The following is a 55,163-nucleotide window of genomic DNA, read 5'->3' as shown; positions in this document are numbered from 1 at the left end:
CCCCTGGTGATAGTTTCTTTTTTTCTTTTTGTTTGTTTGTTTGTTTATTTGTTTGTTTAGTTTCTGCGGCAAACCCCCCACTTGTTTTAAGTCTCAGGTGAAGTCTCAGTCAAGCCATCAAGGCAGGCATAAGGTAGGATGTGGTTAAAATGTTTGCAGTGAAATTGAGTTGTGTGCAAACCTTAAGTGTGTTAATTCACCAAGTGTGTAAAACCTTTTGCAGTGTTAAGAGTGGTTTGTAAAACGTAACCCTGGCCTTGTTATTGATGACGTAAACTGAAGAGATACAAGTGGGCCTATAACCTGTCAAGCAGAACCCTGTAATAAAACTGTTTAACTTTATTCCCTGGACTGTTATCATTTGCTAATTACTTAGGCTACCTGTAGTGGGAGTTACACGTGTAAGGTGGTGCGTGTCAGTCGCCCTGGAGAGGAAATTAATTGTGACCCATGTGGCTCTCCATATCGGGCCAGTAGCTGACTGGACGTGATGACGTAGCCTAGTAAACCACTGATCCCACAGCAGGATCCTTCAAGGAAATACCTAGGCGGAGCGGACCGGGCTCGCTGGAGCAGAAACCATCTACGGTCAGGAACAGCAGCAACAGCAGCAGCAGCAGCAGCAGCAGCAGCAACAGACTCCTCGTTGTTTTCAACCGTCTTCACCGAAACACGATGAAGAAGTTGTTTTTGTTGCTTCTCTTCTCTCACGTTTCAGCAGCAGGTTGGTTCGCGTTTGAAATATCAGACTTTTCTTTTCTCCTCCTGCTTCACTTTCACTTCAAGTTGATGAATATGTTTGAACTGACTCATACTGAATAGAAAGAGTCTATTCACTATAGGTTAGGGATATTTACTTTCAACAGTAGGCTACATGGACATGTGGAGGCTTCAGATGATGGGATGTTGTTGTCAGAGGGAAGTGTCCACTGAGCTCAGAGTTTCATCAGCAGCTTGGACACAGAGAGACTTGAAGAGTCACAGACAGAGAAGTGGACGTCCTCTGGTGATGATGACACATGGACATGTTTAGTTGTGGTATACCCACCACACACAACTTTTGTTTCAATACATTGTTGGAGATGAAGAAATGACCATTGATCCACACTACTTAAACGCTCTACTTTCATGATATAATATCACTGTAGCATCAACATCTTACACACACACACACTCACACACATGTACAGTACGTGTGTGTATATACAGCGTCAACATTTTTCTCAGAAAATATATTTCTAATCGTGCTATTGACTTGAAACCCAAGTAATAGACACATACAAAGGAATCCAAACATTTATTTCCATAAATTAAGTAATGTATAATAAAGTGAAACGACACAGGGAATAAGTATTGAACACATGAAGAAAAGGAGAAGGTGCAAAAAGGTAAAGAAGGAAATCCAAGAAAGCAGCTGGAGTCTGTCAGTATTTAGAAAGTAATCCTGTCCCCTGTCAGTGCAAAGTACAGTAAGATCAGCTGGTTTAGTCCAAATTGACGCCTATGAACGGGCTTCTCATCACCAAGGTGTCACACAAGAGGCGTCTCATGATGGGGAAAAGCAGAGAGCTTCTCAAGACCTCCAGAAACTGATGTTGCAGAACATCCTGATGGCATCGGTTACAGACGTTTCTGAATGCACCGTTTTGTCCGTTAGTGCCGTTAATCTGGAACTAAAAAGAACATTTTACTATTAACTGGCCACGACCAGCTCCTCGCAAGATTTTTGACAGATTCAAAAAGCTTTAGAGAGACTTGCAACTAGCAAGTACAGTTATAAAAAAACAAAACAATCAGTAATGCATTTAACCACCATGCCCTCTATGCTGCTCACCATGCAAGTGACACGATCAATACTTATTTTGCCTGTTCTATATATAGTCTAGGCCAGCTTTATTATGATGAAATATGTAATGAAAACCTGTTTGTCCTGTTTGTCCCACAGTGAAACACTCCCTCAAGTATGTCCTCACTGCGTCCAGTGGGCTCCCGAACGCACCACCGGTTGTGTCTGCTGCCCTGGTTGACAACAGTCAGGTCGGTTACTGTGACAGCGACAAACGGTTGGTGGAAATACGGGACTGGATGCAAAGCTACTTGGACACCGACCCCTGGCAGATGGCCTGGTACAACGCAGAGTGTCTCGAGACTCTGCCAAACCTCTACAAAGACAGGATTTCCAATTTGAAGGAGCGCATGAACCAAAGTGAAGGTACAGCAGCCTCTGGTTTACTGCTTCACTGGTAAAAGAGAGAGAGAGAGAGAAAACATGTATTCATTTCTGAAATAGGGATATTCACATATCTTAGCAGCTGAAACATACAGTTAGCAAAAAAGATCAAGGACAAAATAAGACCACAAAAATCTACAGGGAAAATAAGAAAAAAAATAGACTATATCAATTGAGTAGACAACTTAAAAATGGGACTTTAATATAAAAAGTACTTGTATGTATCAAAAAGAAATAAAAATAGAGAGTAATACAATCAATATACATCTATTTTAATATCTTGGTTGCCATATATTTATAGATATCTATATTTATATATTTTTTATCAGTCCACCACAGTGTGCACGGCATGTGTGAATGTGTTTTGTTTGTATGTACTGCTGCTGTAACTTTGCGAATTTCCCCGTCGTGGGATGAATAAAGGCATACTTTACTTAAAGCAGAAGTAAGTGGTCCGGTCGTTTTCGCTAATGCTGCGTTCCAGGCAGGCTTTTAAAATCGTAAATTACAGCTTCAAGTCACAACTTACGACTTTGTAGCGTTCCAGGCAACCCACTCGTGTTTCTCCGACCTGTTTTACCGGTGAAAGTCACTATAACGGCCACTCGTAACTTCTGACCGGTGAACTCGTACCAGATCGAACTGGTACGACTTCACGGTCGGAAAAATACGAGTTTCCTTGAACGCACCATAACAGTCCTCGTCCCTACGTCGCCACATTCACGGCGTTCCTTGGCTGCACACACAGCCCTGCATGCTGTTCTCTCTCCTCATTGGATAAAAACTGTAGGATACGATAAATGTTTTCTCCTGGGCTCAGAGCAGAGCAGAGTGACTGACAGACCCGTGTTTCAGTCCAAACACTCTATGTAAATGATTGCTGTCGGAAGATATAACTATTTAAGACTTATATTAACACAAATATATCACTTACTTCTGCTTTAACTTTACAAATTTCTAGCATAACACAATATACATATTTAAGCTCTTTCCAGTGGAGATTCCATCTGTACGTCTATGATTTGTTTTGTCTGTCTCTGTCTCAGGTGTCCACATTTTACAGAAGATAAGTGGATGTGAATGGGACGACGAGACAGGAGAGGTTACTGGTTTTCATCAGTTTGGTTATGATGGAGAAGACTTCCTGTCACTGGACATGAGGACACTGACGTGGACGGCTCCGAAAACACAGGCTGTCGTCACCAAACTGAGTTGGGATGCTGACAAGGGGAGAATAAAATATGATAAGAACTTCTTAACTCAGATTTGTCCTCAGTGGCTGAAGACGTATGTTAACTATGGGAAGGACTTTCTGCTGAGAACAGGTAGAGTCACATGACCTGATGTAGGAAAGAGTTGACTTCAGTAAACACATCGATGATGATGTCCATCAGTCCTACACTCTGGTTCAGAGTTAAACATCTCAACAACAGCCACATTGATTGACATGAGGTTTTCCACTGTTACTGAGCAAGCACATTCTTTTTTTGTTTGTTTCTCTTCCTGGTTCGCTGTCTGTCTCTCATCTTTTCACCCCCCCCCCCCGCCCCCTTCTCTCCCTCTCCAGTCCCCCCCTCAGTGTCTCTCCTCCAGAAGACTCCCTCCTCTCCAGTCAGCTGCCACGCTACAGGTTTCTACCCTCACAGAGCCCTGATGTTCTGGACCAAAGATGGAGAGGAGCTTCATGAGGACGTGGACCAAGGAGAGATCCTCCCCAACCATGATGGATCCTTCCAGATGAGTGTTGACCTGGACGTCTCATCAGTCAAAGCTGAAGACTGGAGGAGGTACGACTGTGTGTTTCATCTCTCTGGAGTGAAGGACGACATCATCACCAAACTGGACAAAGCTCACATCAGGACCAACATGGGTAAGAGAGACATCAGCAGCTCCTGAATGTGACGTCATGTCTCTGGTTTGTTGGGTATTTTAGCTTTTTCCAGTTTAGTAAGTAAATCATCTACATCATTGTAGCAGCTATGCCTAAACTTAAAACCACAAAGGGGCTGCATAGACGGGATAAACTAATTGACGTGCTTGCTACTGCAGATCTGCAGCGTGTAGCTAGTGAAAACAAATGACTTCCAGTTTCACTTCTTCATTGAATGTTCTTTTATTTCTCATTGATCAATAATCTTCACCCAATGTGCAAAAATCCTTTACCGGTGTGAACACCTGATAGAAAGTTCCTATGTAGAGCTTTACACCTGGTACAATGAGAACATGAGGACACCTAGCCCAATTCATACACACAAACATGACAAAATGGCTCCATAAACTGACAGATTGTAACTATATTTTCACCTTGGCTGGTTGGTGCAGACGTCCAACTACAAGGTAGTGATATGTTATTGTTTATATTCACCAGAGAAGCCCAGTAACACCACCGTCACCATCATCATCATCTCTGCACTGGTTGTTCTCACTCTCGTCCTCATCGCTGTCACTGGATTCCTGATTTATAAAAAGAAGAAAGGTGAGAGAGAGAAAAGATTACCTGATTTAATGACTTTTACAATACTTCACAATCATGTTCGAAGATTTACAAAAAAAAGGCATAAATGAGGGAAACAGGTGAGTCCTGTTGCATCCTGTCATAAACAACTGACTGAAGCATTTTATCTTTTCTTCTCATTTTAGCCAAACAGCCTCCACCCAGTAAGTGAAACTTATCTTACTCTACTTAAAATGATCTTTTCAACCTTTTCAGATTGTTTTCAACATGTAATGCTGAAAAGTTTCACATAAACTGTGTTTCTGATCTTACAGCTCCTGACAGCAGCTCTAAACTCTCTGAGAGTTTGAATCCAAAAACCTGACAGACAAACAATCTCAGATGGGAGGGAAAAGTCCAAATAAATAAATTTTAGATAGATGAATTTGAAGGAGTTAACGAGTGAGTTGTGTATATATAGTGTGTGTCATTTTTTTTTTTTTTTTTAAATCAGCATCTAGGCTAGTCAATTCAATGGCCTTGGTAGTTTTGAGATTTGACTGGCATTTCAACAGAGGTCTGTTTTTTGTTAAATACTTTTACTGGATATAAAAAACAAGGTCTTTAAACAGTGACAATTCAAATATGAAACCATTTGAATTATAAAGGTACTTTGAGCTGATCTCACATTTCTTTGTGTGATTCTATCTTAAGAAGGAAACAAAAGAGTAGAAAAGCTTAAAGTAAAAGAAACTGTATGATTACAATGTGTGTTAAATAATATTAATATTTGATATGTTGTGGTTTTTGAAATACGTTAAAGAATTATGTGTCAGTTAGCATGATTTCTTTGGTAAGATAGTCAAGTGACAATATTTAAGTTTATGATAACAGGTTTTGGTGGAACCAGATAAACAGTGATGGCACCTTATGAGTGTGCCATGTGCACATTGTGTAATAGCCTATATTATTTGTGTTTATATGAAAATTAACTTGTAAGCAGATGGATCACCCACGTGATTTAGGCAGGAGCTTCATACTATGTGGCAACACCGACTGACACCTATAGGCTACTGAAGGGTCTAATGACTGGTCACCTTTGTCGAATGGGGTTTTCTGTCTTTGTTGTTGTTATTGTTCACATTTTAATAAAGTCTCCACGTTTCCAAACTTAATTCTTCTCTGTTCATATGTGACTCCAGTTACAGTGATATTTTTCTTGCAATTACCCGTCCATTCAGCCAAACGTTTGGCAGCATGTTTTAAATCCGTCTTCATCTTGTGCTGCCATGGTGACTGAAGACTTCCTCCCTCTGGTCCCTCTGGATGATCGGTTAGTTACCATCTTGTGTGAGAGAAATGTTGAGGTTTAATTAAGATTTCTCACTGCTTCTGTTGTCTGAAAGAAACAGTCTCATCTGCTTTGTACAAGTCGTCATACTTCACCTGACCAGGAGCAGGTCTGGTAGAAATGGCTCTATGCTGTTAACGTTGGAAACAGTGACACCTCCTGGCCAAACCACAGTATTGCAGGAGTATACTGTATGTGTAAGTAGGAAAATGTATCACATTATTAAAACTGCAAAACACAGACGATTTTATTGAAAAATAAATCAATGACACGAATAATAAAACATGTCTGGCTTGTTCTCCTAATTGTTAGAGGTTTAAGGTTTGTCATTCAGCTCTGGTGCAAGAAAAAAATAAAATGTGTGTTTTTGATAATACATGTGAAGCCAGGGTCACAACAATAAATTCAGCCAACTATGCTATTCAAACGCTGTCTTACTTATATGTTGTTTTTTTTCCCTGAATATTTTATTTGATTGTATTCTTATTTTTAATACTGTTTTAATACTGTCTGTGTGCTTCAAAAACTTCCTGTTTGTCCAGTTTCTATTTTTTATTTTCAGGCCCATAGTGACAAATATTGGGATTTTGTCACTTCTCCTTTTTTGTTATTCATGGACAGGATGTTAAAGTGTCTGTATCATCGATCCGTTGATCGTCTTTGGCAAAACAAAGTGAAAACGTGGATTTTGTTTCTTCTTCTCTGTCACAGTTCATCAGCAGGTAGGATCACATCTAAATATTTATTCAACTCTTCACTTTACTTTCTGCTCAGCTCTGGGTTTTACTCTTACTGCGTCACACTGCTGCATGACCTGGTTTCACTTTCACCTCAACTAGAGTTTCAACTGACTCTGGCTGAATATATCACAATTATGAGGAGTGGTAGAAGGTTTACATTTAAAATTAAAATCCTGTCTGTCCCTCAGTGATACACGCTGTAAAGTTTCTCTCCACTCTGTCTTCTGGAGTCACAAACCTCCCTGAGTTTGTGGGCGTGGCGCTGCTTGATGACGTTGAGACTGTTCAGTGTGACAGCAACACAACCACAGTAGAAATAAAACAGACCTGGATGAAAAGAGGACTGGATGAGCACCCTGAACATCTACAGTGGTACGCTGGTCAGTGTCTTGAGTTTCTGCCTGTCCACAGAGCCACCATTCAACATGTCGACCAGCAATTTAACCACAGTGAAGGTAGGTACGGTCTGTTTTATATTATATTTAATGTTTTGGCTGTTAAACAATGGTCCATCTACTGAGCATCAACATAATAACCAGTCAACATTAGTAGTAGGGTCTAAAAGAGGAGACATCATCTGTCCTTTAACTGTCTCTGTCTCAGGTGTCCACATCTTACAGTCGTTCAGTGGATGTGAATGGGACGATGAGACTGGAGAAGTTGATGGGTTTTTTCAGTTTGGTTATGATGGAGAAGACTTCATATCACTGGACATGAAGACACTGACATGGATCGCTGCAAAACCACAAGCTGTCGTCACCAAACAGATTTGGGATGCTGAGAAAGGTGGAAGCCACTATACTGCAGTCTTCTTAACTCAGATTTGTCCCGAGTGGCTGAAGATGTATGTGAACTATGGGAAGAACTTTCTGCTGAGAACAGGTAGAGTCACATGACCTGATGTAGTTTGATGATCACGATCCATCAGCTTGATTCACCACTGTATCATCACTCCTTGTCTCCTCTCTCCAGTCCCCCCCTCAGTGTCTCTCCTCCAGAAGACTCCCTCCTCTCCAGTCAGCTGCCACGCTACAGGTTTCTACCCTCACAGAGCCCTGATGTTCTGGACCAAAGATGGAGAGGAGCTTCATGAGGACGTGGACCAAGGAGAGATCCTCCCCAACCATGATGGATCCTTCCAGATGAGTGTTGACCTGGACGTCTCATCAGTCAAAGCTGAAGACTGGAGGAGGTACGACTGTGTGTTTCAGCTCTCTGGAGTGAAGGACGACATCGTCACCAAACTGGACAAAGCTCACATCAGGACCAACATGGGTAAGAGTGACATCAGCAGCTCCTGAATGTGACGTCATGTCTGTGGTTTGTTGGGTATTTTAGTCTTTGTTCTACAGTTGAGCTGTGAATTCATCTTCAACAACAGTTGTGAACATAGATACAGTGGTTTAAAAGCTGAGCAGCTCATCTCTTGGTTAATAAACCTCATCAACTAAGTGCAGCAGGGCAGCACTGTGCACAAACTAGAGATGGTTGACAAGTTTCCAGAGACAATAACCTGCTGCCTCCACAAGGGGGCAGTAAATTACCAGATGAATGTAAACAGACATCAGCTCGGGAGCACTGTTCTGAGAACAGTAAGGAGAGAAATCACTTCACTCTGGTATAAATGTCACCTTACAGCTGTAAGTGACACATGATGAACACATGAGTCTCTGCTCTAACCTGCTTCACCTGCACATTGTGTGATGATGGTTTTGTTTCTTTGTGTTTTGTTGAACAGAGAAGTCCAGTGACTCGACCATCACCGTCGTTGTTGCAGTGGTTGTTCTTGTCGTCGTCCTCATTTGTTCTGTCGTTGGATTTCTGGTCTACAAAAAGAAGACAGGTGAGAGAGTCCAGCAGCTGAGTGGATGTTTGTGTCCAGGCTGCAACACTGAGTCAAAATGTGACAAAGCAACAAGTGACAAGACTCAGTGTAGCGGACCATTGATTCCCAAAGAAAGAGGCGGAGAGTTTCATACGGGTGCTTAAGTTCATTGCCCTCAGTGTAGCACCGTGAAAACTATAGAGGAATATACAAAAAAAAGAAGAAAAAGTAAAACACATTAAACACTTAACTTCGAATTCCCCAGCACAGATTCAAAATGCGCCAAACTTATCACCATCCAAATAAAAATAAAAAACGCATTTTATTAAACCATTACAATAGTACTAAACCTGATTAAGGGATTAAAATATAATGTGAGCAGCATCACTCAAAACAAAAAATAAAACAAGACATCAAGTAATAGCCCAATCTTGTTCCACTCAACCAAGGGAGCTAATGCAGGATGGAAGGTGCCTTCTCTACTTCTGTCTCCTAATTACAATAAACAATACCAAGCAGGAAGGCTGAGATGGCAGCTCACAACAATTTACTGTCATTTACACTCAGAGTCTGATGAAACTCTACACTTCAATATGAAAATGTTTGACAAGTCAACTTCTACTTCTGTTTTCAGCTGAACTCCCTGCACCTCGTAAGTACAACTAGTTTTTCCTCTACTGCCTCTGAACACATGAACGTTACAGTGGGTTAAAGAGCTTTAACTAAACTGTCCAGACAGGAAGTTCAGTGTGTGATGATGAGTGGACTAACAACATGTTTGTGACTTTTACAGCTCCTGGTGACTCTGAACTCACTGAGAACCTGAATCCAACCTGAAGCTCTGGGATTATTTTCTGTAAACACTACAGTGGTTTCTACTCCGAAGCTCTGAGAGTGTCATCTGTATATTTAGATCTGTACATAAATGTGAAATAAATATATCACACATCTATAACCAATCTGTCTTTAGACTGAGGTAGAATCACCCACCTAATTAAACACACTGTCAATCAGCTTCACTGAGTTCATCACAGTTGTTTTTGTGTAAAGTTCAGTGTGATCCTCTGTTTCCTGTTTCTATACCTGCATCAACTAAAAAAAACTTGTCTAAGCCTTCTGATTGTTTAGTGGGGAAAAAAAGTGGTGTTTCAGAATTTCCACGTCTAAATGTAAATTAATGATATCAAGATGTAAGAGGAAAATTCCTGTGCTACATATTTATTTCCCTTTATAGAAAGCATTAAGATTTTTACATTCCTGGGGATATGGATGGATGAAAGACTCACATTGATATTCATGGCTATCCTTTTGGCAGGAAATGACTGACACTCTTATTATGATAAGGTGAAGGTCCATTTCAGACTATACAGTCTGTCGGGTGTGAATCAGATGAGGTCCAACTAATCTGCTGTGGATCCTTCAGGACAACTCCTCCTCCTGCATTACTGTTGACATGAGAGATATTGAGAATCAGGAGATGCAAACTGGGGCTCTACTACTTGATTAAATGAAGTAAAGTACAGTTCCTTTTGAAGAAGTCTAGGGAGTTTGTAGATAATATGTTGAAGGAAACTTGACTTTCTGTCCTAAGTGTGTATGTGCTCTTTACTCACTTGCAGTCGGGACTCGGGAAACGGAGTGGTGTTGGTCTCCTCTCCTCTCTGTCCGCCTGTCAGTAGGCTGGCACGTGCTGTCACGTCAGAGTCACCTCAGACCGTTTCCCTAAAAAAAACACATACACTTCACCCTGAGGACACCGCGACGTTAGATAAACAAAATGAAAACGTTGATTTTGTTTCTTCTTCTCTGTCACAGTTCATCAGCAGGTAGGATCACATTTAAATATTTATTCAACTCTTCACTTTACTTTCTGCTCAGCTCTGGGTTTTGCTCCTGCGTCACACTGCTGCCTGACTTGGTTTCTGTATGTTGGTCTGGATCAGTCCTCCCTTAACCGTCTGCAGCTTGTCCAGCCAGTCCTAGCGTCCCTCCACTGGCTCCCGGTCCGTCTCCGCCTTGATTTCAAACTTCTTTTAATTGTTTTTAAAGCCCTTAACAGTCTGGCCCCACTGTACCTCTCCGAGCTCCTTGTGCGCCACACCCGACCTTAAAGGGATAGTTCACCCAAAATTCAAATTTCACTCATTATCTACTCACCCTCATGTCGACTAAGAGCTGTGAGAAGTTTCAGAGTCCTCTGTTCCTTCTCTGAGTTACGGGGGGTCCGTGCAGCAGTATTTGTCCATATGGTTGTGAATGGATACCAACTTTCTTCGTCCAAAAAGACACGCCAAAAAACATCCAAATACCTCCATGCTGCTCGTCTGTAATGTCCCTCTTGCATTGAAGCCCCGACACGAGAAATTGTTCCGCCGGTCAGTGCACTGACACAGGAAGAGCAGTGAACTGAGACACTGGGAGCTTCCGCTACAAACAAGCTTAAAATATAGACTTATTTAATTTTTTCAGAACAATTTCTCATGTTGGGGCTTCAATACAAGAGGGACATTACAGACAAGCAGTATGGAGGTATTTGGATGTTTTTTAGTGTGTCTTTTTGGAAAAAGAAAGTTGGTATCCATTGACAACCATTATATGGACAAATACTGCTGCACGGACCCCCCCGTAACTCAGAGAAGGAACGGAGGACTCTGAAAATTCTCACAGCTCTTAGTCGACATGAGGGTGAGTAGATAATGAGTGAAATTTGAATTTTGGGTGAACTGTCCCTTCAAGGTCATCTGACCAGCCACTTCTGCTGGTGCCAAAAACCAGACTCAAGTCTCTCCACATTCGGTCCTCCCAGTCCCTGGAGACTTTTAAATCGTCCCTAAAAACCCATCTTTTCCACCTGGCCCATCATTCAGCCTGATTTTATGTTGACCCCGTGGATTTCTCTCTCCCTTTTATCTTATTAAATGTTTCATGATTACTTGAACTGTTTGCCCTGTCTTATTTTTGTTTTACATCTATTCTATTACTTACTATACTATTGATGTTTTACCAACCTATTGTTGCTGCTGCTGCACTTATTCTTATTGTCATTGTTTTATTTAACTGTTTACCCTCCTACTGTGTGCAGCACTTTGGTCGACTGCTGTCGTTTTAAATGTGTTATACAAATAAATGCTGACTTGACTTGGTTTCACTTTCACCTCAGCAAGATTTACAATTTAATCTGACTGAATATATCACATTTATGAGGAGTTTAGGTTTATATTTATTATTATAAAAAAAAAAAAAACTTGTTTATCCCACAGTGAAACACACGCTGAAGTTTTTCTCCACTGTATCTGATGGAGTCACAACCTTCCCTGAGGTTGAGATTGTCAAGCTGGTTGATGACATTCAGACTGGTCACTGTAACAGCAACACAAACAGAGTAGAACCAACACAGACGTGGATGAAAACGGCTTTAGATGAGAATCCTGAACATCTAGGGTGGTACACTGGACATTGTATTGAAAATACTCCCAACTTCTTCAAGTCCATTATTCACAGTTTGAAACAGCGCTTCAACCAGAGTGGAGGTGAGTAGAGTCTATGATGTTTTTTTTTCTGCTTAACTGCTCTGTTATAAAGAAACTTCAGAGCTCAAGACAAAATGATTAGAGTGGGGTAGAGTGAATTTCAGTTCAAGCTTGTCACAAACAATTGAATCCAAACATAAATTGGAATATACACTGCCCATCCAAAAAATAAAAGAAGTCACCTCCTCGATTTAACTAAGGTAATAGGTAAGAGCCTCCCATCCCATTGGATAATTACTGCATAGGTGATTGTGTTTCAGCTGACAACAACCTATTTAACCCTAACTGATGCAGTGGAAAAGATGTTCATTTGTTTCAGAAGGGTCAAATAATTGGCATCAAGCAAATAAAACATCTAAGGAGATTGATGAGACTAAAATTGAGGAACAACACATTATTAAAAACTGGAAGGACAATGAGGAACCATCATCTTCAAGGAGGAAATGTGGTCCAATGTGACCACAGAGGCCAGACCTGAACCCCACTGAGAACCTTTGAAAAATGAATGTAACTCTGGACGGAAATAAATGTTGTGACATTGCAGAAGCTTATCGAAACGATGGCACAGCAAATCGGTGCTGTAATCAAAGCTAAAGGTGGTCCAAGGAAATATTAGAGTGTGACTTTTTTTTGGGACGGGCAGTGTATCATAATTTTCTTCATCAGTTCAGTTGGTAATGTTGATGTATTTGTGCATATTTCCAAACTTTTCACATTCTCAGTTAAATCAGAACAAACTAACCCTAACCCTACAGTGAACCTTGAGCTCTCAGGGTCCCTGACTTCTCACATTTGAGCAGTTGGAAATGAATCAATAATCAATATATTAAGAGTGATGTGGTCTTTCTGATGCACTGTCTTTATTAAGGCCAGTTAGGAGACAAGTGAAAATTAAGGGGAGGAAGATGCATCAATATCTCCATCTGAACTCAGAGTCCAGTGGAGACATCATCTGTACATCACTGTAACTTCAGTCTCTGTCTCTGTCTCAGGTGTCCACATTTTCCAGAGGTTGGGTGGATGTGAATGGGACGATGAGACCAGAGAAGTTACTGGTTTTCAACAGTATGGTTATGATGGAGAAGACTTCATATCACTGGACATCAAGACACAGACATGGATCGCTCCAAAACCACAGGCTGTCGTGACCAAACTGAGATGGGATGCTGACAAAGGGAGAATAAAAGAGAATGAGCACTACTTCACTCAGATTTGTCCTGAGTGGCTGAAGATGTACTTGAACTATGGGAAGAACTCCCTGATGAGAACAGGTAGAATCACATGAATGTGTGGGAATGAGTTGACTTCAGTGAACACATGTACAGCTCGACCTTTAGAGGAAACAAACCCTTTGCTTTGATTTAAACCAAAGTCTAATTATGAGTTGTTAGTCCATAGGGACTTGGCTCTTTGGATGATATTGTTTATTATTCAGCATTCACACTATTGTTCTTCTGTTCGGCCATTTTCTTCCGCCTTTTTACAGTCTTCTTCTAGTCCTTCATACTTTGTGCTATTTCAACAATTCATATATCAAAACGTGCAGCTTTTTCTGGACTTTATCAGATGTATTCAAATTTTTCATACTTTTTATACTTTTTCAAATATTTAACTTTTTCTGATTTTTTTCAGCTTTATAATGCGTGTGTGTTGCGTCTAACGAGCAGAGCTAGAGTGGTGCCAGAGTGGAGAGAGGCAAAAAAAACATTCTAGAGTTTTTCTGGCTAAACTGTCAGCACGGCCACAAATTAAACTCTAGACAAATTATTTTCTCCAGTTTTGTAGCCACACTTGTCTTCTGGCTAAAATTCTGGTCAAAAATGCAAAGAGACTTAGATAATAATTTAAAATATTTTTTAATTGCAGCCAGGGAGCTCTTTGCTCTCATTCAGCCCAATGCATTTTTTTCACAGCAGCAGGAGAAGGAGCTCAACTTTGTAACTTGCTGTTAAGTGCTTTTTAATTCATTTTAATTCACCAAAAAATAGTCACAGGTCACAAAAAAGTCCTCTTGGTGTGGCTAATTTCTGCACTTTCCTTTTCCTTTTTTTTAAGCAGAAGCCAGTGATCCTCTTATTAAAGGTTTTCTTTGCCCCTCACATAGTGTCTGTGTCTGTAGCCTAGTGGTTAGCTTGCTGGGCTGGAGACCTGAAGGTTGCTGGTTCAAATCTTGCCTCAACAACAATTATAGTGAATTATTTTCCCAGTGGTCCTCTGTTGACTTCTGATAACTTGCTTCATGTTGAAACTGCTGCTCTCAGCCTGAAATTCACAGAAATTTTCATTGTAAGTCATTCAAGCTTGACTCTCAAGCTTTCTTGGTGTTGACACAGTGTGTTTCCAACAGGTGCAGCTTTGGGCTCGTTAACTTCAGAGTGAGACAGAGTGCAGCTCATCAACAGACAACAGTGTTTGCAACTGTGTGTACACTGTGGCCTAGAGGCAAAGTCAAAGTCTTCTGACCATGAGGTTGTGGGTTTGATTCCTACCTCGGTCAAACATTTGTATGGTGATCACTGCTTGCACTGTTTGCTAATTCTGCAACAGCGTTCAGCTGCTTTCAGCATTCACACCATTTCCATTCTTGGAAATGTTTTTTCTAGTTTGTCCTAAAGTTTGGTTCAGAGTGAAACATCTCAACAACAGTCACATAATTGACTGACATGAAGTTTTCCACAGTTACTGAGCAAACACACAAATGTCTTTAAAGGGATATATAGCAGAGCCGTGAGCTGCTCAGAGCTACGCTACGGAGGCTCATGAGATTTCTTGGTTTCCCTCATCAAACTCATCGAATACACAATCCAACAACTCATCCAAAACCGCTGATGCGCGCTCCCGTCTGGGACAGTTTTTCATCAAGCAGTCTCTGTATTTCCCTCTACAACAACTCTGTCTGGTAACGTTCTGTTATTATCTCATAGCGTGGTGAATGTGCAGGTCACAACTTGTCCACCAGAGCGTTGTGGAGTTGTTGGATTGTGTATTTGATGGCTCTGCTCCACCGTTCTAAAAATAACTTGCACCGACAATTAAAGGTAACGAACCTACTGCTATGACTATAGGGATTATGGCAATGGGCCAATTTGCCAAAATGTTGAACTATCCCTTTAAATACTGGACATAAAGATATGTCCAGTTTCCTCTCTTTACCTTTGACTCCTCTCTATGTTGAGTTTCTTAATCCTTATTACTTGTTTCTTTTCCCTGGTTGCTGTTTCTCATCCCACTCTCTCTCTCTCTCTCTCTCTCTCTCTCCAGTCCGTCCCTCTGTGTCTCTCCTCCAGAAGACTCCCTCCTCTCCAGTCAGCTGCCACGCTACAGGTTTCTACCCTCACAGAGCCCTGATGTTCTGGACCAAAGATGAAGAGGAGCTTCATGAGGACGTGGACCAAGGAGAGATCCTCCCCAACCATGATGGATCCTTCCAGATGAGTGTTGACCTGGACGTCTCATCAGTCAAAGCTGAAGACTGGAGGAGGTACGACTGTGTGTTTCAGCTCTCTGGAGTGAAGGACGACATCGTCACCAAACTGGACAAAGCTCACATCAGGACCAACATGGGTAAGAGTGACATCAGCAGCTCCTGAATCTGATGTCATGTCTGTGGTTTGTTGGGTATTTTAGCTTTTTCTCCAGTTTAGTAACTTATCCATCTTCATTAAAACTCAAAATAATAAACTAGTTACATCATTAGAAGAAATCTTGAATTCAACACACACACACGCACGCACGCACACACAAAAAGAAAAGCAAAAAAACAAAAACACATTGAAAGAATTGCTTTGAATTTAGTCAATTTTGTAGAGGTCACTATGTCTTTGTCCTTAACATATGACTTTGTTTGCTAACTATGATGTGACATCACACTTATTTTGCACATTTTATATCCAAATGGTCAAAGGTCAACTTCACTGTGACATTATAAAGCGACTGAGGGGCTGCATAGACGAGATAAACTAATCAACGTGCTTGCTACTTGGTCTGCAGCGCATGTCTAGTAAAAACAATGTATGTAGAGATTTATACCTGCTACAATTGATAATGGATATCAATGGAAATGGCTCCTACAATCATAAACTGACAGACTGTAACTATATTGTCACCTTGGTTGATGTTGGTGCAGACGTCCAACTACAAGGTAATAATGTGTTACTGTTTATATTCACCAGGAAAGCCCAGTAACACGACTGTCCCCATCATCTCTGCACTGGTTCCTCTGGCTCTCGTCCTCATCGCTGTCACTGGATTCCTGGTTTATAAACAGAAGAAAGGTGAGAGAGAAAAACTGAAAAATTATCTTAATTTTACAATACTTGACAACCATGTTCACAGTTTTACAAAAAAGGAATAAATGAAGGAAACAGATGAGTTCTGTTCCATCCTGTCATTAACAACAGTGACTGAAATGTTTTGTCTTTTCTTCTCATTTTAGCCAAACAGCCTCCACCCTGTAAGTGAAATTTATCTTACTCTACTTAAAATGATCTTGGTCATCATTAGCACTTTTCAACCGTTTCAGATTGTTTTCAACATGTAATGCTGAAAAAAGTTTCACATAAACTGTGTTTCTGATCTTACAGCTCCTGACAGCAGCTCTGAACTCTCTGAGAGTTTGAATCCAAAAACCTGACAGACAAACAATCTCAGATGGGAGGGAAAAGTCCAAATAAATACATTAATTTTGCGATTAATTTGAAACATTTAACATCTTAATAATCTTAACATTATTAATAATAATGTTGTGTGCTATAGCTGAGTTAACGAGTGAGCTATGCTGTGTGTATTTCAATCAGGACAGACTATTAAGAATGGAATAGACGGGATGTGAAACGAAAGACATTTATTGTGAACAAATAATATTTTTGGCGCTTAGGCCCCAGGGAGTAGATCAGCTTAGAAGACAGATTGATGAATGTGAAGCTTCTATCTGAAGAGGACTTCCCCCGGGCCCAGACACTGGTGGTGGTAGAGATGATGCCTGCTGATATGGAGTCTCCGGACTGAGATGGAGATGCCTGGGTCCTGATTGAGGAGGTGAAGGGGAGGAGGTGGGTCGAGAATTTTCTGCGGGCTGGTTGACAGCTGAATGAGAGTAGAGAGAGAGCACTTTTAAACATGACAGCTGAAAGCTGATTGGAGGAGGAGAGAAGGTGGCGAATTGTGATTGGATGAGGACGAGTGCTGAGGGGTGTGTTTCAGAGGGAAGTGGGAGAGAGGAAATGACTCACTGAGCGTGCTTGGAGAGATAGTCTTCCTGTCTGAACTTTCGCTAAGCTTCATATGTACTATACTGTGTGTGTATATATATATATATATATATCTTTTACTTTTACTTTAAACGTAAAAGTAAAAGAAAACTGTATGATTACAATGTGTGGTAAATGAGTGTCTGATATTTTGAGGTTTTTGAAATACGTTAAAGAATTATGTGTCTGTTAACATGTTTTCTTTGGTAAGACAGGTCAAGTGAAGTGAGTGTTTGTGTTTATACTGTATGAAGATATTAACTTGTAAGAAGATGGATCACCCACGTGGTTTAGGCAGAAGTTACATACTATCTGTGACAACACAGACTACTGCAGGGTCTAATGACTAGTCATCTACAGCCATCAAGTGTCAAATGGGGTTTTCTGTCTTTGTTGTTGTTGTCGCACATTTCAATTAAAGTCTCCACTTTTAAAAACTGTATTCTTCTCTGTTCATCTATGACTACAGTGATATTTTTCTTGCAATTACCCTTCCATTCAGCCAAACGTATGGCAGCATTGCTGTTTATAAAACCCTTCTTCATCTTCAGTTAATGTACTGCCATGGTGACTGATATGACTTCCTCCTTCTGGTTCCTCTCGGTTAGTTACCATCTTGTGTGTGATAGAAGAAATGTTGCGGTGTAATTAAGTTGTTTGTGCCTCACTGCTTCTGTTGCTTGAAAGAAACAGGCACATCTACAAGTTTTTTGTTTAAAAAAAAATCATTTTTACAATTAAAGTTAAAGTTAAAGTTTATTTTTCACATAATATCAATATTTAGAATAATACCTAGACCTACAGCTAATACTATTCATTAAGAAACACAAAGATGAATAATTCAGGGTTCACACTCTTTTCTAGAGATTATTTTCCAGGACATTTTCTTCTTGATGATCTAGCTCATATGACAGGAACTTTTACTGCACTTACCTTTTCAATCATACATTGCATCCCACATAAAACCACCTAACTCACTTTAATTGGGTTAACGTTTATGCCAGTGCTACTTAGCCTTTCTCTCCCGATAAACCTGCATACTGTATGTTATTATTATTATATAGATTCAGATCATAGACATTTTCTTGCTTCTGTGTTTTATTACTTTAACAAAGTTAACACTGTGAATATACATGGCCTCTCCTGTTATCTTCTGTTTTATCTAAACAACACATTATATAGATTTCAGCTCAGGAGCTAACAATATTAGCAATAATTTAGACAGTTGGCTTCCACTCATTAATGTGACACTGGCTTCACATTTATTATCAACAAACACTCAGCAATGAACCAACATATATTTTAAACCTTTCTGAATGACAAACTTTAAACCTATAACAATTATCTGAACAAGCTAGCAATGAACAGAACCACACGTTTTATTGCTTGTGATGTTGCTTTGTTTTTCAATAAAATATTCTTTCTGGATTTTGCAGTTTTAATAATGAGATAAACTTTGGGGTTAAATAATCTCAAGTTAATTTTAGAGTAGGCTATTATGTTGCAATTAATCAGTGATGAGCACCAAATAGTACAGAACGTTTAACAGGGAAACATAATTTAAGGGATAAGACAGACAGACAGACAGACAGATGCAGTGTTAAACTTAAGCAATACTGTGGTTTGGCCAGAAGGTGTCACTGTTTCATACGTTTTAAAACAGCCATTTCTACCGGACCTGCTCCTGGTCAGGTGAAGTACAGTATGAAGCAGATGAGACTGTTTTATTATAATATAGTACATCCATGGGTTTTATACACAGCATTGAATGGACGGGTAATTGCAAGAAAAATATCACTGTAACTGGAGGCACAGATGAACAGAGAAGAATAAAGTTTTGAAAAGTGGAGACTTTATTGAAATGTGAAACAACAACAACAAAGACAGAAAACCCCATCTGACATTTTGGCTCCAGTAAATGACCAGTCATTAGATCCTGCAGTGGGTGTAGAGTCTGCCTTGACCTAAACCACATGGGTGATCCATCTGGCTAGTTGAATCTCAAAACCGAGGCCATTAAAGTGATCAGCATGGTGATATTTTATGATGAGCATCAAACAAATTATATTAATTTTTTTTAAATGTGCTTCATGTTCCAGTGTCTGTGCAAATACGTAAAAGACCAAGAAGAAATAAGAAAATAATGTTTTGAATGAATAATGTAATCAAGTGTAGTGATGCACTGCAGCCTAAATAAAGGATACTACAGCCTATACAGTGTTTCCCCTTAACGCCGTGATTTATAGCTGCACACTGCTACTGCTACATTATGTGCCTATATGTTCACACATTCATTAATATCAAAACTACTACTTCCAATCATTTTGCACACACACAACATCCAGCATTAATTTATAGTTTAAAGTCATTGAGGAGTGGATGAAGTCACCTAGGACTTTCTCATTCATCAGAATCAGAACAGCAACTACATTCAACGTAAACAACACTGCTTTTGCCAATTTTTAAATTAATCCCAAAAATGAATCCATTAATTTTAACTACTTCCATCCCATCTGTGGAACAATGATCCATTTATGTCATTCAGGTTTGGGATTCAAACTCTCAGAGAGTTCAGAGCTGCTGTCAAGAGCTGTAAGATCAGAAACACAGTTTATGTGAAACTTTGTCAACAATACATGTGGAAAAACATCTTTTGAAAGGGATGAGGAAGTGCAAATCATGTACAAGAAATAGAAATATGTTTTACTTACAGAGTGGAGGTGGTTTGGCTGAAATAAGAAGAAAAGACAGAAGATTTCAGTGAAGCACAAAAAGTATTGTAAATAATCAGATTATCTTTCTGTTTTTCTCTCTCACCTTTCTTCTGTTTATAAACCATGAATCCAGTGACAGCGATGAGGACGAGAGCTAGAGGAACCAGTGCAGAGATGATGGTGATGGTCGTGTCACTGGGCTTCTCTGGTGAACATAAACAATAATATATTATTACCATGTAGTTGAACGTCTGCACCAACCAGCCAAGGTGAAAAACTGACCATTTTGATATGAAACATGTAAAATTGGTGTTAAGTCACATCATAGTTAGCAAAAACATGTTCTGTGACATCACAGTGACCTCTACCTTTGAGCACAAAATTTACCATATCCAAAGGAATTCTCTCAATGTTTTTTTTTTAGCTTTCAGCTATGACTGACTGGTAAAGTGTTGTTGTTTTTTCTAATGATGTAACTGGTTTATTATTATGAGTTTTAATGAAGATAAATTTGTTACAGTCTGTGACATTCAGGAGCTGCTGATGTCACTCTTACCCATGTTGGTCCTGATGTGAGCTTTGTCCAGTTTGGTGACGATGTCGTCCTTCACTCCAGAGAGCTGAAACACACAGTCGTACCTCCTCCAGTCTTCAGCTTTGACTGATGAGACGTCCAGGTCAACACTCATCTGGTAGGATCCATCATGGTTGGGGAGGATCTCTCCTTGGTCCACGTCCTCATGAAGCTCCTCTCCATCTTTGGTCCAGAACATCAGGGCTCTGTGAGGGTAGAAACCTGTAGCGTGGCAGCTGACTGGAGAGGAGGGAGTCTTCTGGAGGAGAGACACTGAGGGACGGACTGGAGAGAGAGAGAGAGGATGAGAATGAAAAGTATAGTGACAATAGAAGTAGCGATGGACAGTGATGGAGACGAGAAAGTGTTTGTTCATGTCAGGATCAGCTGGAGATAAATGCAGGTGACTAAGCTCAAATAAAGCTCCATCAACAATAGATAGTGAGGCAATAACTTATAACAATAGGAGGAGGGGTCTCTTCAGACACACTCACAGTTCATTCAAGCTGATCTGTGGTTCTGTAATTGTGTCCTATTGTTGTGATCATCAAACTACATCAGGTCATGTGACTCTACCTGTTCTCAGCAGAAAGTTCTTCCCATAGTTTACGTACTTCTTCAGCCACAGAGGACAAACGCTAATTATGAGGTACTGATTGAGTTTTATTCTCCCTTTATCAGCATCCCAACTCAGTTTGGTGACGACAGCCTGTGGTTTTGGAGCGATCCATGTCTGAGTTTTCATGTCCAGTGATATGAAGTCTTCTCCATCATAACCAAAATTTTGAAAGCCAACAACTTCTTCAGTCTCATCGTCCCATTCACATCCACTCATCAACTGTAAGATGTGGACACCTGAGACAGAGACAGAGACAGAGACAGTTAAAGGACAGATGACGTCACCTCTGGTCAGATGATCAGTCTTAGACCTTTCTCACAGTCCTGAGCTGCTCAGGATTCAAAAATAATGTGGGTGTTGTCTTGGATGATTTAACTCCAGTTCACCTGTGTGGAGAGGTGGAGACTGGGTGAGTGGGTCGCTCTATTTTGTGTTGACTGACACTTTCTTTTCAGTCACTGTGATTATTTCCTTCATCAGTTTTTCATCATAAAATAAGTTGATCTTTTCTTAGTGAAGGTTTTACTATGCATACCTGAACTCATACCTATTGACCCTTCTCCTTCCACTGTAAGGAATTGGCTGAACTGAAGTGTGCTTTGGAACATGTGTATACAGTTGCACACTTCCATGTTCACTTGAGCACGCACACACACACACCCACACAGACATTCCCACTTGCACCCTCACTCCTAAGTTTAGTTGTGTTCTATTGTGACTTTTGAATTAGTTTATTTGTTTATTTTGTTTACTGCTGTGGTCCTTTATTTTTTGTTTTTATGTTACTGGTGTTAGATTCTCTTTATAAACCTTTCCGTGTTTTTTAATCTCACATGCACATCCTGCTTAATATATTTTAATTATTTTGCTTGCTTGGTTATAATATTGTGCAAAAAAAATGCATTTTTTAGACTGGCAGCAAATTCTTTTACTAAATTTTCAGATAAAAAGGAGGTCCAACCTCACACTCTCAGTGACTTTGTGTTTATTTCCTTTAGTCTCTACAATATCAGTGATGAAACTTAATTTGTATTTCACTGTTAGTTACAAATATGTGGTAGAATTTACTGGAATACATTTGTAGTTTTACTTTGAAGAGTCACTGACACTGATGCATGCTTTTATCTCTTGTCATTTAGTTTATTGTAATGCCCTGCTCTCTGTTCTTCCCAAAAGTGCATCTCTAATCTCCAACTACTACAGAATACAGCCGCACGCGTGCTGACGAGGACCAGAGGGCGGGAGCACATTGCACCAGTTTTAAAAATCGCTGCATTAGCTCCCCGTGCGCTTCAGGATTGATTTTAAGGTTCTTTTACTAGTTTTTAGATCTCCTAATGGTCTTTGGCCCTTTTATCTATCTGACCTACTTTTACTATATCAACCCTCACGGACGCTGAGGTCCTCCGGTGCCGGCCTTTTAGCCATTCCAACAGTTAGATCCAAAACACACAGGGAGGCGGCATTCAGTTATTATGGCCCCCGATTGTGGAACAGCCTCCCGGAGAACCTCAGGGCCGCAGAGAATGTTGAGGTTTTTAAAAAGAGGCTCAAGACCCATCTTTTTAATCAGGCTTTTAATTAATTAATTTTATTTCTTTATTCCTTTTAATCAGACTTCGTATCATATTTAGTTTTTATTCTATATGATTTCAGCTGATTTTATATATCCATTATATTTTATTTTATTCTATGAATTTTATACCTTTTATTGTATCTTATACTTTCTATCTTATCCTACTGTTTTAGTCATTAGCTTTTACTGTCTTAAAGCAGATATCAGTGGCACGGCCGTTTCGGCTAATGCTGTGTTCAAGGCAGGCTTTTGAAACCGTAAGTTACAGCTTCAAGTCACAACTACGACTTGGTAGCGTTCCAGGTAACCCGTAGCTCGTGTTTTTACCGTCCTGTTGTCTGTGAAAGTTCCCTATAACGGCCACTCGTAACTTCCGACCCGTGAACTCGTACCAGATCGAACTGGTATGACTTCACAGGTCGGAAAAACACAAAGTACGAGTTTCCTTGAACGCACCATGAGTTAGCAGCCCCCGCCCTTGTCAGGCATCAATTGGTCCTCGTGCTACGTCACCACATTCACGCGCATCCCTTGGCTGCACACACAGCCCTTCATGCCGTTCTCTCCCCTCATTGGATAACACTTGTATCCCACAAGGAAAATTTTCTCCTCGGGTTACAGCAGAGCAGAGTGACGGAGAGACTCGTGTTTAGGCTGAAATACTTCATGTAAGTGATTGCTGACGGAAAATAGGACTATTTAGGACTTATATTAACAAAAACATTCCACTGATATCTGCTTTAATAGTCTTAGTCCATTCATTTTTATCTCCAGTGTTTCCTCCTGGGGGCCTGCCACACTGGGAGTTGCTTTGGTCTACCGATGGGGGTGCTGTCCCGTGGACGGCTCTGGCCCGGGTGGCTAGAGGACTCCACACATTGGTGTGGGGCCTCCTGTCTGCCTGGGTCGGGGTTGCCCCTGTGGCAGCGCTCCCTAGTCGTGGGCCGGGAGCCTTCTCAGTGTGGTGGGCCCCCAAAGGTGGCTTCTCCTCTCGCCTCAGGTGTTGGTGCCTGGCCATGTCTCTCTAAAGTCTCAGCTAGTGTGTGGGTGTGAAAGCTTGTGAGTGTGTATGTTGGTGTGTGTTGGTGTATGTGAGTTGTTATGTCTCTATGTGTCTGTATGTCTAGATGTCAATGTGTGTATTTGTTGTTTTTAGCCTCTGTGAGGCACTTTGTGTTGCTTTTAGCATGAAAGGTGCCATATAAAAAAAATAAAATGAAATTTCAATTTGAATTTCAATGAGTTGCTTAAGAGGAGCATATTTCAGACTGTACCTACCTTCACTGTGGTTAAAACTCTGCTTGACATGTTCAATCCTGGGTCTTAAAACAGGGAGACTCTGAAAACACCACTTGTTGTACAACTGCAGATGTTCAGGGTTCTCATCCAATGCTCTTTTCCACCAGGTCTGTTTTGTTTCCAGTGTGTTTGTGTTGCTGTCACAGTAACTCACCTCAATGTCATCAACCAATGCAAAAGCCATAAACTCAGGGAGGTTTGTGGGCCCAGAAGATAAAGTATATACATACTTGACTGTGTGTTTCCCTGTGGGACAGTTGGGGACAGACAAAGTTTGGTAACACTTTATTTTAAGGGGTCCTTGTTCCTGTGTATCTACCTAATTAATTACAGTGTAATTACCTATGTAACCGTATGTAATAACATGTACTTACATTGTAAATACATAGTGTATTTTGGTGTACTTACAGGTCCTTGTTACACTTGTAATAAGAAATGCTTGTGCAAAGAGAGAGGCCACTTTGGCATTTCTTATTACAAGTGTAACAAGGACCTGTAAGTACACCAAAATACACTATGTATTTACAATGTAAGTACACCAAAATACACTATGTATTTACAATGTAAGTACATAGCCCCGCCTTTCCGACAATAGACTTCCATTCATCGTAATAGCGGGGTTTTCTATTTTTTCTAAAGACCCCGCTATTCCGAAAAGGTTATTGGGGGAAACCCCCAGTGCGCAGTGCGCATTGATCCTTTTTTCCTTTTTGGGGTCAAATGGATCATGTGCATAATTAACTGCAAAACAAGCAAATACTTCATATTAATGACATAACGTTCATTATGCTTCTGGCCTGTCTAGCCTCTACCTGGTCTTTTTACTAAACTTAACCAACTCCTTTCTTCATTGCCTAAACCCAACCAAAGCATCTCCCTCAGTCAGCTGTCAGCACGAGCGGCGGCTGCAGCAGCCTCGCGCCCTGTGAGCTCAAGCCGGGTTCAGCCGCGCTCGAGCGGCGCAGGGGGGGAGAAAAAAAGTGTATTTCTATTACTGTGTGGGAGATCTCCAACAACGAAGTCGGGGAGAAAGCAAGTGGGACAGATCTGCCCAGTCCCTGAGCAGCACGTTTCACAGACAAGCTGCAACACAGACTGTAAACAACGTCACGCGGTTCAGCACCTTGGACAGCTGTGGGGGGGGAGGGTGTCGGAACAGCGGTGTTTCGAAATGGAGGGGTGTCCCCAATTACACTGTAATTAATTAGGTAGATACACAGGAACAAGGACCCCTTAAAATAAAGTGTTACCCAAAGTTTATTTTATAAACACTTCCAATGAATGTGATATCTATATATCAGAGCTGAAAATCCCATTGAGATAAAAGAGAAACCAAACCATGCAGCAGTGTGACGCAGGAGCAAAACCCAGAGCAGCAGAAAGTCAAGTGAAGAGTTGAATAAATATTTAAATGTGAATCCTACCTGCTGATGAACCGTGACAGAGGAGAAGAAACAAAAGTAATGTCTCCATTTTGTTTTTTCAGATAAACAACAGACCGATGATACGCTGTAAAGGTGTTCAGAAATGGCCGTTTGTCCTGTTTGTCCTGTTTGTCGCGCCTCCTTCTACGAGTTTACCCGAGGTTAAACTAATTTGATTGGTCGTTATCGAGCGGGCGGGATATTCAATGTTTTGTGGCGAGATGAAGGCTGTAAGTGGGTCTGACGACAACGCCACCTGGGGAGTTTCGCCCCAGGAGATAGTTATGTGTTGTAAATAACAGTTAGATGTACTACAGGCTACAGGTTCGAACACCACTGGCAGAGACGTTTTTAGAGAAGTATAAAAATAGTTTTCTTTTTATTTCTCACAATTAATAAATGAAATGCATCAATCAATAAGGCTGCATAAACACTCCAGCTGGGGCCGAGAGGAGGGGGTGAACAGGGCTGGGGCTCATCACGGCGGACCTAAATCAAATCAAGGGAGGGATTACTAACCAAAAACACCCGTGGCACTGCACACACACACACACACACACAAGGGGATTCGTGAAGAAAATACCACCACCAGGGATTGGGTCGCCGCTTGGCCCACAGCACCTGTCCACAAAGAAAAAGAGAAAATAAATAAACAGGCCACACAGCTGAGCGCAGCAATAAAATATCACACACACAAACAATGTATTGCAAATAAACAAACACAATAAATCAAGATTCCAAAGACATTAACAAAATACCAAAATCAAGCAATATGTTTTAAACAAGAAAACAATAACAAAACAATAATTCAATATTAATTAAACTAAACAAAATTAACAAAATAAGTCCTGTTTTATAATAGTGCGAATTATTAAGAAATTAACTAAAATGCCTGAGACTGGAATGAGACGCTCGGCGCAGAGCCGGCCTTGGTCACTAGGCAGGCTCGGGAGAGCCCCGAAACCACAGAACAGTCCAATAAGGCAGAGTTAAATACTCATACAAAACAGCAGCGCCGTCCAAGGAGCCGTGGCGATAATTGATTGAAGGGACCTCGCCGGCGCAGCGTCACAGCCGACCAGGAAGGGTAAACGCACGGCTTCTGCCTGATTCAGCTGTGACAAGATATTAACAATTAACCGGGAGGATTAAACAGCGATTAGAGGAAGAGAGGAGGGCGGACAACGCCGACTTACCAAGAGAAGCCACCACCACACACAGACGGCCTCCAGCGGGGCAACTCGGCCCCCCCCGGCAACAGCAGCCAGCCACACTACAGTAATTAAACAGAGAACCGTGTCACCAGTGCGCCCTGTGGCACGCTAAGTGGGAGGAAGGACAGCGGTGCGCATACCTGTAGTTATACCAGAGGAGACGTGCGCCACAACGATCCGCCACGGCCAACAGAGCTTCCCACACTCAAACACCAAAAGGCTATAATGCCTGCTCCGGCTCTGCCACGCCAGGCCACAGCCACCACGGAGACGAGCAGAGACGAAAAGGAAGAGGGGCTGCAGGTGTGACCAGACCAGTATTAGAAAGTTCGCAGCGCCGCCCATCAATCAGCGCGCCCATCAACACCTGCGGTGGATGGAGCAAGGAGGAGGGGGGAAGGGATGGGAAGGGAAAGACCATCCTGCCACAGTTTGCAGTCTATGGGCGCGACCGAGCTCGGTGTGTGTGTGTGTGTGTGTGTGTGTGTGTGTGTGTGTGTGTGTGTGTGTGTCTTGTCTCAGACGTTTGATTGACGGATGATGGATCCAATATCAGTGGCTGATGAATCGTGAGCAACGTGACGCATAATTTGTGTGCGAAAAAAAACTACCCCACTTTCATCCCGGATTTAAAGTTTGGGTAGCCTATTAGTATTATTATATAGTATTTCTGCAGTATTCATTTCTGTGGTCATATGTTAATTACCGTAGGTGGGCGGTGCGATCTTAGTCTAAAGCTGGATTGGTTATGGAGATGAGGTTGATTGTAAAGAAATAAATGTATAAATAATTAATGTGAAAATAAAGGAAGAGCATTTTTTAGGATCAAAATATATTTATGTACAGATCAAAACATATAGATTATACTCTCAAAGCTCCAGAGTAGAAAAGCAGCTGTCACTCAGACTCTGTTACAGAAAATAATCCCAGAGCTTCAGGTTGGATTCAGGTTCTCAGTGAGTTCAGAGTCACCAGGAGCTGTAAAAGTCACAAACATGTTGTTAGTCCCTTAACAAGAGGCACCTGACCAGAGTGTAAAAATGTGTGGCAATGTGTTGTAAATTGTGTGTGTTTGTATGTGTCTGGTGAAACGAAATGTAAATGGTCATGTGAAAAAGAATTTCCCTAGAGGGACAATAAATGTCTAAAGTCTAAAGTCATCATCACACACTGAACTTCCTGTCTGGACAGTTTAGTTAAAGCTCTTTAACCCACTGTAACGTTCATGTGTTCAGAGGCAGTAGAGGAAAAACTAGTTGTACTTACGAGGTGCAGGGAGTTCAGCTGAAAACAGAAGAAGAAGTTGACTTTTTTTTTCATATTGAAGTGTAGAGTTTCATCAGACTCTGAGTCTTGTCACTTGTTGCTTTATCACATTTTGACTCAGTGTTGCAGCCTGGACACAAACATCCACTCAGCTGCTGGACTCTCTCACCTGTCTTCTTTTTGTAGACCAGAAATCCAACCACAGAACAAATGAGGACGACGACAAGAACAACCACTGCAACAACGACGGTGATGGTCGAGTCACTGGACTTCTCTGTTCAACAAAACACAAAGAAACAAAACCATCATCACACAATGTGCAGGTGAAGCAGGTTAGAGCAGAGACTCATCATGTGTCATCATGTGTCACTTACAGCTACAAGGTGACATTTATACCAGAGTGAAGTGATTTCTCTCCTTACTGTTCTCAGAACAGTTCCCAACACATTAAGGAGCTGATGTCTGTTTACATTCATCTGGTAATTTACTGCCCCCTTGTGGAGGCAGCAGGTTATTGTCTCTGCATGGAAACCTGTCAACCATCTCTAGTTTGTGCACAGTGCTGCCCTGCTGCACTTAAAGGGCATTTCCAGTCGTAATCAATGTTTACCTCAGATATCAGGTCACCTATGATCAGTGCATTTCATACCATCCATACTCCCAACTGCAGCGTGTGGACGTTTATATTCGTTTTTGTTCAAGAATCTATCGTTTTTTCAATGTTCATTGGCTACAGACTAATTATAAAATTGTTCTGTGGTCACAAGTAACGTCCTTTTGACCATCATTAAAATTTTTTAATTTGCTTTACAGTTAAATTAAATCAATAGACTTATCGCGGCTTCCGCATTGTTCCTTTCCAGGTCAGAGAACACAACAGTTGAGGGACTCTCATAAATCTATGAGGGACGTATTCTCTGAGCCGGAAAGAAACAAGGCCAAAGGTGTGGTAAGTCCGAATTTTAATTGACTTTAATTGTAAAGCTAATTTTAAAATTTAAATAATGGTCAAAGGTATGTTACTTGCGAACCAAAGAACAATTTTAAAATTAGTCCGGAGCCAATTAATATTGAAAAAAACGACAGATTCTTTAACAAAAACAAATATAAACGTCCACACATGGCAGTTGGGAGTATGGATGGTATGAAATAAACTGATAATAGCTGACCTGATATCTGAGGTAAACATTGATAACAACTGGAAATGCCCTTTAATTGATGAGGTTTATTAACCAAGAGATGAGCTGGTCAGCTTTTTTTTTTTTTTTTTTTTTTAAGTATATTTTTTTGGCTTTTCTTGCCTTTATTTGATAGGACAGTTGAGAGTGTGACAGGAAATGGGAGGCAGAGATGAGGGGAATGACATGCAGGATAGGGCCGTCCGACGCGGGACTCGAACCGGGGCCGCCTGCAGCGAGGACTATAGCCTCAACACATGGGGCGGGTGCTCTACCAACTGAGCTAAACTCCGCCCCGAGCTGGTCAGCTTTTAAACCACTGTATCTATGTTCACAACTGTTGTTGAAGATGAATTCACAGCTCAACTGTAGAACAAAGACTAAAATACCCAACAAACCACAGACATGACGTCACATTCAGGAGCTGCTGATGTCTCTCTTACCCATGTTGGTCCTGATGTGAGCTTTGTCCAGTTTGGTGACGATGTCGTCCTTCACTCCAGAGAGATGAAACACACAGTCGTACCTCCTCCAGTCTTCAGCTTTGACTGATGAGACGTCCAGGTCAACACTCATCTGGAAGGATCCATCATGGTTGGGGAGGATCTCTCCTTGGTCCACGTCCTCATGAAGCTCCTCTCCATCTTTGGTCCAGAACATCAGGGCTCTGTGAGGGTAGAAACCTGTAGCGTGGCAGCTGACTGGAGAGGAGGGAGTCTTCTGGAGGAGAGACACTGAGGGACGGACTGGAGAGAGGAGACGAGGAGTTATGATACAGTGGTGAATCAAGCTGATGGATCGTGATCATCAAACTACATCAGGTCATGTGACTCTACCTGTTCTCAGCAGAAAGTTCTTCCCATAGTTCACGTACATCTTCAGCCACTCAGGACAAATCTGAGTCAAGAAGACTGCAGTATAGTGGCTTCCACCTTTCTCAGCATCCCAAATCTGTTTGGTGACGACAGCCTGTGGTTTTGCAGTGATCCATGTCAGTGTCTTCATGTCCAGTGATATGAAGTCTTCTCCATCATAACCAAACTGAAAAAAACCATCAACTTCTCCAGTCTCATCGTCCCATTCACATCCACTAAACGACTGTAAGATGTGGACACCTGAGACAGAGACAGTTAAAGGACAGATGATGTCTCCTCTTTTAGACCTTTCTCACAGTCCTCTGCTGCTCAGGGTTCAAAAACAGATTATTTTTGTTGACTACTACTAATGTTGACGGGTTATTATGTTGATGCTCAGTAGATGGACCATTGTTTAGCAGCCAAATCATTAAATATAATATAAAACAGACCGTACCTACCTTCACTGTGGTTAAATTGCTGGTCGACATGTTGAATGGTGGCTCTGTGGACTGGCAGAAACTCAAGACACTGACCAGCGTACCACTGTAGATGTTCAGGGTGCTCATCCAGTCCTCTTTTCATCCAGGTCTGTTTTATTTCTACTGTGGTTGTGTTGCTGTCACACTGAACAGTCTCAACGTCATCAAGCAGCGCCACGCCCACAAACTCAGGGAGGTTTGTGACTCCAGAAGACAGAGTGGAGAGAAACTTTACAGCGTGTATCACTGAGGGACAGACAAGGTTTTTATTATAAATATAAACCTTCATAATTGTGATATATTCAATCATCAGAGTCAGTTGAAACACTAGTTGAGGTGAAAGTGAAACCAGGTCATGCAGCAGTGTGACGCAGTAAGAGTAAAACCCAGAGCTGAGCAGAAAAAAGTATGAAAAAAGAAAGTGAAGAGTTGAATAAATATTTAGATGTGATCCTACCTGCTGATGAACTGTGACAGAGAAGAAGAAACAAAATCCACGTTTTCACTTTGTTTTCCCACAGACGATCGACGGATCGATGATACAGACACTTTAACATCCTGTCCATGAATAACAAAAAAGGAGAAGTGACAAAATCCCAATATTTGTCACTATGGGCCTGAAAATAAAAAATAGAAACTGGACAAACAGGAAGTTTTTGAAGCACACGGTATTAGAAGAATAAAACGGTATTAATGTATATATACAGTATATGACAGCGTTTGAATAGCATAGTTGGCTAAATTTATTGTTGTGACCCTGGCTTCACATGTATTATCAACTAACTCTCAGCAATCAACCAACACACATTCTAAACTGTTCTTGCACCAGAGCTGAATGACAAACTTAAACCTTTAACAATTAGGAGAACAAGCTAGCAACAGAGCCAGACATGTTTCATTATTTGTGTCATTGATTTATTTTTCAATAAAATCGTCTTTCTGTGTTTTGCAGTTTTAATAATGTGATACATTCTCCTACTTACACATACAGTACATACTCCTGCAATACCGTGGTTTGGCCAGGAGGTGTCACTGTTTCCAATGTTAACAGCATAGAGCCATTTCTAACAGACCTGCTCCTGGTCAGGTGAAGTATGACGACCTGTACGAAGCAGATGAGACTGTTTCTTTCAGACAACAGAAGCAGTGAGAAATCTTAATTAAACCTCAACATTTCTCTCACACAAGATGGTAACTAACCGATCATCCAGAGGGACCAGAGGGAGGAAGTCTTCAGTCACCATGGAAGCACAAGATGAAGACGGATTTACAACATGCCGCCAAACGTTTGGCTGAATGGACGGGTAATTGCAAGAAAAATATCACTGTAACTGGAGTCACATATGAACAGAGAAGAATTAAGTTTGGAAACGTGGAGACTTTATTAAAATGTGAACAATAACAACAACAAAGACAGAAAACCCCATTCGACAAAGGTGACCAGCCATTAGACCCTTCAGTAGCCTAGGTGTCAGTCTGTGTTGCCACATAGTATGAAGCTCCTGCCTAAATCACGTGGGTGATCCATTTGCTTACAAGTTAATTTTCATATAAACACAAATAATATAGGCTATAACACAATGTGCACATGGCACACTCATAAGGTGCCATCACTGTTTATCTGGTTCCACCAAAACCTGTTATCATATTGTCACTTGACCTATCTTACCAAAGAAATCATGCTAACTGACACATAATTCTTTAATGTATTTCAAAAACCACAAAATATCAAATATTAATATTATTTACCACACATTGTAATCATACAGTTTCTTTTACTTTAAGCTTTTCTACTCTTTTGTTTCCTTCTTAAGATAGAATCACACAAAGGCATGTGAGATCAGCTCAAAGTACCTTTATAATTCAAATGGTTTCATATTTGAATTGTCACTGTTTAAAGACCTTGTTTTTTTTATCCAGTAAAAGTATTTAACAAAACACAGACCTCTGTTAAAATGCCAGTCAAATCTCAAAACTACCAAGGCCATTGAATTGACTAGCCTAGATGCTGATTTAAAAAAAAAATATATATATACACACACAATATACACAGCTCACTCGTTAACTCCGCTATAGCACACAACATGATTAAGATGTTAAATGTTTCAAATTCATCTATCTAAAATTAATTTATTTGGACTTTTCCCTCCCATCTGAGATTGTTTGTCTGTCAGGTTTTTGGATTCAAACTCTCAGAGAGTTCAGAGCTGCTGTCAGGAGCTGTAAGATCAGAAACACAGTTTATGTGAAACTTTTCAGCATTACATGTTGAAAACAATCTGAAAAGGTTGAAAAGATCATTTTAAGTAGAGTAAGATAAGTTTCACTTACAGTGTGGAGGCTGTTTGGCTAAAATGAGAAGAAAATATAAAATGCTTCAGTCACAGTTGTTTATGACAGGATGGAACAGGACTCACCTGTTTCCCTCATTTATGCCTTTTTTTGTAAACCTGCGAACATGATTGTGAAGTATTGTAAAAGTCATTAAATCAGGTAATCTTTTCTCTGTCTCACCTTTCTTCTTTTTATAAACCAGGAATCCAGCGACAGCCATGAGGACGAGAGTGAGAACAACCAGTGCAGAGATGATGGTGATGGTCGTGTCACTGGGCTTCTCTGGTCAGTATAAACAGTAACACATTAGCTACTACCTTGTAGATGGATGTCTGCACCAACCAGCCAAGGTGAAAATATAGTTACAATCTGTCAGTTTATGGAGCCATTTTGTCATGTTTGTGTGTATGAATTGGGCTAGGTGTCCTCATGTCCTCACTGTACCAGGTGTAAAGCTCTACATAGGAATTTTCTATCAGGTGTCATGTGTTGCAAGTGTATCAAAGAATGGACCTTATTCACACCGGTAATGGATTTTTGCATATTTGGTGAAGATTATTGATCAATGAGAAATAAAAGAACATTCAATGAAGAAGTGAAACTGGAAGTCATTTGTTTTCACTAGCCACACGTAGGGCTGCCACGATTAGTCGACTAGTCACAACTACGTTGACCATTAAAATCGTCGACAACTAATTTAATAGTCGACGCGTCGTTTTTTGTTTTTTTTTAACTTTGTTTTTCACTCAAAACTGCTGCAGCACCTTCCACACACGCAGCCGCCCACCACACACACGTGCGCTCACTCACTCAAGGTGAGTTAGTACAGGTGTCCTCTCTCTTCTCTCTCTACCTCTCTTGTCCGTCATCAAGCGGCACCGCATAGCTGCTACAATGATGTAGATGATTTACTTACTAAACTGGAAAAAGCTAAAATACCCAACAACCCACGGACATGACGTCACATTCAGGAGCTGCTGATGTCTCTCTTACCCATGTTGGTCCTGATGTGAGCTTTGTCCAGTTTGGTGACAATGTCGTCCTTCACTCCAGAGAGCTGAAACACACAGTCGTACCTCCTCCAGTCTTCAGCTTTGACTGATGAGACGTCCAGGTCAACACTCATCTGGAAGGATCCATCATGGTTGGGGAGGATCTCTCCTTGGTCCACGTCCTCATGAAGCTCCTCTCCATCTTTGGTCCAGAACATCAGGGCTCTGTGAGGGTAGAAACCTGTAGCGTGGCAGCTGACTGGAGAGGAGGGAGTCTTCTGGAGGAGAGACACTGAGGGAAAATCTGGAGAGAGGGAGACTCAGACCAACTCAGGTCTTAAAACAAGGTGATGTCAGACTGAGGAGTGATGATACAGTGGTGATTCAGTCTGATTGGTCGATATCAATATTGTTGTGATCATCAAACTACATCAGGTCATGTGACTCTACCTGTTCTCATCAGAGAGTTCTTCCCATGGTTCAAGTACGTCTTCAGCCACTCAGGACACGACTGAGTTAAGACGTTCCCATGGCCTTTCATTCTCTCTTTCTCAGCATCCCATCTTAGTTTGGTGATGACAGCCTGTGGTTTTGCAGCGATCCATGTCAGAGCCTTCAGGTCAAATGACAGGAAGTCTTCTCCATCATAACCAAACTCAACAAAACCAGTAACTTCTCCGTTTTCCTCATCCCATTCACATCCGCCCAACCTCTGTAAGATGTGGACACCTGAGACAGAGACTGAGACAGAGACAGTTAAAAGACAGAAGTTGTCTCCTCTGGTCAGATGATCAGTTTTAGACCTTTCTCACAGCCCTCTGCTGCTCAGGATTTAAAAACAGATAATAAGTGATCATTATTTAAAGCAGAAGTAAGCGATCCGGTCGTTTTGGGTAACTTCCTGTCAGCCGATGGAGTTAGCAGTCCCCGCCCTCGTCTCTACGTCACCACATTCATGCGCATCCCTTGGCTGCACACACAGAGAGGACTGCCCCTTTATGCCGTTCTCTCTCCTCATTGGATAAAGGTTGTAGGATACAAGGAAAGTTTTCTCCTCGGCTTACAGCAGAGCAGAGTGACTGACAGACCCGTGTTTCAGACCAAACACTCTATAGAAGTGATTGCTGTCGGAAGATATAACTATTTAAGACTTATATTAACACAAACATTCTGCTTTAAAATATATCTGTAGGAGCCACAAACAATCAGAGGATTAGATTTTGTGGTTTATACATTGTCAGGCTCGACCTCAGTTTCTAAGTGACAGTTTATTTCCTGAGGTCTCAACAACATCAGTGATGAAACACATTTGTAGTTTTACTTTGAAGAGTCACTGACACTGAATCAGTTGGTTATCATAGTTCAGCAGCAAAACAACATTAAATATAACATAATACAGATTGTACCTACCTCCACTGCGGTTAAAACTCTGCTTGACCTCTTGAATAATGGCTCTTAAATGAGGCAGAACCTCAAAACACTCTCTTTTGTACCACTGCATTTGTTTAGGGTTCTCATCCAATGCTCTTTTCGACCAGGTCTGTTTTAGTTCCAGTGTGTTTGTGTTGCTGTCACAGTATCCTACTTCAACGTCATCAATTAATGTAAGACCCACAAACTCAGGGAGGGTTGTTGGTCCAGAAAACAGAGTGGTGAAATACTCCAGGCTGTGTTTCACTGTAGAACAGACAAAGTTTTTATGATAAATATAAACCTTTACTCCTCATTAGATTCAGCTGAAAATCTAGTTGAGATAAAAGTGAAACCAAATCATGCAGCAGTGACACAGGAGTAAAACCCAGAGCTGAGTAGAAAGTAAAGTGAAGAGTTGAATAAATATTTAAATGTGATCCTACCTGCTGATGAACTGTGACAGAGGAGAAGAAACAGTAACGTCCTCATTTTATTTTATTTTTAAACGTCTCTGTGTCCTCAGGTTGAAGTGTTTGAGCTCAGTACATGAAAACGGAGCAGCACACGGCGCCGCCCTTATGTCTTGCATCCAATTTCCGTTTTGTGTTGCTGACTTGGCGACTTTCTCCCGAAATCTGTCGACTTTCCAAATCCTCTTCTTGGCGATTTATTTTTGAGAAAAGCCACTAGCGACAAATCTCGCAACTTTCTGGTGTTTCTGAGACTGTGACGTGAGAGCACGGAGCACCGTAACCTACTGTCCTCAACGAGCACCGGGCGCTGCTGTGAGCCCCCCCGCCTGACAGACGGACAGAGAGGAGACCCACTTCACTCCGTGTCCCCCACTGCAAGTAAATTGCGCGTGCGCAAAGACCACACACACTTCAACGTAACCTCGCATCTTCACCGTGTTAAAGGAAAATTCCTGTCCTTATCTACAAACTCCCTAGACTTTTCCACAAGGAACTGTACTTTACTTCATTTAATCTAGTGGAGCCCCAGTTTGCATCTCCTGATTCTCATTGGTATCTCTCTCATTCCAACAGTAATGCAGCAGGAGGAGTTGTCCTGAAGGATCCACAGCAGATTAGTTTGACCTCATCTGATTCACACCCGACAGACTGTAAGTCTGAAATGGACCTGATCATGGCACCATGAATCAGAATCAGAGTCAGTCACTTCCTGTCAAACAAGGAAGGATATCCATCACATTTTTACATTTATAAATTGATTTCAATGTGAGTCTTTCATCCATCTATATCAATGTCAATGTCAATGTCAATTTATTTATATAGCACATTTCATATGGCAAGCATAAACTCAATGTGCTTCATGATAAAAGCAAGATGCAATACATGTGAGTACATATTAAAACAAAAAGTTAGTGCATATTAAAACAGAAGCCAATGTGTTAAGACAAACAAACAAACAAGCAAAAAACTAATTAAAAGCTTGCGAGAACAGGTAGGCCTATGTTTTAAGATTATGCTTAAAAGAAGATGTTGAGCGGAGTTCAATGGGCAAAGAGTTCCATAGTGTTGGACCATAATAACTAAAAGCACCTTAAGCTGATTTTGAATGTATACGTGGTATATTGAGAAGAGATTTACATGAGGATCTGAGGTATCTGTCAGGTGTATACTGGGTGAGCATGTCTTTCTCCTTTCTCCGGCACTGAGATCCTCAGGAATTTAAAAATCTTGATGCTTTCTAAAGGGAAATAAATATGTAGCACATGAATTTTCCTCTTTCCTCCAGATATCATGAATTTAATTTACATTTAAGTTAAAGGTACTTTATTAATCCTTTGCAGGAAATTACAATGTTACCGACAGCAGAAGACAGCACAAGACCACACACACGCATCATCCACAAAAATACACAATAACAACAACGTTGCACAACCCGTTAAAACATGTGTAAGTGAATAAGAGCAGCAAGGTCTAAAATAAGATTTAAAAAGAGGTACATTTAGACATGGATATTCTGAAACACCACTTTATTTTCCCACTGAACAATCAGATCCCAAGTCTGAGACAGAGTTTTAGTTGATGCAGGTATAGAAACAGGAAACAGAGGATCACACTGAACTTTACACAGAAACAACTGTGATGAACTCAGTGAAGCTGATTGACAGTGTGTTTAATTAGGTGGGTGATTCTACCTCAGTCTAAAGACAGATTGGTTATAGATGTGTGATAGATTTATTTATGTACAGATCTAAATATACAGATGACACTCTCAGAGCTTCAGAGTAGAAAAGCAGCTGTCACTCAGACTCTGTTTCCAGAAAATAATCCCAGAGCTTCAGGTTGGATTCAGGTTCTCAGTGAGTTCAGAGTCACCAGGAGCTGTAAAAGTCACAAACATGTTGTTAGTCCACTCATCATCACACACTGAACTTCCTGTCTGGACAGTTTAGTTAAAGCTCTTTGTAAATGACCTTTAATATGAGCAGAGTATTCTTATAAATGTGTTTTTATGTTTACTTATTGACATTCTTTAAAGCCAGGCTTTTACTTTTTATATATTATGCAGACGGATATTCAGTGCTTTTATTTTGAAAGCGTCTCGCCGAGACCGCGTACACATCCGGTGCTTCGGAGTTTACCGGCAGTAGGAAAAGTGTGTCTCAAGGCTAAAAGAGTGTCTTCAATGCTAAAAGCAAGCAAAGTGTGCCTAACTCACATGGAACGCCCTAGCACCTGGCTAATAAGGGGCACAAGGTTTGTTTTGTTACCATTTCATGCTATATTTATGTCCGGCTCGAGTTTGGTTGCCGTGGATATTTTCATGTGTGGAACGTATTGTGGTTAGCGGTAGCTGCTATTAGCATCGGCGAGTTGCCGTGTCGGTCTGTATTGAAGTGAGATGAAGCTATAAGCTAACTCATAGGTTGTTTAATTAATGCAACAGGATGTATTTTGTCTGGTTTATATAAGGTCTGCTAAGGTTAAAAACTGTTTAGTGGGTTAAAAACGAACGGTTAGAAATGCTAATGTCATGTTAATTATTGTTTTATATTGCACTCTATGGGAGGTTGTCTTTCAGTTAAAATGTGAATTTTCCTTCATGACTGTAACATCAATCGTAGCAGTTAAAATATAATTCATAGAGTAAAACCTGTGAGTCTACAATAAGTTTATTAGATAAAAGGAGAGTCAACTTACATGATTGTTATGTGATAAAGGCAGTTAAAGGGTAATTTCGAGTAAGAGTAAAGGTAACTGTATTTTGTTTTCTTCTTTTCATAGCTCTTACGGTGTGTTTACATTGAAACGGTCCAAGGAATAAAACATTGTGAACCATCAGTTTGAGAGTTCGACCATCATTTAGCTGGGGATGCTACAGTAAGAGCTTCACCTCATCCGTCACATCACGCCGCTGACCAAGGACAACTGTAGAGGGACCTGATGTGATGGTCAAGGATTGTGGTACCTGCTCACAACATGGAAGCATCAGTAAAGACAGCTCCAGACGACAGAGACTCCGAACAGATGAAGGATAAGGATACTGAAGAGGAGGATCTCCGTCGCTCTGGTCGCCTACGGAATCCCACGGAAAAGATGCTTGCATTTCATGAGGAGGAGGCCCACAAAAAGGAGAAAAGGTTGACTCACATTTATGAACAATGGAAGATCCAGGCACGTAAGGCTAGAGAACAGTTAAAGTTAAACATTTCTGAAAATGACATTGCAACTCTTATAGACACACTAGAAGAAGGAAAAAACTGTGTTATAAACCTGTACATAGAAATCAGAGCTTACCTCACTCCATCTAATGAGACAAGACGTCGTATTGATGCCTGTGAGGCAGTTACAAGGGACATTGTTAAAATTGCTCTTGAAAGGATATCAGGCATAGATGGAGAATTTGACAGTGAAGCTGTAAGGCAACGTCTTCATGAGCTTCTTAACAGAGACTACGCTCGCTCCATCTACGGATCCACAGCTTCACCTTCAAGTCAACACTCAAGTAAAGGTTCCAGTCAACACTCCGTCATAGCAGCAAAAAGAGCAGACGCTGCAGCAGAATTAGCAGCAAAGGAAGCAGAGTATGAAGTGTTATTGAAGGAGGAGAAACAAAAAGAAAAGATTCAACTCCTAGAGGAACAACAAAGGAAAGAACTTGAGGCTCAAAAACGTGAGTTGGAAAGATTAAAGGCAGAGAAGGACATTAAAGCTGCACGAGCTAGGTTCACAACTTATGATCAGGAAGTAATGCAGGAAGCAAGTGTTCATTCTGTAGATCAGATGAGAACGAGAGAACATAAGTTTGTGTATCCTCCTCCTTCAGCCCTCATACAGCAGCCCACTGATGTCACAATGACAGCATCACCTGCAAGGACAGATGTAAGTTATCTGGCTCAGGCAGTCCAAGATAGCATAGCTCTGAACAGGCTCCCAATGCCAGAACCGTCTGTATTTACTGGTGACCCTATCCAGTTCATTGAGTGGAAGGCTTCCTTCACATCCCTCATAGACAAAAAGAACATTGCTTCAGCTGACAAATTACATTATTTGAAAAAATATGTAGGAGGTCCAGCTCGAAAGACACTTGATGGCATATTTTATAGAAATGATGATGAAGCCTATAAAGATGGATGGAACCGTCTCAACCACAGGTATGGTCAGCCGTTTGTTATACAAAAGGCATTCAGGGAAAAACTAACAAACTGGCCAAAGGTCCATCCAAGAGATGCTGAGGGACTTAGAGCATTCGCTGATTTCTTACACTCATGTCTGGAAGCCATGCCTTATGTTAAAGGTCTGAACATTTTGAACGATTGTGAAGAAAACCAGAAATTGGTCCAAAAGCTACCTGATTGGGCAGCATCACAGTGGAACCGCAAGGTCACTCAAGTCATGAGAGTTGACCAGGAGTTTCCCAGCTTCCAGGAGTTTGTCTTCTTCATTGTAACGGAGGCAGAAATTGCATGTAATCCTATTACTTCATTCCACGCTCTCCACTCATCAGAGGCTAACTCATCACGTCATCTGAAAGAAAAGAAATGTAAATCTAGTGTTTATCACACACAGACAGTTACAGAGACTGAAACACAAGGACAGTTAAAAACAAGTTTAAAGCCACCATGTGTGTTTTGTCAGGACAGTAAACATCAACTTCATCGCTGTCCTGAGTTTAAAGGCAAAGCTCTGGAGGAACGACGGAAATATGTGAAAGAAAAGAAGCTTTGCTATGGCTGCTTGAGGACGGGCCATAACGCCAAGGACTGCCGCAATAGACATTCATGCGACAAATGTAAAGCAAGACATCCTACGCTTCTCCATGACGACACCTACACCAAAGCCAAGCCTACGTCAGTCGCAGATCAAAGTACCACAGAGGAAATGGCAACCACATTGGCTCTCAGTGTGACAACTAAGGAGCCATCTACCAACACTTCGATGATAGTGCCAGTGTGGGTTTCTTCTGTCAGCAATCCAGGTATGGAAAGACTTGTTTATGCGCTGCTTGATACCCAAAGTGATACAGTCTTCATTGACCAAGAAGTCAGCAATAGTCTACAGACTGTTACACATCCTGTAAGACTGAAACTAACAACAATGACAGGAAAGGATGCATTAATGCATAGTCAAAGAGTATCAGGTTTGAGAGTGAGAGGTTACAGCTCTGCTATCCACATTGATCTCCCCCCTGCTTACACCAAGGACTGTATACCAGTGAATCGAACACACATTCCTACCTGTGACACGGCACGGCACTGGAATCATCTCATCAAAATAGCAGATGAAATCCCACCACAGCTGGAATGTGAAGTCGGTCTGCTGATCGGCTACAATTGCTCAAGGGCACTGGCACCACGGCAGGTAATCCTTGGAGGAGACAGCGAACCATATGCAGTTCAGACGGATTTGGGGTGGAGTATTGTAGGCTGTTCACCTCACCACAACTCACCAAGCATGTGCCACAGAGTTTCTGTCAGAGAGCTTCCTCCAGTGACCCCAGCTGAGGCACTCAGGGTTCTCGAGTCTGACTTTAAAGATGCTAATAAGGACGGAAAGACTGTGTCTCAGGATGATATCCGCTTCCTGGATGTGTTAAAGGAAGGGATCAAGAGGAACATTCATGGACATTACGAGATGCCACTCCCCTTTAAAGAGAGACCCTATCTCCCTGACAACAAACAACTGGCGATGGTACGGCTTAGTCACCTTAAAAGAAAGCTGGCGAAGGATGACAAGTACAAAGAACATTATGTGAAGTTTATGAATGAAATCATTGAAAAGGGTGAGGCAGAGGAAGTTCAGGATCAAGGGAAGGAAGGAGAGAAGTGGTACATTCCTCACCACGGAGTGTATCACTCGAAAAAACCTGACAAACTCCGTGTGGTTTTTGATTGCTCGGCTAAGTACAGGGGAACGAGCCTCAATGATCATCTCCTGTCAGGCCCAGATCTGCTGAACAATCTGAACGGCGTGCTTCTCAGATTCAGACAGCACCATGTCGCATTGATGTGCGACATTGAAAAAATGTTTCATCAGTTCTACGTGTATGAAGCTGACAGAGACTATCTACGTTTCCTATGGTGGAAAGATGGCAACTTTAATGCAGAGCCGCAGGAGTTCAGAATGAAAGTGCATCTCTTCGGTGCTGCGTCATCGCCAGGATGCGCTAACTACGGACTGAAGCAGCTTGCAACGGACAATGAAAGTGAGTTTCCCCTCGGCTCACAGTTCATCATGAAAGACTTTTATGTTGACGACGGTGTCACTAGTATAGAAAATGTGAATGATGCTATTCAGCTTGCACAGGAAGCACGGCAGCTCTGTGCTGCGGGTGGATTGAGACTGCACAAGTTTATGTGTAATGACAAGTCTGTGCTGGAGAGTATTCCCCCATCTGAGCGTGCTGCTGAAGTGAAAGCTCTGGATCTGGTCTTCAAGGATGTGACGTTAGAGAGAGCCTTGGGAATCCACTGGCACATTGAATCAGACACCTTCAGATTTCGTGTTTGCCTGAAGGACCAGCCAGCAACACGACGTGGTATCTTGTCTACGGTTGCATCCCTTTTTGACCCGCTGGGGTTTGTTGCCCCTTTCCTGCTCACGGGAAAAAGGGTGCTTCAGGAAATGTGCAGGCACGGAACAGGCTGGGATGATCCCCTTCCCAGTGAACTGCAACCAGTGTGGGAACGCTGGAAAAATGATCTTGCAAATTTGGAGAAAATCACCATACCACGCTGCTATGTGCCTCCTGGTTTCGGACGAGTGGTGAGAAAGGAGCTACACCATTTCTCCGACGCAAGTACATGTGGTTATGGACAGTGTACATATTTGAGACAAGTGAACGAAGATGGAAGTGTTCATTGTGCTCTTGTTACGGCAAAGTCCAGAGTAGCTCCAATCAAGGTCACGACAATTCCTCGGCTAGAACTGGCAGCCGCTGTCGTGTCAGCCACAGCAAGCAACACCTTAAAGGAGGAGCTTGGTTTAACAGATGTCGTTGAGTATTTCTGGACAGATTCAAAAGTCATCTTGGGATACATCAACAATGAGGCACGTCGTTTTCACACTTTCGTGTCAAATCGGATACAGAAAATACATCTCAGCTCTTCTCCTCAACAATGGAGATATGTCTCAACCACTGATAACCCCGCAGACATCGCATCTAGGGGATCAAGCGTAAGGGAGATTCTCACATCAAGCTGGTTCAAAGGACCTCAGTTTCTACGGGAGAAAGAGATACCTCTAGCTACAGATGTTAGCGCAGAAATACAGATTGGAGATCCTGAAGTCAAGAGGATTCAGACTCTAAACACACAGACACGGGAACAGCTGAGTCTCTCAGACCGCCTGTCAAAGTTTTCTTCGTGGTCAAAAGCAACTCAGGCTGTCGCTCGTCTCATTCGTCGTGTCAGACATGATAAGTCAACAGACCACAGCACCGTCCAAGAACGAGAAGACGCACGCTGCATCATCATAAGAGACTTACAGAGACAAGCGTATCCAGAAGAGTTAAAGTTGCTCAGTAAGGTAACTCAACTTCCCTCTCAGAGTAAACTGTTTCAGATGGATGCTTTTCTTGATCAGGATGGACTCCTCAAGGTGGGAGGAAGACTGAAAAATGCATCACTCCCTACCTCACTGAAGCATCCAGTGATCATACCAAAGAGTCATCCCATCACCAAGGCAATAATTGCTCACTGTCACGACAAGGTCCAACATCAAGGAAAAGGCTTGACTATTAATGAGATCAGATCAAATGGATTCTGGATTCCAGGAATCAACAGAGCTGTGGCAACGCATCTGCATCAATGTGTTACATGTCGAAAACTCAGAAGATTCACAGAGGAGCAGCGAATGGCAGATTTGCCGTCTGAGCGTGTGGATCCATCACCACCTTTCACCTATTGTGGAATGGACTGTTTCGGTCCGTTTTTCACCAAACAAGGACGCAAGGTACAAAAGAGATACGGACTGCTTTTTACCTGCCTTTGCTGTCGAGCTATCCACATTGAAATGTTAGACGACATGTCGACAGATGCTTTCATAAATGGACTTCGTTGTTTCATTGCAATAAGAGGAGCAGTACGTGACATAAAATGTGACCAAGGAACGAACTTCGTTGGAGCTAAAAATGAACTGAATGAAGCTCTCAAGCAATTGGATGCTGATCGTCTGATTACGTTTTTGGCTGAGAAGCAGTGTGACTTCAGCATGAACGCTCCGCATGCAAGCCATGCTGGAGGCGTATGGGAGAGACAGATCCGAACGGTGAGGAATGTTCTTCGTTCAACTCTTTCACCCTCATCAGGCAGGCTGGACGATGCCTCACTACGGACGTTCTTTTATGAGGCAGCAGCTATTGTGAACAGTCGTCCACTCACCGTTGACAACTTAAATGATCCAGATAGTCCAGAGCCGCTAACGCCCAATCACCTGCTCACCATGAAACCTACTGTAGCCTTACCACCTCCTGGCAGATTCATCAGAGAGGACATGTATGCTCGGAAGAGGTGGCGCCGTGTTCAGTACCTTGCAGAGCAGTTCTGGGGCCGGTGGAGAAGAGAGTATGTGTACAACATCGCCACCAGACAACGCTGGCATACTCCAAGGAGAAACCTCAAAGTCGGTGACATTGTGATGGAAAAGACAGAAGATCAGCCTCGCAACGAGTGGAAGTTGGCTAAAGTTGTAGAGACGGTGACTGATAAAGATGGACTAGTGAGAAGAGTGAAGATTCGTGTTGGAGATCAGAAGATGGGAAAAGAGGGACAGCGTTCTGGCAAGCCATCCATAGTTGAACGTCCAGTGCAGAAGCTGATCCTGCTCCTAGAGACTGTTTAATCACCCCCTTTCACTCCACAACCTATCCTTTACAGTATGAAGAGTTTATGGACATTTTTGACTCAAGCACTAAAGGTTAAAGGTCACATGGTTTAGAAATCATTCATGCTTTACATCTAATAAGGGGATGAAAAACCAGTAATGATTTGGTGGGAGTGTAAATGACCTTTAATATGAGCAGAGTATTCTTATAAATGTGTTTTTATGTTTACTTATTGACATTCTTTAAAGCCAGGCTTTTACTTTTTATATATTATGCAGACGGATATTAAGTGCTTTTATTTTGAAAGCGTCTCGCCGAGACCGCGTACACATCCGGTGCTTCGGAGTTTACCGGCAGTAGGAAAAGTGTGTCTCAAGGCTAAAAGAGTGTCTTCAATGCTAAAAGCAAGCAAAGTGTGCCTAACTCACATGGAACGCCCTAGCACCTGGCTAATAAGGGGCACAAGGTTTGTTTTGTTACCATTTCATGCTATATTTATGTCCGGCTCGAGTTTGGTTGCCGTGGATATTTTCATGTGTGGAACGTATTGTGGTTAGCGGTAGCTGCTATTAGCATCGGCGAGTTGCCGTGTCGGTCTGTATTGAAGTGAGATGAAGCTATAAGCTAACTCATAGGTTGTTTAATTAATGCAACAGGATGTATTTTGTCTGGTTTATATAAGGTCTGCTAAGGTTAAAAACTGTTTAGTGGGTTAAAAACGAACGGTTAGAAATGCTAATGTCATGTTAATTATTGTTTTATATTGCACTCTATGGGAGGTTGTCTTTCAGTTAAAATGTGAATTTTCCTTCATGACTGTAACATCAATCGTAGCAGTTAAAATATAATTCATAGAGTAAAACCTGTGAGTCTACAATAAGTTTATTAGATAAAAGGAGAGTCAACTTACATGATTGTTATGTGATAAAGGCAGTTAAAGGGTAATTTCGAGTAAGAGTAAAGGTAACTGTATTTTGTTTTCTTCTTTTCATAGCTCTTACGGTGTGTTTACATTGAAACGGTCCAAGGAATAAAACATTGTGAACCATCAGTTTGAGAGTTCGACCATCATTTAGCTGGGGATGCTACACTCTTTAACGTTCATGTGTTCAGAGGCAGTAGAGGAAAAACAAGTTGTACTTACGAGGTGCAGGGAGTTCAGCTGAAAACAGAGAAGAAGTTGACTTGTCAAACATTTTCATATTGAAGTGTAGAGTTTCATCAGACTCTGAGTCTTGTCACTTGTTGCTTCATCACATTTTGACTCAGTGTTGCAGCCAGTAAAGGTAAGGTAAAGGTAAAGGTACTTTATTAGTCACATATACAGCATACAGTAGCATCATTTGGGTATGGTGGTGTATGGCACTCGCCATACCTTGACTTTGGTAGAAAATGTTCGGAGTACTGGCACGTATAGATTTTAACCCCTGGTGTACCGGGACTTTTTACGGCGTACCGGGACGGCGTACAGTGTCCTGTTGTAATTCTCTCTGACCGATTCGCGATAGTGTTGCTTCTTTCTCACTGAATACCATGCTGTCGCTCCTGCTCCTCTCTCCTCCTCTCTGTCTCTCTGAGGGGCGGGGCTGCCCCGCACCGTGCGCCATGTCTGTGAGAGCGCGTGTACGAGTGCACGCCGCTGCATCATAGATGTAACTCTGACTGTACTGTATAACTCCATGTGCTGCAGACGTGAATGTGGAGCGACTAAAACCTTTGTGAGTTATAAAGCCATCAACATGACTTCCCAGTGGTGCCTGCTAACAACTTAGCCTACCACTTATTCCACATGCTTAAATATGAGTCATATTTCAGTGCTTGTTTGGCTAACACTAGCTACTTGGAGCACAGTAAAATGAAAGCTCTTATTTGAGAAACACTGTGAAGCTGCTGCAGTCATCTTGTTAAGGACAGGCTAATGACAGCTGTCTGTGGAGTGTGGAGGCTGTTTATCTTGTCACAAATCACAAAAACGTCTAATAAGAGGATTTAATAAACACAAATGTTCTGCACTTCTGATACAAATCTTTTCCACAACTACACAGAACAAACACAGTAAATACATAAACACTGTTGACGAGGAAGAGGGCAGTCAAAACTGAAACACCTACTTCTGACTGAGACACTGTGTCAACTTGGTTCAACTTGAAGTTGCAGCAAAGTGTGCACTGTCCTAGCATGGCATGGCCAAATACAGGTTAAAGCAGAGGTGCCCATCTAAGAGGTCCTAAGACACAGCCGGGGGCCGATTTACATCTTCATGTTGCTGTGTGCCTGTTGTTTTTACTGCTGTGTTTTTCCTCACCTGTGTGTTTATGCTGGCTCCTTTCTTCATCAGCAAGGTGATGATTTCTGACTGGACAGCCCCAGCCTCTTCTAACAAGACTGTATTGTGATCACTGCCATCTAGCCCAGCGGCAGGGGGACTGAAAGGTGTAGAGTATCTCTTGGAGACACAAAATGTTGTAGGAATACATTCTATTCATCTGTGGAATTTGTCATGGCCTCTCCAAGTGACAAATATAGAGCAGCATGTCTTCCTTCTACTGATAAGTATGTAATCTCACTCACTCTGAATGTAAAATTATGTCAGATTAAATATAAAATGATTCTAAAATGAAATAACAGGATTTTCTCTAGTTTTATGATTACAGAAATGTCATAATCTCAGCTCTATCACACGTCCTTTATAAATGTATGGACTATGTGTTAGCCATCCGTCCAGTCCAAGTGCAATGACGCGCTCATTTGTAAGTGTACTAAATTAGCAGCCTCTTAATTCCACCTTCATCATCTCGAAAGCCTGATCTCACCTCCTTGAGAACTGCTAAGACTTCCTCTGCCTTTGTGTCAAATGATGCATCCAGAAATGGATTCCACAGATGCTGCACTTCCTTTTTCTGTTGTTTTTTTCCTCTTCCTAATCTCTCCTTAGCAATACCACAAAAGCCCACAGACACAAGTTAGAAACAATAGATAGATGCATACCTTGATAAATAAAACATATTTTGTCATAAAGTACTTTCTCAGTTGCTAGAACTTTTTACCCCAAAATACAAATTATTGCATTTGACCAAGTTTCTCCAGCCGCGGTGGCTGAAAGCTAACAGCAGCGTGTCCACTTAGCTATCCCTACCTTCTATGCCTTATAAGTTTTCCCCTTTTCACAAGTAGCATGTTAGCATGCTGACATGTATGATAGATTCCATGGTAAAGGAAGTTGTGAATGTCATTAGTTTTGCAGATAACAAAATCAAAATACAGGACAAATTATATGAAAACTTTCAGCACCAGCAAAGTTAATGTATTACATTTGACCTACATCCTAAAAAAAGGGAAATGATTTTGGAAATTGTTTCGTGTTGAAAAAAGCATGACTGTATGTCACTGAAGAACATTTCCCGTAAGGCCAACCCAGGTATAGACATGTGAGTTCCCAACTTCCCACACCAGGAAAATACATGCCACCACCTGTCCCATAATTGAAATTTTACTATAATGTTGATGAAAGCAGTCGGTGGTAAGCTGTTGCTTTGAAGTTATAGTTGTCTCTTTATGTTTCCTGTCCTGTTTTGAAATCCAACTTTAGATAACCCATAGTTCAATGATTTTATCCACACAATGGAAAACAAACTGAGTAGGGGAGAGTGGGCAATGTGAGACACCGGGTAATGTGAGACACCCCCTATATCTAGAAAACGGAACACATTTATGGTCATCTGACCATTATGTTTTCAAGCCCCTTCCATTTCCCCATGGCTATGAAGGAGAGGAACTCATGATGCTGTGGAAAACATGTTTTTTTTTCACAAAAATATGATTTTTGCATGTAAAAGTACATTTTCTTGGTGTCAACTTAATCAACTGTTGTGCCAAAGCAAATTGATTCAGGTAGAAAAACTTATATGATACATGATGATGAACTACCAACACATAAAACCATGTGATGATGCTGGCTGAAAATTAGCCTGAATTTCTAAGAGAGGTCGTTTTTTCTAAAATGGGGGTGTTGGGGTAAAGTGAGACAAATGCTGCGGGGTAAAGTGAGACCATGGATGTATTATAATAAATCCAAGAGTGAGACACTGTGAGCACACCACACACAAAGATTCACACTAGAATCATGTCCCCCAAGCCAGAAATCTTGCGTGACTGATCAATGATCTGTAGCCACACTGCTTTGTTATGCTAGGTGCTCTCAGTCAGCTTGTTTATTCATTGGTTAATTAACTCAATTTTAGTCACATTCCACTTTGTCGGCTCCCTCCACACACAAGAGGACTTTTGATCAAAATGGTCACCATTGTCGGGGCCTACAATCTGACCTCCAGACTATCTAACTGGTTCTATCTGTCATTTGAATGTTAACCCATAAGGACCCACGGTGACACGGGTGTCACTCCGCCTTCAAGTGCCCTGGAAAGCCCCTTACACATATTGATGTTGAACTTTTAAATCATGAAGTCCCTAAGTGACATCTAGTCAACATCCTGGTGCAGTCACATGACTCTCTGTGAATCTCTCTATCCATGACAACATTTCCAAGATGGTGGCCAGCAGAGTTGGCACATTTCACAGAGGCAGCTACTTTTAAAAAGCTTGCTTTCTGTCAATAAAATAAGCCACCACCCATTTCACAATGCAAATCCTTTTATAACATGTCCCTTGTTGTATTTAACCTGTTCTGACCTCATTTTTTGAAGAAACTCATATAAAACAACTTAAGAAAATATTGCTGTGACATATACGTCACATCGGGCTAAGGCCTTAAAAAAGTCAGGAAAAATACCTTGTGACGCCTATGTCACAATGAGAAAAATGGGAAAGAACTGCTCAATTAAATTAGGTGATTCAGGTATTTTGAATTAATATACTCTATGTTGTTCAATTTAAAACATAATTTAAAAATGTTAACATAAAAATAATGTCAAATTCAATCAATATTTAATAAAATGATATATCAGTCCGGAAATTGAACCACAGATTTAGCAGAGACACTTTTCTCAGTAAATGAACAAGATTTTAGTATCCCAAGCAGGTCCCATATTAATGTAATTATGCTTTTTTGCTGTATTTTTTGTAACAAAATAGGATACAGTGTTCAGGATGTACTGACGATCATCAGACGCGTAATAGATGTTGTATACAGAACAACAAATACAGCAAAGAAGAATGAGAGTTTACATAAGAAAATATTAGGAAACAAATAAGAAAAGTTAACACAGTCAAACAGTCATGAACCAGGTTTGAGACAAGGGTTCTGGACTGCTGTACTGATGGGAGAGAGGGTCCCATGTGGTGCATTGTGAGAGAACGACGTTTTACCCAGCTCAGTTCTGACGAATGGAATATGACCCAACAATCAGTTCTGTGAGTGGGTACCAATGTTTTGTGATTTCATAGTTAACAGAGATGATAAATAAGGAGACAATAACTGTGACAGGGCTTTAAAAATGGATAAAAACCAATGCTGTTGTCCCCATACTGTCAGACATGACCAGCCGACATTTTGATAAAGAGTGCCGTGATGAGTATTATATGAATCATTGGAAATGAAATGTAAGGCTGAGTGGTAAACAGCATCCAGGGGAATCAAAGTGGAACTAGCAGCTCTTCCATAGATGTCATCTCCATAGTCTAAAACAGAGAAAAAATAGTGTCTCCAATTTTTTTCCTGTGGTGAGTAGGAAAACGGTGCTTATTTCTGTATAGAAAGCCAAGTATTGTTCTTAGTTTAGCAATGAGGGTGGTGATATGGTGCTTAAAATTAAGACAACTTTCCATCCAGATGCCAAGGTATTTGTAGTTGGAAAGAAAATTGTGGTTGCACAGCTTTTAAGGCTTCAGTAACTGGTTAAAGCCTTCAATATGAGGCAATATGAGCATTTCTATAGTGTTTGCCCTTTTTTGTTGTGAAACTTGTCTTAAAAAGGTGTTAATAGTAACCAGCAAATTTGTAATTTTGATATATGTTATGGAAATGCAAATAAAAGGTCAAATTTGTGTTACAGAGCAAAAGAAAATGTCAAGCCCATTTATTTTCAAGTGAAAATTTAAGTTACCAAAAACGCCCGATGTGACATATATGTAACATTCCAGATCTCTGACAATAGGTGGCGCTATTTCAAAAAAAACTTCAAAAATGTGTTCCATGCATTCAACTTGGTCTGTGTTTCACCCCACTTAATTTTCCTTCAAGGATAAATGGGTCTGGGTTCTTATGGGTTAATTAAAACATTTTGTGTTGTATTTGATTTTGGTTTTGAGTCACTTTGCGTTGAGAAAACAAAAGTGCTTAATTGACCAATCCCCATGATTCTGTTACTAGTCCGACATTAGTTCTGGGAAGTGTGGTTGTCAAGCTAGCTGTCAGGACTCTAGCTGTTACAACATGTGTTGTTATGGTAGTTTCAGAGTGGAAAAAGTAAGTGGATCAGTTTACCCCATTGATTTCTCTGGTTTGTCTCAGTTTACCCCTGAGCTGGGGTAAAGTGAGACACAAGACCACTTTTTTTTGAACAATCATATTTTCACTGTCCTTCGTCCTAAATACATTCTGATAATTTCCATTGCTAGGCAACATCCTGAATTAATGGGAAATGTGTAAATTTTACTGATAAATCATTTTAGCTCGCTTAGAGGGGAGCAAATGTAAAAAGTGTCTCACTTTACCCCACTCTCCCCTACTGAGGGTTTAATATTTTAACAACAGTGTGTTATCTACTTCTTTCCAGCTGCCACATGGGAGCTTTATAGTGGCCTGACACATGGCATGCTGGATTTGTAGTTGAAGCCCAAGCCTTTCAGGTTGCATCTGTCACAGCTACACTGGTGTGTATGATGATTATTCAAGGATCGTATTCTTTATCACAGTATCTGTGGCTTAATGTGGAAGAGCAAATACAGTGATAAAGTGTAGGCCAGGCCTACTGTTTACATTAAAATGTCCTAAATCTGACTCCATATCTATCAGATAAATATGTCAGGCATGAAGTGTATCTCATAATACTTTGAGTAAACCAGACTCTTTCTCCCAGGGCTCCATAGACACAGTTATCAGCTATATCTAAAATACTCTGTTGTCTACAATATTTGTTTACAACAGGAGATACTGTGTCTTTGTTCACCTTGCTTCAACAATAATCAGTGGTTCATTTGAACAATGTATCATCACATAATTCATATCAGTTTCTTTGTATGTTTGAGTCACACATTCCTGGGGATGTTTTACGAAGAAGGGGAGGGTCCCAGTGTTGATTCATTGTCACCAAGTTCATGTTTCATAATCAAGGGCAGGCTGTCAGTCACACAACCAAAAGGCAAGGCATCAAATCTGTATTATTCTGTGAGCTACAGTACAGAGGGTTAAGAGCATGCTGCTGTGAATGCTGTCCATGGTATGTAGTGCAGCAACTATCTTTTATCTGAGTGAACAGTAATTTTAAAGTGTCTATGTCCTACTCCTCTGTGTGTCTTGGGTGTTGCCTAGAGGGAACAATAAGGGTTTGTCTTCAAGTCTTCACTTGAGCAGCTACATTGCATCACTTCCTTTACTTTAGTTACATCAGTTTTCATCCTGACCAGGCTATTTTAGGTCTGACTGTGGAGCAACCGTTGAAGGAAAAACACTGTAATAAGTCTGTCCGCCTCTCTCCTTCCAGGGTTTAACAAAACATGAACCACGAGGTCCTATCTTGAGCTCTCAGATGGCCCTCCTCCAACTTCAGAGCTAGGTTTCCACATTAGTGCCCAAACTAAACCACAAGGTAAAGACACATCACAACTTTGCGTAAAATCACTGGGCTTATTACAGTGAACGGTGCAAGCAAATTGTTAATGAACCATGATCAGACACAAAGGAATTAATGTTGGCACTATGTTGGTAGAAAAAGCCTTTCCCTCAGGCTTTTAAGGTTTGTCCTGGTTTCACTGTGATGCCTCACAGTTTAGTAAGTGTTACGGTACTGCACCTTCATCCACAGATAGCAGGGCCTTATACAAACATCTGGCATGTTGTGTGACATCCTCAGCATTGCAAAGCTTAACACACAAACACTAGAGGTGTTTTAACCGATAGCATTTCCACATAAGGTCCCATTCTGCCCACCCAAAAAAGGACATAATTCGCCCATGCAAAGACAAATGTCTAAGGGAGACAGGGTGTAAGTGGTCTATGGTGTCATCACTTAATGGGTGTGTAATGCGGCGTTCACACCGGACGCGATAGACGCGAATACAATCGCGCCAGACGCTTCATTCGCGCCGCTTGGTCATTTTGGATCATTCACGTCCATCGCGTCATTCGCGCTAGACGCTCCGCCCAAACCGGTGATCTCAACCCGCTCTCTTTCCACGTCGATCGTGGCTGATATCACCACCGTTGCTGCACTGTACTTGCTGTACAAGTCTCAGAAACACCGGAAAACCACCCGCCGTCGTGTCTGGGTTCACTGTGTGTGTGTGTGTTTTGTTTTTTTGTTCACTTTGTGTAGAAGACGGCAGCGGTGCCCACACACAGCTCATATTTAGCTTCTCCTTCATGTTGTTCTGAGTGTAAACAACCGTACAGAGAAGTGACGTTGTCGGCTTGAACTCGTTGCTGGTGAACTCATCGCTGGTGAACGCCCCGTTCACACCGGACGCGAAACTCGTCGCTGGTGAACTCCCCGTTCACACCGGACGCGATAGACGTGAATGGAGCGGCAACTCTACATTGAAAATCAATGTAAATGGCGCGATGACACGCGATTCAGGCGGAAGCGGCGCGAATGGAGTGTCTGGCGCGATGAGACGCGGCGCGAATGAAGCGTCTGGAGCGGCGCGAATAAAGTTGAAAATATTGAACTTTTCAGGCGGCATCGCGCCGTGACATCCAATCAGCGACGAGTTCAAGCCGACGACGTCACTTCTCTGTACGGTTGTTTACACTTGTTAGTCCCGATTCTTTGTATTGGAAGCCCAAGAACAAACCAGAGAAGTCTTTCGTTCAAAAGTAGTAGAGTTTACTCAGGTCACAGATAAAGTACATCAGCGCTGGACTCAAAGTGACAGAGCTCTCGCAGGATCTCAGTCAGGAGTGAGTCCAGATTTCAGGAAATGGGTCACATTTATCTTCTTGGGCTGGGCCTGCCCCGTACAGAGGTTGGATGTTCTCAGAATGTGATAAGCAACATGACGTGTGTGTTGTTGTTCAGGCGTGTATCTAATGCAACAGACCTAACTGACAGACTAAGAGAACTCAGCAGTTACATTATGTCCTTGGTTATCAGGCTAGAGTCACACTATCTGGCTTCTAAATTACTAAGTACTAAATTGGAACACATGATATCTCAAAACATACATGACGTCATTGAAGTATAAAAACAAAGTACATAACGTCCCAGAACATGTCCAATTATAACACACTCAGAACAACATGAAGGAGAAGCTAAATATGAGCTGTGTGTGGGCACCGCTGCCGTCTTCTACACAGAGTGAACAAAAAAACAAAAAAAAACACACACACACACACAGTGAACCCAGACACGACGGCGGGTGGTTTTCCGGTGTTTCTGAGACTTGTACAGCAGTAGTACAGTGCAGCAACGGTGGTGATATCAGCCACGATCGACGTGGAAAGAGAGCGGGTTGAGATCACCGGTTTGGGCGGAGCGTCTAGCGCGAATGACGCGATGGACGCGAATGATCCAAAATGACCAAGCGGCGCGAATGAAGCGTCTGGCGCGATTGTATTCGCGTCTATCGCGTCCGGTGTGAACGCCGCATAAGAGTTTATGAAGTAGCCTGTTGCTTGTAACTCCACATGTTTACCAGTGAAAATCATATAGCCTACTAGGCCTAGCTTATAAGAGTTATGTTTGATTATATGTTGCTATTCACCCCCACCCCCATTCCCAAGCAAGGTACCACCCCTTTTTTAAATGCTGTTTTAAAGGTCATAGAGTTTTGACTCCTCATCAGAAAAATATAAACTGAAATGTTAAGCCTCTGTAGATTTCAACAATTGAACTCTCTTACTAATCAGACAACATGTGATTGCCTCACAGTTTAGAAGCATTCCAGTCACAAATGTCTGTTAGCCCTATGGCGATGTATGACTGGAAGGTAGTGCTGTGACAGTTTTCCATTAGGCTACTTGCCAATTCACATTTAGCAATTAGCCTATATTGATGGCTAATAACTGAATTTAACAAATCAAGTAGGCTAACCCATTAAGATAGCTGTTTGACCTATAGGTGCCATATGGTGCCATAGTAGAAACAGTAGGCGATCAACATCAGTTTGATTTACTGGAATGACACAGTATTGATTTCCCATCCAGATGTTTTACACCAAGTGGGGTTATAGGCTACCTACTTGTAAAAGACAGATCATGTTTGGGTGATATGAAAAATAGTAGCCTACTATAATAAAAAAAAAAAGCCAAGTTACAAAGTGAGTGAGAGAGTTCATGAGTAGCCTATGAGTGTGTGAGTAATGGGCCGGCCTGCTCGTTGGAGTCCTACACCATGCAGCTGCTAGTAGCAGCAGTCACTCAGCTGGACCTCAATGGACAGATAACAGATGTGCAG

General features: G+C 41.4%; 5 protein-coding genes across 5 annotated transcripts in view; 2 read left to right on the top strand and 3 right to left on the bottom strand.

Annotated features, from left to right (window-relative positions):
• The first annotated feature begins 602 nt into the window (after nt 1-602).
• Nucleotides 603-9,246, top strand: LOC146978076 (uncharacterized). Its single transcript, XM_085790557.1, has 10 exons — nt 603-724; nt 1,946-2,212; nt 3,277-3,560; nt 3,803-4,100; nt 4,599-4,706; nt 6,944-7,135; nt 7,359-7,637; nt 7,728-8,030; nt 8,494-8,598; nt 9,215-9,246. Exons 1-10 carry the CDS (start codon nt 676-678, stop codon nt 9,244-9,246), a joined length of 1,917 nt encoding a protein of 638 aa, XP_085646683.1. The 5' UTR covers nt 603-675.
• A 1,074-nt stretch (nt 9,247-10,320) lies between these two features.
• LOC146978075 (major histocompatibility complex class I-related protein 1-like) lies at nt 10,321-16,891 on the top strand. The gene is made up of 7 exons (XM_085790808.1): nt 10,321-10,406; nt 11,841-12,110; nt 13,103-13,381; nt 15,372-15,692; nt 16,283-16,384; nt 16,546-16,563; nt 16,694-16,891. Exons 1-7 carry the CDS (start codon nt 10,358-10,360, stop codon nt 16,741-16,743), a joined length of 1,089 nt encoding a protein of 362 aa, XP_085646934.1. The 5' UTR covers nt 10,321-10,357; the 3' UTR covers nt 16,744-16,891.
• Nucleotides 16,892-27,713: 10,822 nt separating this feature from the next.
• LOC146978074 (major histocompatibility complex class I-related protein 1-like) lies at nt 27,714-31,116 on the bottom strand. The gene is made up of 6 exons (XM_085790556.1): nt 31,017-31,116; nt 30,539-30,805; nt 30,060-30,338; nt 29,667-29,969; nt 28,188-28,319; nt 27,714-27,757 (listed from the first exon to the last, which is right to left on the bottom strand). The coding sequence occupies exons 1-6, from the start codon at nt 31,114-31,116 to the stop codon at nt 27,714-27,716; spliced, it is 1,125 nt and encodes a 374-aa protein (XP_085646682.1).
• A 1,526-nt stretch (nt 31,117-32,642) lies between these two features.
• Nucleotides 32,643-35,787, bottom strand: LOC146978073 (major histocompatibility complex class I-related protein 1-like). Its single transcript, XM_085790796.1, has 7 exons — nt 35,742-35,787; nt 35,296-35,562; nt 34,336-34,614; nt 33,887-34,189; nt 33,074-33,175; nt 32,891-32,908; nt 32,643-32,779 (listed from the first exon to the last, which is right to left on the bottom strand). The coding sequence occupies exons 1-7, from the start codon at nt 35,785-35,787 to the stop codon at nt 32,730-32,732; spliced, it is 1,065 nt and encodes a 354-aa protein (XP_085646922.1). The 3' UTR covers nt 32,643-32,729.
• Nucleotides 35,788-55,109: 19,322 nt separating this feature from the next.
• LOC146978072 (uncharacterized) overlaps nt 55,110-55,163 on the bottom strand; it is a 15,945-nt gene continuing 15,891 nt past the window's right edge. The window contains exon 15 of the mRNA XM_085790475.1: nt 55,110-55,163. This exon is cut by the window's right edge and continues 53 nt beyond it. Within this exon, the coding sequence (XP_085646601.1) occupies nt 55,110-55,163 (54 nt within the window).

The sequence above is a fragment of the Trachurus japonicus genome, chromosome 11 (genome assembly GCF_045865225.1).
Source record: "Trachurus japonicus isolate A0001 chromosome 11, Traja_1.0".
NCBI classification, from domain to species: Eukaryota; Metazoa; Chordata; class Actinopteri; order Carangiformes; family Carangidae; genus Trachurus; species Trachurus japonicus.
The sequence above is the reverse complement of the archived record's forward strand: the minus strand, read 5'-3'. Positions and strand labels throughout refer to the sequence as shown.

What these genes read in the sequence shown, in the direction of transcription:
- LOC146978074 (XM_085790556.1), bottom strand. Translation starts at nt 31,116, where the DNA reads ATGTTAAAGTGTCTGTATCATCGATCCGTCGATCGTCTGTGGGAAAAC. An exon ending in GCAATTTAACCACAGTGAAG is followed by an intron (nt 30,339 to 30,538) that starts GTAGGTACGGTC and finishes TCTCTGTCTCAG; the next exon opens with GTGTCCACATCTTACAGTCG. An exon ending in GAACTTTCTGCTGAGAACAG is followed by an intron (nt 29,970 to 30,059) that starts GTAGAGTCACAT and finishes TCCTCTCTCCAG; the next exon opens with TCCGTCCCTCAGTGTCTCTC.
- LOC146978073 (XM_085790796.1), bottom strand. Translation starts at nt 35,787, where the DNA reads ATGAGGACGTTACTGTTTCTTCTCCTCTGTCACAGTTCATCAGCAG. An exon ending in GAGTTTTAACCGCAGTGGAG is followed by an intron (nt 34,615 to 35,295) that starts GTAGGTACAATC and finishes TCTCTGTCTCAG; the next exon opens with GTGTCCACATCTTACAGAGG. An exon ending in TCACATCAGGACCAACATGG is followed by an intron (nt 33,176 to 33,886) that starts GTAAGAGAGACA and finishes TATACTGACCAG; the next exon opens with AGAAGCCCAGTGACACGACC.
- LOC146978075 (XM_085790808.1), top strand. Translation starts at nt 10,358, where the DNA reads ATGAAAACGTTGATTTTGTTTCTTCTTCTCTGTCACAGTTCATCAGCA. An exon ending in GCGCTTCAACCAGAGTGGAG is followed by an intron (nt 12,111 to 13,102) that starts GTGAGTAGAGTC and finishes TCTCTGTCTCAG; the next exon opens with GTGTCCACATTTTCCAGAGG. An exon ending in GGGTAAGAGTGACATCAGCA is followed by an intron (nt 15,693 to 16,282) that starts GCTCCTGAATCT and finishes TATATTCACCAG; the next exon opens with GAAAGCCCAGTAACACGACT.
- LOC146978076 (XM_085790557.1), top strand. Translation starts at nt 676, where the DNA reads ATGAAGAAGTTGTTTTTGTTGCTTCTCTTCTCTCACGTTTCAGCAGCA. An exon ending in CTCTCACGTTTCAGCAGCAG is followed by an intron (nt 725 to 1,945) that starts GTTGGTTCGCGT and finishes TTTGTCCCACAG; the next exon opens with TGAAACACTCCCTCAAGTAT. An exon ending in GATTTATAAAAAGAAGAAAG is followed by an intron (nt 4,707 to 6,943) that starts GTGAGAGAGAGA and finishes TCTGTCCCTCAG; the next exon opens with TGATACACGCTGTAAAGTTT.